Raw genomic sequence first — 72,089 nt, 5'->3', positions numbered from 1 at the left:
GATGATCAGGGCTAATTTGAAAGTGAGGTTCACCCTGAATCCTCAACCACAGAAGAATTGGCTGTTGGCAATTTTGTTGCTGGCATTGTTGTTATGGCGAAACACATAGGTAAGATGGTGGTGGCAGCCTGTCATAGAGGAACTTCTCGCCCGCGTGTCGCCTTTTATAACTATCTTATTTTACCAAATACATAATAACGAGGTTTCACCAACGTGAGATATGACGGATTTCCGATTCAAATTCTCATCCTCTATTTCAGCCCTTTCAAGTTTTATTTTCGCGTCCAATGTCATAAAATAGTTGCTTAGCACAGAAACAAAATAATTTCAGTTACTTAGTATGTGCTACTCAATAAAATTAATTCCCTATGGTGTTTCAGAGTTCAGTCCAAAATTGACGTCAAAGTCATTTATACAAATGTCATCCATCATTTATACATATAAAACCACGCGGCTCGCAGGTTAAGCGGGCTCATCAATCCATATAATGTTTCGCATAAATTGGTAGCCCGTTTTTCACGTCCCGTTCTTCCTGAGTAATCGATACGTATGAAATATTTCATTCATATTTTATAAATGACGCACAAGTTTCTTTTTTCGGGTATACGTACGCCGCTGTTTTGTTACGATCGGCTCCGATGAATATGAATTCTGTTTTTGTTCGACGCAGGTATAAAGGACAATGTTCGTTCTCCATACATTGTTCGCCGTTAGATCAACAGTGCCGAAATAATACTTTCTAGGTTCTAAATGACACAAATCTTTATGTAAGAACAATTATTCCTGGCGGACCAATTCTATAAACTTATTGATAGCAATATTGTTATCATAACCTCTTACTTACTAGTATTGTATTATATTATTTTATGCACATCGATTTGGGAGATGTTCTGTATTGTAGTTGTCGCAGCCAAATTGTATTATAATATTGGACGGGTTTTGGAAATAGCTCGGCGTTCCACTTTTATGATTTACTTACTTACATTTTGCACGTAAATAAATAACATGAATCCTATGTTTACTTTCCACTCTTGACATTTAACACGTGACTTACCAAACTAACTATCTCCATGGTTACCGTCTTAGTCTATGCATGACTAGGGATTGAACAACTTTTAATTGAATATTATTAACAATTCTCGATAATTATTATCGATTGAAAAATATTCGGTATTTGAATCGNAAGATCGGTATCTTATTGTCTATGATGACCGCAGTCAACATCACTATTACATGGATTCCTAACAATGAAGTACGGCATTGCCTTGTGCCGATTTTACATAGATTTTATCGACACAAATTATGGAACTTCATAGGATATGGAGCAGGCCACGCCCTAAAATGTCCGGATGTCGTCATAGTATTATGGAATACATATAAAATACTTTTATTATTTCATTTTTTAATCCTCAAGTGTCCGTTACAATCTAATTAATATTTAAGTATTCAAAAAGTAAGAGATTAATTTTGATACTTTACTGCTGTGCCCAGGAATCTGAGGCGGTTTCTGACAATGTCCTTTAAAATGTCAATTTTATTGCTAAAGCATTGTAAAGAAACATTTTTAATAACAATGTAGGGGAGATAGAGGAGAGTTGTAATAGAGGTGAGTTGTAACAGCCTATAACAGTTAGCGAGCTGACGATTCCTTGCAAGCAGTAGAGTATCGAAAGAGTAACGTATTCGCGAAGTTGCTAACTTGAAGTTAAGAAATTTACTTAGTTACAAGTTTACAACTCACCTATGTTTTAACTCTCCTCGATCTCCTCTACCATAGTAAAAAGATTTTGTACCATTTTATGTGCTTTGTTCTACCATAATTCTGCCTACTTGAATCCAAAGGGATAACTTTATATTGTTTCTTGGAGGCTAAGGGGATTTCAGCTGTAAATGAAAATGTATTGAGAATAGATTGCGAAAGTACGATTATAATTGTATAATCTATCGAGTCATTTTATCGAGTACTAGCTTTACGCCCGCCGCTTCGCACGCGTGGAATTTTTCAGGTTTTTATATAACCTATGACACTCAGCAATAATGTGGCGTTCTATTGGTGAAATAATTTTTAAAATCGGTTAAGTAGATCCCGAGATTACCCCTTACAATTTAACAAATATACAAACACACAAACTTTACCTCTTTATAATATTAGTATAGATAAACGCTGTCAGCAGATTTGTCGTCTAAAATCGATATACCACAACAAATTTTATCGTGGCGCGTATCTTAACCCGTCTGTTCGGCGGTGTACACCTGTTATTACGTAAAGGGTCGACCCTAAATGCAAGGGACAAATTAAATTGAGGGCTATATACTGCCTGTCTTTTAATCTGCCGCCTTCGGGGACAAGGCTATGAAAGCAAAAGGACGTTGGAAATAACCCTTGTGTTTATTTTCGGAAACATGTGGATTACTGTCTGCTAAAGTCTCTTGGCTATCGATTTGTTACTCTTATTTATTTTTTATTTTATTCCTCGCTACAGTTGAGCCACGGTAAACTCTTATGGTGGCTCAGAAAGTATGATATTAGGAATGTGACTTCAGTTGTTACAACTCATTGGTTAGTACTTATCTAATAACAAGTTTGTTACTGTTTATTTTCGAGACGAACGATATGGGAACACTCATGGGTAGGTAGGTGTTGTTACTATTTTATAAAACAAAGTTTCTTTGTGTCTGTCCCTATGTATGCTTAGATCTTTAAAACTATAGAATGATTCAAGAGGAAGATTTATACATATGTATAAAACGCTAGTATGGAAGAGAAAAGCGGGGAAATTCCATTGCAACCGTTCTCTCGCTCGTTTCAAAACCTTTAGGTACACGAATCTTATGATTTTTTACGAAATACGTTTCTGTTGCAGAGATACTAAAGTTGAAAACACGCATAGGCTTAAATCAGCCTATTTTTCCTTTCCAACGTCAAGATATTTTACAAAAAACTCCTTTGTATCCTTATAATTCCAAACTTGTCTAAACACACCGCTCTTTTCTTTGGTGACACGCTCAGTGCCCCGGGCAGGCAAAATGTGGACAAAATAAATTAAACAAAAGACCGTATTTAATTTTCCAATTTAAAAAGGACTGAACAGAAGTACAGGTAGGATGGTGCTTCAAAAAACATGGTTTTAAAGGCGGAACATTAACAGAATTAAATTCATTGGCAAATGAGTAAACGTGATATTGGTTCAAATTATTTTCTTCCTTACTAATAAAAAGTTAAATCCTTGAGGGAGGCCTTTGTCCAGCAGTAGACGTCATTTGGATGAAACGTACGAACAGTGAATTTAATGAACTAGCTGTGCCCGCGACTTCGTGAAACTAGTGTCACTCAAAAATATTTCCAGTTTTTGCAACATTTTTCTTACTGCTCCGTCCCTATTGGCTATAGGGTCATAACCCAAATCCTTCCTCGATCCTTCCTGAGATAGCGCGTTTAAACAAACAAAACCTTTCAGCTTCATAATATTAAGTATAATGAATATGAATAAGTTTTAGTCAAACCACATGCATTATAGTTTTATTTGACTGCCTTTGGTAAAAAGAAGGTTGATTTTCTTAAAATTTCAACCACCACTAAAGCACTAGTAACTTATTTTGAAGCACCTAACTAACTGCATAATGTTGTTTAAGCACGTAGCAATTTAGCAGCCAAGAGCTCGTTACAAGTAATTATTTTAGACGCGTTCAGGAGCGCTCACTACATTTACTTTGCTTAAGTGCGCGTTTATAAATGAACAGTTTTCAGCACATGACTGTTGAAAAATCGCTTCTATTACAACTACGTAAGATGCTATGCTAAGGTGCTATGTTTACCTTTTTGATTTTCAGTACTCGTGGAAGATACTTAGGAACGTAGAGCAGGGCGAAAAGGCATAAAATGAGACGTATCATGTGATGTAAACTTGTGTTTATTTTAGCAAGAAATGTAAATATTATTTACGAGTATAATGTATATCTAGGCATTTTTATGTATTGGTGGAATGATGGGTGAAAAGCGACTGACTAACGGTTTATTTCATCATCATCATCATTTCAGCCACAGGACGTCCGATGGGGCAGCAAGGTTCTGGAGTGGCCACGTACCGGAAAATGCAGCGTGAGACATCCACCCACAAGGTGGACCGACGACCTGAAAGTACTTAGGCGTTGGATGAGATTATTTACCAATTTCTAACGCGTCTTCCGAAGGATGGAAAAGCTTATGACAAAAATGATTATGTAGTCAAAGTACACGGCAGACTAAACGTTGAAAAAGTAAAGAACTGACTCGTGTTTTTGCTGATAATAAAAATATGCCAGCGTATCGATTTCAAAACGATGTTTCAATATTTCGTGAATCGATTCTGTTTCATCGGTTACCCGATACCAGCTTTTAGCACATCTCAGTTTCGCTTTTTCAGCAGATGAAAATGGCTCCAATGTCGCGTTGTAAGCTCCTGGGATTATTAGTTCCATCCATTACTCCAGCTCTTAGAAGGTAAAGTTACTGGGGAAAAGACAAAGGTCTTAAAATAGGCTGATGGAATAATTTACAATATTTTAACTACTGGAGGGCTTCGTGATCGTGATCGGCGATGGTGATCTGCACGCGTTGGGTGTGGTTGAAGCTTAACGCCTTTTTTTCGTCAGGAAATGCATGAAATTGCATACCCACTGGGTCGGGGGAACCAGTGGGTTACGAGAGGCTCTCCCTGCCGGATGGGCAGGGTCTACTAAAACCTGACGGTGTCCTATGAAGTCTTTGGGATGGAACTGCGAGTTAATGTCCGGGCTAAACTGGCCATTCTTCATGTTCATGTTCATCTGAAGTGATGTAGGATTCTAATGATGAAAGAATTTTTCTTATAGATGCAGTAGATTCGGAGCAAATTAACAATCAAATCTTTCCTCTTTATAATATTAGTGATGATTAGTGTAGAATGACCATGTGGTTCTGGCAGAGTTGATAGAATAGGACCCTTTCCGCTTTTCTCATAAATACCGTAATAGGCGGCTCAAGAACTAACTATGCATGTAACAAGCCTCCCGCACCTACGGTTATAGGGTTGGGAAGCAACTTGCCAGTCTAGGGGGTGGGCAAAGAACTAAAATAATGAAACAAGGTGGACCGCCAACCTCATAAAGGTAGCAGGAAAGCGCTGGATGCAACGCTACCAACCGATCATTATGGAAATCATTGCCTATGTTCAGCAATGGACGTCCTATGGCTGAAGATGATGATGAATGAAAAAATTACTATACACCCGATACCCTATCGAGAAGTATTTTACTATCAACAATATTTATGATTACACATCAACAATGTTTATGACTACAAATCAGCAAAAAGCGCAATCAAAAATTCTGATTTATCACTAAAATACCGTTGCTACCAGAGTACGAACATGGATGGCGTGACCTTGAACTATCATTGCCTTCCTCAACCTTGTCGTTGACAAATGATACTGCTCGAACAAAAGACAAGCTTTTATGTTGGGCGAGCTACATTGTCTGGGGCAGTAGCGCTCAAACTTTTGCCAGAATCCATCAATAAAAGTCTGATTATCAAGAATATGAAAAACCTGATGGTTCTAGTTCGCCTTAGGTTAGATAGAACACTGTAGTTTCTGCCTAATATTCAGATTAACCTTGTTTCGTTGAAAAATGATACTGCTCTAACAAAAGATAAGCTTTTATTTTGGGCGAGCTACATTGTCTGGGGCAGTAGCGCTCAAACTTTTGCTAGAACCCAGTAATGAATTTGGGCTTCTCAAATATGAAAAATCTGCCCTAGAAGATTATGTGGTCCAGGACAATAGAGACTACTTATTTTTAAGTAAATATTATAGTATCATTAAAATCACTGCCAGTTAATCTTTACTTCTGTTAACAATATCTAATGTACCTATGTTAATGGGCATAATTTGTTAGAAAAAAGTTTTTAGTGGCCCCCAACTATCGATACATTGATTGACACTGTCTACTGGTAAATAAATAATAAATGAAATGAATAAATGCATTTTTTTACTTATTCATTAATTTTACTAAAAGATACGCCCAATTAAAAATATACAAGGGAAATTCTACACTTTTTTTTTCACTAATAACGATTTTTTTACGTAAAAAGTGGGTTTGGGTTGGTTACAATAACAAAAAAGATTGAGAACCTATGTTATACGAGAATAATGAATTGTGTGTATGATGAACTTCAATCCACGAACAACGGGGGTGGCTAAAAATAACACGCTACGAATTTCAATAACAAGAAATATTTTTGTAACGAATATATCGAAGAAGTTTCACTCTGATACAAACATTGTATAAGGGAGAAGTGTTTCTGAGCTCTAAATAATAATATTTACTTTCGTAGGAATAATATTGGATAAGCCGTGTGAAAATATTTTGATTTTATTATTTACTATGCTCACTATTTCGCATTAGTCGACATCACAACAAACTACTTAAGCTGAGTTGCACTACCTAACTTTAACGGTAACTATAACGATAACCGGTGCATTTTATAATAATATGGAGTTTGACAGATTTTTGGTTGTCCTTATCTTCTGGCTTACCACCATGAGTTTACGTTAAGTGTGCTCGCTAGCGAATGCTTGGCAAAAATCTATGAAGATTTTAGTTCTTAAAGGTTGCGGCTGCCCTGTACAATCTGTCATACATTTTAATGTATTTTTTTATGCAATTCATGGTAAGCACACTGTACATATAACTTTAACAAGTTCTTTTATTTTGTAATGCCAGAATAATGTCAATAAATTTTTGAATTTCACCTTACTACTGTCATTACAAATTAACTTGTATTTGAGAAAAAAAATGGTCTAATTTCAAATATTTACCCAATTACTAACTGGCTAAACTTTTTGTTTACCCCGTGAAAACTTTATAATTAAGGCTCGAGGCAAAACAAAAGAATCAGGTGCAATGACAAAAACTTGAGGGTAGTCTATGACGACGTCATTGTCCGTGGTCATTTATCAGCTGTCAGGGTGTCCCTTGTTGACCTCGAACGTGTTTTGTGGCCCGAAAACACCCTTTGTTTTGGCCCTTGCTTTCTATATGTAGGGGTAGGATAGGAGTGCACGGATGACGATACAAAAACGAAATATACTGTGTCTTTGTGGGATGATGACTGGGTAATGAAATCGAGATTCTATTTAGTCCGTCAGACAGATAGTAAAAAATATTGGACACGTATTTTTTCATTTTTTTCATAATCGTATAGTATTGAGTTGAAACATAGAGTTGAAAGGTCGCGTGAAGTCACTTCTAAGTAAAAAATCTACATAGGCGTGACGTACGTAACGTAACGCGCCATTTCAACTCGATGTAGCACTGTTATTATTTAATTATGAAAGAAAACAAAAAATACGAGTCTAATATTTTCTAATTATCTGTCTGACGGACAAATAATTTAAATGTCATTTAGCTTTATTATAACTCGTCGCTTGCCTCTCTAACTGACGCATCTAAATTTTTTTTCGAAACTGAGTTATCTACACCATCTTAATCAGTTTTGCAAGACGAATCGATCTGTCTAATCGCCTGAAAATTTTGCTAAATGTCAGTTAGGTTAGTTAGAGAGGCAAACGACGAACTGAGTCAGTGCTTGAGGTATAGGAGCGACAAGAGAGGATGTTTTTAGACGTCAAACGTTAGGGAGACTTCAGATCTCTGTCAGATTTGTATGCTGTCACGTCATAATATGTCAATGTCAGCCCTCCCGTGTCGCTCCCATATCTCAGGCACTGACTCAGTTTAGCACTTGACCTATAGTTCTATCCTACTGTAATATTATAAAGGCGAGAGTTTGTACCTACACATGATATTTGTTAGGGTGGGTTGCACCACCTATCTTTAACCGTAACTATGACGATAACCGGTGCTTTTTGTATAGAATTTGGCAGATTTTTGACGTTTGTCAAAGTTAAAGTAAGATAGTGCAACCCAGCCTTAATGTTGATGATGTTGTTGTTGATGTATATTTGTTACTCTTTCACGCAAAAACTACTGAACGGATTTTGTTGAAACTTTCAAAATTATTGCTTATAGCCCAGACTAACTTAAAGGCTATAATTTATGCCGATTTGTGAAAATTTCACGCGGGTGAAGCCGCGGGCGAAAGCTAGTTTTTAATAAAATAGGGACGATATTCTGTCGACTGTTCAGACAGCATATCAAGTCATAAGTACATGACTGTACATGGCGTTTAGACCTAAAAGTTTTAGACAGGGCTAATCAGTTGCTATTGTATAATAATATGTATATTAGGTAAAGCCTAATATAATAATAATGAACTACCCAGTTCAAATTCTAAAGTGTACCTATTGTTGATTTTGTAAACGGTAAAAAATAATATGAACAGCTTACGAATATGTATAGGTCACTGTTGACAATGATTTGCATGCTATTTTTAAAAGCTTATACATTGTAAAAACCAACATCCTCATACCATTTTTGAAGCAAATAAACATTTAATGATTCTCGCGCTGCTTCTTCTTAGCTCAGGCTCTCTCAGGCTCATAAATTACTGTCCCGAAGCAGTGGTAGGTTGGGACATGTAAAAGTGCTCTATAAAGTATTTTTGCAAGAAATAAATTAATGATTTTATCATTTAACCCTTAACCAGGTTCTGGGGGTCATAGAGCCCACATCGATTTGAATTTTATGCTGTAAAAACACGGTTGAAAACCAATGACTTTTTTTGAGCCTAGTTAAGGGTAAGCAGAAGACTATTTACCGCGTACGAATTAACAGGAACAGCTATTGTCTACATACCAAAGGTTATTGGTTAGATCATCCTTTGCATTACTCAAAGGAATACCCTCTATCGTCATACCTAGCGAGAAATTTATATATTCCTGGAATTTCAAACATTTGGCTTGTTTATTGACAAAGTGGGTTCTGAGAATCTTTTAGATTAACTACGAGAGATAGGTAGTACCTAACCAAATATTTACTTTCACACCAAGGGTGTTATATGTTTGGTAAGGGAAAACTGTTATATACTTTACTACCAAAGGGAAATACTGTTTTCTGTCTTTTAGTAAAAGTGTATTCGACATTTCTTATGATGATAATGTTACCAATTACCAAGTTAGCAGTTACCAAGCACACTTATCAACCCAAAAAGGGACGTAATCGTATCAACTCGAAGCGGTTAGTATTCTTTGTATAAAACTCCATACTGCAACGCACACTTATCCGCACCGTAACGTAAACGCCTTGCGGTTGACAGCGCGCAAAAGGCGATGACAGCTCGCGAAAGGCGATACCATGTTGATTTCTTTCTGAGTTGATAAGTCGAACCAATTACAGAGCTCTATTCAACGCTGTGCGTTCGACTTGTTGCTTCACCTAAGCAAGCATAGTTTGTGAACACGGGCGTAAAAGTCATACATTTCTTACACGTAAACTCTTGGTAAAGCTACGGATCTGTCGCCAACATACTTATTTTTCGTAAATTAATATTAAAATCTCCGTAAGCTCACGGTTCAAAGTAAAACATGAGCTATATTAGCATACTAAAATGGACTTTTAATGAAGTCGAGGTCCGCGCGAACTTTTCCATGTTAATGAATATGTTACTGTAAAAGCTCGAACTACGGTTAATCTTAAGATTTAAGTGTAAGTCTTAGGATTTACCGACATGAGTTGGTAAATGTAAGTATTTCTGAAAATACGACGACTTTTTCGAGCTTTTACCATTCGAATTAAGTATATGTTAGGCATACGCACTCCCGTACCCACCTTTAACTCAACCTTTGCCAGGCGTCAAATAATATACACAGGGCCGTTTCTATACAGGCATTTCAACGATTTAGAAATGATCGTTAAAATGAATAGACTTACTCTAAAATCCACTCTTAAGAGGAAACTAAGCTGTTTAAATTACTGTGCAACTGAAAATATTTTTCGACAAAAATAAATAGTGGTCTATTCGTGGTACTTTAATAAATCAATCACTGTCTTAAATGTAGTATACTGTGAGTCTAATTTTAAAATCATTGTGTAAAAAAAAAAATTGGTGTAAATCAAATAATTTATGTAACATAAAATAAGCTAACTTTCATCATGTTATTGTTGTCTTGTTGTTGTTAATATTTTCCTTATTTTGTTTTGACCCTAGAATGGGGTGGAGGGTTAATAACCTGAGATACAGGTTTTTCCTAATTCAGGTATTAGCCCGCCATAGTCCTACTGAGTGACCAACTATATTGTGTACGTACCAAACCTGCTTACATTGTAATACTACGAGATNTTAAACTTAAATTGATGAACCTTGATGTAGGTGTCATTTAACTCAGGCGTAAAGGTATTTAATAAAAATAACAAAATCCATGAACATTTTGTACGGGATAAAATTTTATTTTATTTTTCGTAAATTTTCTAAAGGTTCGGACAAACCAACGCGTGCAGCGATGGCGATGGCGATGGCGACCACTGCGCGTGCAGAAGTTGTTTCACACTGCCGCGACCGCGATGGCGATCACTGCGCGTGCAGGTTGTCACTGTCACCACAACTGTCACGCATATTGTCACTTTCGCTTATTGTCAATCACGCCTATTCGGCAAAATGGAAACTGAATTATAATTGTACGCTTTGGAGCTCACGGGTCAAAAGTGGCCCGGTCCTTTATAAGGCTTGCGTGGGGATACAGATCCAACACGTAGAGGCCGTTTTAAGCGCAAAATAATCGACAAAAGTGAAAGTGGTGCATATTCTGGATCTAGTCTCTGACTATATCATGGGATGTAGCCAGAGACCATCCCCAGCCTGTGCACAGGAGCTATTGCAGTTATTGGAGAATAGACTAGGGTTATGGATGAAGGATGGAGGGACTGGTTACTGGGCTATGGATGGAGACTACGGGTCACCTGCCTGGTTCATAGTCTCGGACTGAAAAAATGGCAGGCGGTGAATAGCCAGCGACCAAATGGGCCCCCCCTGGCGTCATGGGTCGTATAGACCGGANTTTGTAGTAAGTATGTCATGTTGTCATTAATTTCCAGAACTTTAAGACTTTTTGCTAATGTTTTGGGTATTACTCCTGTAGATGATATAACTATAGGTACTATGTAAACAGCATTTGCTCCCCATTGAGTTTTCAGTTCTATGGCTAAGTCATGGTACTTTGTAAGTTTTTCTGAGATGGTTGTTTGTATATTATGTGTATTAGGAATGGCAATATCAATTAGGTATACGGTTTTTTTAGATTTATTATGTATTGTAATGTCAGGTCTATTGTAATGTATGGTTTTGTCTGTGATTATGGTGCGGTCCCAGTAGATTTTTAGTTCGCTATTTTCGAGTATGGTTGATGGTGTATATTTGTAGTACGGAGATTTTTTTGGGATAAATTTATGTCTGTGTGCTATGTATTGGTGAATGATAGCTGCTACTTGGTCGTGTCGATGCTTGTAGTCGGATTGGACCAGAGATTTGCAGGCGCCGGTGACATGCTGAATGGTTTCCGGTGCGCTATTACATCTTCGACATAGATCCACCTGCAATTCTTTGGTGATGTGCTTGCGATAGTTACGCGTCGCTATCACCTGGTCCTGTATCGCGAGCATAAAAGCCTCCGTTTCAGGGAATAGCTCGCCGCGCCTCAGCCATGCGTTCGATGCTTCCTTATCGACATGGGGTTGACTGAGGTCAGCTTTATGCCTTCCGTGAAGAGACTTTTGAGCCCATTGCGTAGCTTTGTCCTGATCAAGTGAGCATTTTTCATTTGCTTGTGTGTTTTTGTCGTGTAGGTTTAGGGGTGTCAGCTTGTTATCTGTTAAAGTAAGGTTTACCTCTGTCAGCTGGTAGATGTTGGTTTTAGGAATAAAACAATGAGTAATTCTTAATTACTTACTTTCATCAACTATCAGACAAAACAGGTACATAGTATTATAAAGGTATCATATGATAGTAATAAGTACAAACTAATACCAACTTATTTAAATTATTTGCAATCATTTCTTTTTCTTGTGTTTTGGTGTTCTCATTTTTACTGTTTCCTTTTTTTATTCCTTCTGACTCATTACCAACGATGTTGTTTTCGTAAACGTTTACAGAAGTGGAAAAAATCTGAATTATAATAACCCAGCATTGATAGTAGCGCATACTTACCTGTAAATATAATATCTAGCCTATCTAGGACACTGAAATTTTGTAGTGCATGCATCCTACTAATATTATAAACGCGAAAGTTTGTGTGGATGTTTGTTATTCTTTTCAAGCAAAAACTACGGAACTGATTTCGATGAAACTTTACAGTATTATTGTTTATAACCCAGAATAACATATAGGCTATAATTTATGGCGATCTGTGACAGACAAATTAAATTTCACGCGGGTGAAGCCGCGGGCAAAAGCTAGTATTTTATATGACATGACCTTACGTTGCTAAAGAAAAAACAAGGCAGTGACATCATGGTTTGTTAAATTGTATTAAAATGAAAAGTGATGTCGTGGTCCTTTTTAGTTCTTAAATTGTTCGTAAATTTAAACAATACAAAAAGGCTGCGCTCGTGTAATGCGTAGATAAGACCGATTGTTACCTGTCAAAAATGCTTCTTTTATTTTTCAACATTTACCGTGCCATTAATGTAAATCCTAAGATTTACCAACGAAATGGTGATAAGAGTTCGAATCGCAAACCTTTTGGGACATTTACCATTAGGAATTGGTAGATCTTAGGTTTTACTGGAATATCTTAGGATTTACTGCAATTCGAGCTTTTACAGTAACAAATATATTGAACAAATGAAACATCCCAATTCGTTAAAAGTTAATTCGGATTTAAAAGGGAAAATACCAAAATGTCATGTATTTTTTAAGAATCACTTAAGAATTCGGGATTTATGGTGAAAACGGGCCTAAGATGTCTAAGATACTCCTATATTTATGTTGTAATGTTCTAGAAAAGTAAAATAAGACCTCTCCCATAAACACCATTAGTCGGCCGTTTGGTGTAGTGGTTCAGAACGGACTACTATACCGAGAGGTCCCGGGTTCGATTCCCGGCCGGGCAGAAATTGAAATGATGAATTTTAATTTCTGTGACGGGTCTGGGTGTTACTATGTATAATATGTATGTATTTAAAAAAAAAAGTATATAAGTAGTATATCCGTTAAGTTAGCACCCATAACACAAGCATTAAGTTGCTTACTTTGGGGCTAGCTGGCGCTGTGTGAAATTGTCCAAAGATTTATTTATTTATTTATTTATTTATCCCACTTTTTCCATGAATGTCGTAAAAGACAATGTTATATTAATTAATCATCCTCAATGCCAAACATTAAAAACTTTTTATGTATTTTTTCATTCAGAACAAACCAAATAAAATCTAGAAAAAAGATTTACAAGTATTTTAACAATGCCCATTATTTAATCAACCTTTATTTTGAAATGAGGTTTTACTCGTACATAACAAGTAAGCATTTTGATTTAGACTATTGAATAGCCATAATGAGGTTTGTTTGAAAAGGCTTTTTCTTTTAAATTAAATGTAATACCTATCTGGCTTAACCTTTTTCGGGTACCCTAATCACATTTTAATTTCGTTACTAAGGGCAAATAGAAGGGCAATCAGCAGTGGACGTCCTGGGCTGAAATTATGAATGATGATGAAATGGGTACTTACACAACAGCTAACTGTCCTTATTTTAATGATCACGTTTATAGTAAGACACGGGTCTTAACGCGACGTTTATTAATGAGTTACATTATGTACTCATGGCTTGACCAGTCTGCTTGTGACCACAGCTGCAGCATCGCAGCCGAAACGTCAAATAGTGAGTACATATTATTATGTAACTCATTAATAATTATAGACGTCGCGTTAAGACTTGTCTTATTATTTTAGTTGAAATGAAACGCGAAAGTTTCAAATCTTATAGATCAAGTAAATGCTTAGAAACTTCTTATTTTTTAGTCTACTTTAAAAAGTCCCATGTTTCAAAAAAAGTGTAAGCTTCATAAAATTGGGTCCTGTTTAGCTTAACAGCGTGCCTAACAACCACCGCGCCGGACTCGGGATGTCTAGAGACGAATTTTCCGTATATTTACAAGTTTAACAAGGTCTTGCCACTCATATATTTATAACTGACTCACTGAGCCCAGTTTTCAGCGGTTTTCCCCCGGGATACCGGTTTTACTTTGAATTTTGAAAATGTTAGTTGGCGATTATTTTGCTCTACGTTGGTAACTTGCTGGGTGTGGAACTAAAAAGAGATGTTGTTTGAATTGTTGAACGTTCTCTCTGTCGTTGATTAACCTATTTTGTTTTACTTTTTATTGTTATATTGTAATGTTTATGGGTTTTCCGTCTAAAGTCTAAAAGATATTTATAGCCTGACCAGGAACATAAAAACCCTCGCCATGTTGCGGAAAACTAATGGTACTAATTTCTTTTAATGGCAACAGTAACTGAAAACTTCATTGACATGTCACCTTGCATGTCAGTCTATTGTTGTCAAAGTATAAACAAACTTTATTTTAAATGTGTGCAATTGATTTTGTGAATTAAATTGCTTAAATATTTTTATAGTCGTGAAAGAAAAGTGGTTCACGGTGTGTTAATGTATTTGTCGAAGAGAAATACTAAGGGTTCGGACAATATTTTCATTGAATAATGTTTCAGACAAAGGTTGTCAAACTGACTGACATGTTTATCGTATAGTACAGTCCACTATCAAAATTAGCTGTAGTCTGTTTCAACTACCCATTTTAAAGTTTCTTGTTACTTTCTAAGTTTTGAATTTTATGGAATTGGGAAAGAAGTACCGAGTTTGAAGCGTTCATGAGCAGACATTGCAGTTGAATATTCAAGTTCTGAATTTGATTATTGATGAATAATAAAATAAATCCTACTAGCTCGATTGATGGTTTCATTTAATTTATTTAAACCAGGTTACCTTTAATAATATTTTTCGTTCATTTATGAAAATATCAAATTAGCCCGTAATCCTGAATCCTGATACATAAAATTTAGCCTATTAATTTAACACATGTACGACTGTACTCAGTGTTGCACTATCAAATGCAATTGAAGCGCCTCTATGCCAGGGTTTTTATGTTCCTGGTCAGGCATACATTTTATATTATGACTTTTTCATGTATATAAGTTTGTTTAAAATAAATATTTATATTAAAATGAAATTGTCCCTGCCTATCCGTTACTCTCTCATCTGCCCTTATTAATTAAAATATAGGTACCTATGACACATTTTATTACAACCCTCTCCATAATTCATTGTTATATGTAATTAACTTTATTTGTGAATGTGCTTTTATACTCATTCCAGTTTATTATGACCTCTCTTTTTAATATTTTAAACTTTTATGTTGCATTTTTACTATAAAATTATCACTTCACGGGATTTATTGCAACAATATCTATTTTAACGGTAAATAAAATATTTACCCTCCCGACGTTTCGGCTCGGTTGCACGAGTCATGGTCGCGGGCAGACTGAAGAGATGCGGCGTCGTCTGCTCCGGCGCGATGAGTTTTCTTCACCCACCCGCATTTGCACAATATTTTCGTCAGTGGTACAGTCAGTCCGACAAACTACACTAACAGTGTCCGGGTTTCTCTGAGACGGCCTAGAACGCGATTTGTACTTCGTTATCACCGGATTCCACGCTGATGATGACCTCTCTTTTATATGGGATTTCAGCCACAAATGACGTCACTATTCCGTAACTTATTAACTCCGTAGGTCGGTAGTAAAAGCAGTCTACCGACAACTGAAGTGTCGCAGATTCGACTCAATAAGGCCGTTGATTTTTACGGATATGAGTTATGTTATTAAGAAATTCAGCTATTTATTTTATGCCTGCCCATATAAAATCTTTACAAGTACCACAGATAATATAACTACTTACTACTCAAGTACCCAGTCCCCAAAACAAATGACGCGTGAAGTAGTTTCGTCGACACGTCTTAAAAATAAACCAAAAATATATCACCCGCGATAGTACTAAGGGGAAAGTGGGAGAAACTGTTCTGGAACGAAATTAAATGACAGTAATATGTCACTCTTTACTTGATAGCCGGGTAATAATGTGGCGCTCTGAAGTGGTGTGGGTGTTTGGAGACGGTAGACTCGTATGGTACTGATATGCCACTAATGCTATTAAAATGTAGACGTAAATAAACGCATATTAAACTTTTCAGGTAATTTTTTCCTTTAAAATATGACTAACGTATAAATACTTCACTGGTTGATGCTTAACTTATTAAAGTTCACACGCACAATCTTAGCAATGTCAACTCTTATTGATTTTGCTATGATTAACACCTCTATCTTCTTGCGTCCGGAGTTAAAAAGAGAACGAGAGAGATTAAGCTAAAAGCTGCGATATTGTGACATCGTATGTGCAATTTTTGCTATATTGCAACAAAACCATTGAGCAGATATTAATGCCGTTGACTATACGTAGAAAAACGAAAAAGAGAATCAAAAATATGGAAATAACGGCTTTTATTTCCGAGAAAAAAGACGTACAGTCATTGATCCGAGTTCATTGTTTGAGCTTTCGCCAAAATGTCTCTCACTCACCCTATATTTAATTTTGCTTTCACATTTCAGACGGAGTCGACAGCCTGTTTCTCTAGCACGAAAACCTTTTAACTTCGAATCGTTTGCGTATTCGAATCGCCATCAAAAGATTTAGTAAGAAAACTTAAGCAGCGCCCCTGTGAACGTGACGTAAAGTGAACTTAGTATGATGGTAGCACGAAACTAATTTTGGCAACCGAGATCGTCACGTTATCGTTGAATTCGTAGGATATCAAATTTTGTCCAATACGCAAACGATTCGAAGACGAAAGTTTTTCGTGTTAGAGGTACTGTATAGCTTTTTTCAGTTGTGAAAGACTATGTCAGTTCATTCTCGTCATATTGTGCACTTGCAGTGGGCCGGAAAAAATGGCGATCGACTGGCCGCGTCTGCCCTGTACGGATGATGGGGATCAACGATGCTTGGAAATTGTAATAAAATGAAGTAGTACCTAATAATTCGTATTTTTATCTGTCTGTTATTGTATTTGCTGTATACTTTAGGGAGATTACAATAAGGCCATTTCTACTCTTTCCGTGAATGTCGTAAATGATTAAGGGAGAAATATGCGAATAGCCCTCCGTATCCCATCAGTACATAGATTCCAAATCCTTTATTTGCCCTTGGTAACTTAAAAAGATCCGTAAACGAACTAAAGTCGCTGACAGTAGCAGAAAGAATGCAGGCCGCCACCAACCGGCCATTGTAGAAAACATTGGGGGAGGTCTATGTTAGGCAGTGGACGTACTGGACGTCCGCATCCTATGGCTGAAATGATGATGATGATGAACTTAAAAAGGGGCGCACTTCTGTGATTTGCACTGTGCGCTTTTTTAAGTAGTGTGTTTTCAAGTGCTGTGGAGACAAAAATAATGACCTGATGATGATGATGAGTGCGTAATTTTAATCTAGGACTATAATGGATACAGTTAATTGCCTCGGGAAGTAGAACCAAGGACCTTTCGTTTGACTGCGGCGACTGTTCTAACTACTACAGTGGCAATAGCTAATCGTTATTTAACTGTTTCATCATAGTTTTATCAATGCAAAATAGTATTCAAACATGAGATTGTCAATAAGATTAGGGAAAATGCGTCTAAAATTTTGTTTTCGTCAACATTATGAAGTCCGTAGTAATTTGTTCCCAAACTGACAGCGGAACACCGTGAATGTTTTATCACCCGTGAAAATTTAATGTAATTTTTCCCCTTGACACACTTGAAAAATTCATAGTGTCATAGTTATCTAAGCAAACTTAACTAGTGCGTTGTTTGTCTGTTTCAATCAATATTAAGTGTTAGTCAACACGATTTATTTGCTGCTATACCTACTATATTATGTAGTGCGGTGTTTTTTTATATCTCAGTTACTTTATCGATTCCTGAATTAACGAATAAATGTGAAATGTGCATAAATGATCGTATTAAAATTAAATTCAGAATTTAACTATAGATTTCGTGGAGAACGAATGAATGATCACATTCTCGGCGTACGTCCCCCAAAGCGGCAACTAAGCCTTTTTGACAGCAGCTTTCCGACTTTAGAATCAATGAATGTGAATTAACGACTGCATTACATTGAATTCAGAATTTGATTACTTTAAATAAAGAACGAACGTATGATCACATTCATAGCGTACATTTCCCAAAAGGGCAACTTCGACAGCAGCTTTCCGACGTTAGAACGAATGAATATATAGTCCAGTCAATAAAGCATTATAGATGGAAAACTGTAGAACACATTTTCTGACTTCAGGACTTTATTTAGACTAGTTAGGAGGTGAACATAGCAAAAGTCCCCGCCCTTAGCCCTTGAGCCGGCGGGGAAAGGGGGGTTTAAAGGTGCCACTTTTCGGTTTTTCGCTTAATCCTCGGAAACTATGCGTCCTAGTGACATGACCACTATGAACCAAAAAAAGCTTATTCAATTTGCTACAGATGAGAAAGACAAGTTTTTCTATAAATTGTATAGTTTTCGCGGCATCTGCTCTAGAAGGTCTGTAATATTGGATATTTTATTTTTGTCTTACATGTTCCCATCAGGAGAAAATCGACTAAATCAACATTGAGCAAACACTATAGACATGCGGGAGCATGTTAAGCCTAGTTCCAGCGAGGGGACTACACCGTGCGTATATTTAGACGAATCACTTTGAGCCACTTTTGACTCCTCATCACTCAAAAACTACTGTGCATTAACACTTCAAATTTGGCTCATGTGTTGAGACTTGCAAGATATGCATTAGTTTCAAATTTCATAAATATACCTCAAACGATTCTTTAGATATTGACGTCCAAAAATCTACATGTCCGACCTATATACCAAATTCTAACCACTTCCAGATGACCTCGAAGGTTCAAATTTGGTATCCAGAAAGGTAGTTATGTAAATACAAAGGAACAAATAAAAAACCAGTAAATTTTAACATTTCACATGTGATAGATAGATAGTAGTGCTCTAAATATCGATTTTTGAACGTCAATACCTAAATAACCGTTTGAGGTATATTTATGAAATTTGAAGCTGATGTATATCTTGCAAGTCTCAATACATGAGCCAAATTTGAAGTGTTAATGCACAGTAGTTTTTGAATGATGAGGAGTCAAAAGTGGCTCTAATTGGTTCGTCTAAATATACGCACGGTGCAGTCCCCTCCATGGAACTAGGCTTAACATGCTCCCGTATGTCTATAGTGTTTGCTCAATGTTGATTTAGTCGATTTTCTCCTGATGGGAACATGTAAGACAAAAATAAAATTTCCAATTTTACAGACCTTCTAGAGCAGATGCCGCAAAAACTATACAAGATATAGAAAAACTTGACGGTCTCACCTGTAGCAAATTGAATAAGCTTTTTTTGGTTCATAGTGGTCATGTCACTAGGACGCATAGTTTCCGAGGATTAAGCGAAAAACCGAAAAGTGGTACCTTTAAACCCCCCTCTCCCCGCCGGCTCAAGGGCTAAGGGCGGGGACTTTTGCTATGTTCACCACCTAACTAGGCTAAATAAAGTCCCGAGGTCAGAAATTGTGTTCCACGGATTTCTCTCTACACCGTCGTTAAGGCATTCATTGACTGGACTAATACCTGCGTATGAATGAATTAAAAGAAGAAATTGAATGATCACATACTCGGCGTACCTACATCTCCCAAAGCGGCAACTAAGCCTTCTTCGACAGCAGCTTTCCAACTTTAGAATGAATGAACGATTGCATTACAATTGAATTCAGAATTTGACTACTTTACATAAGAACGAATGAATTCACATTCATAGCGTACATTTCCCAAAAGGGCAACTTAGACAGCAGCTTTCCGACGTTAGAACGAATGAAATACCTGCGTATGAATGAATTGAAAGAAGAAATTGAATGATCACATACTCGGCGTACCTACATCTCCCAAAGCGGCAACTAAGCCTTTTTCGACAGCAGCTTTCCGACTTTAGAATGAATGAACGTGAATGAATGATCGCATTATCGTTGTAAATCTCGCCGGCAAGTGCGTGCGGCTTATCGCCGATGATTGATTGGACGTAATGGCGCGAGCGGGCCCGCTCGTTAATCAGACGTGTGGAAGGAACACGGCAGCCGTTAACGATTAAATTGTACGTGAAGAATTTGGTAGCACCCCTGAATTTGATTTGATGTTGGGGAAGCAAACGAGCAGACCATGCCGTAGTAGGGAAACGCATTCGTTTTAAATCACGTTAAGAGCCAAGGCACTAACGTTGCGGCCACTGACCTGTATTAATACATACTGGACAGGCTGTCTCATACAAATGACAGCTAATTTTGTGTGGCAATTTGAAGCGCCACTACGATTGACTCGAGAACTAATTTTGACGTACATTGTATGGAGTAAGCGACTTAGGACATCATTAATTTTAGTTCCATGGACAATCGTATCTGTGTAAAGTATGGCCTATGAAACTTATTCTTCTTCTTTGGTTTATGGCAATGAAATGTTTTTTTTCTGGCGAAACTTAAACAAACAGACATAAAAATGTTAATGACAACAGTCAGTCCAGTGTGTAATAATACGGTCAGTATTTGCGGCGCCGCACCGCAAAGGTTTCGCCGTATCGCGCGACGCAGCGCCTCCGCACCGCTCGTACGCCCGCCATTTCTATGTGAGACGACGCAGCGACACCGCTACAGCGTCGCACCGCCGCTACAACGCATCGACACCGCTCCGGTGTCGCACTGCCGCCACAACGCAACGTGTGCTCTGACTCTTAACGATGAGGCCCCATTAGTCCGTTGCGCTGCGTCGCGTCATAAAAAATATATGGAAAAAAGTCGCAGAGTCGACGCTGCGAGGGACGCTTTCCATATATTTTTTACTAGCTCTCCGCCCGCGGCTTCGCGCGCGTGTATTACACGTTATCTACATATTTTACGAAACCCTATTTTTTTCCAAAATAAAATTTAGCCTATGTTACACGTGGATAATGTAGCTTTCAAATGGTGAAAGAATTTTTAAAAACGGTCCAGTAGTTTTTGAGCCTATTCATTACAACCAAACAAACAAAGTTTTCCTCTTTATCTATATATATAAAAGAAAGTCGTGTTAGTTACTTCGCTTATAACTCAAGAACGGCTGAACCGATTTAGCTGAAAATTGTCAGGGAGGTAGTTTGGAGCCAGGAGAAGGACATAGGATACTTTTTATCCCGTTCGAAATAAAAAAGTCTGCTTATTTATTGCCATTAAGGCGGAACAAAGTTCGCCGGGTCAGCTAGTAATATTATAAAGAGGAAAACTTTGTTTGTTTACTAATATTAGTGTAGATGAGGCGACGCAGCGCAACGCACTAAAACGCGACAATAGCCCAACGATGTTAGCATCGGACTGTATAACCACCATCAATTGGTGGATCAGATAATGACAATTAATGACAAGTCACAAAAAAAAAAATGAATGAAAATCGTATTTTTATTTTATCATGCTCTTATGATTGATTGAGCCACGAAGCGGGAATCATTATTCACTTAATAAAAAATAATTACTCACATAATTGTTACTGAATTCATAATGATTGTTAACTAGTTGATATTGTACCTAGACCTATTAATGTACACTTACAGCACGCAACGAGTTTGAGGACTGAATAAGTATAGTCAGCAATCGAAATTGTTTGTAAAACATCAACTCTTGCTGTCACGTTGGCTGTAGAGGCTGAAATTGTTCCTTCAAAGTTTTCTAAAATTATATGAAAGCTAGGCCCAGACCTGCACAGCTAAAGTTATGCATATTATTCCCAAAATAAATAGACTTTTCGCGATTTTAAAATTCTGTACATGCTCTGGGTCTGTTTGTCATCTGTGTGTTTATTACCATCACCAACCCAACCAGGGTTTATTGTTGACTAAACTCTAGATATTTTCTACGGAAATTGCATGGATGATTATGGTATAGTTTCATAATTTCAGACTATTCTTTGCCTGTGTAAATACTAACAAGTTCTTTAGCAAGTATTGTGAAAAGCGGAAACATATAAATTCACTGGAATGTTAATGTGGGCTCTTTTACCAAGGGTCGTATTAATATTTACGACATTCTGCCACAAAATAAGAAGACACAAAAGGTCTACTTCGTTCGTTTTAGACAAATGACGTCCACTGAAGAAAAAGGCTTTCCCAAGGGTTTCTACAATGACTGGCCCGTATACCCAGGTGCTTCCTGCGATCTTCACGAGATCTTGAAAAAGTTGAAATCCCAACTAATATCCCAACTAATATTATAAATGCGAAAGTAACTCTGTCTGTCTGTCTGTCTGTCTGTCTGTCTGTTACGCTTTCCCGCTTAAACCTCGCAACCGATTTTGATGAAATTTGGCATAGAGATAGTTTGAGTCCCGGGAAAGAACATAGGATAGTTTTTATCCCGGTTTTTGAAACAGGGACGCGCGCGATAAAGTTTTTCTGTGACAGACAAAATTCCACGCGGGCGAAGCCGCGGGTGGAAAGCTAGTTGGCTATAAAATGCTACTTCGACAAACGTTACTTCGGCATTACGTTACTCCGACACTAATTAATATCGACATGACTTTACTTCGAAACTACACGACTCAGACAAAGGACATTTTATAGCCGTACTTATACAGCTAAATATCATCTATTTTACTACATAATGAGTGTTAAATCTATCTTTTTTTTTTGTGATAAATAAGTATCTTCTTGACTTGCCAAATGTTGGTCTCGAAGCGCTGGTAGGGTAAAAAGGTTATGAGACATGTAAAGGCTCCTTAAGAGCAAACTTTGACGATTTGTAAGTACTAGGTATTTATTTATTAGTCTAAACAAATAAAGAAATTTTGACTTTGACTTTGAAAGTTATCTATTAATACAATACATTGAGGAGTGAACAGAACATTGCACAATGGACAAAATTTTTGATTCTACCTATAAAAATATCCATGGACGACTTACACGAAAGGTGAACATACTGTTCCTACGTACACTGTGACGTTATGTGTGTAGCATTTGCATATTTTTGCACGTGTTTGAAGCGATTGCACGTGAGAAATGAGTACATGCATTTATATGAGATGTTAATATGGTCACCTTTTGGCGAAATTAGTTGTCCAAGAGCGGGGAAGTTAAGGTAAAAAGAACCTGTGGCATTTATGACCTTGGAAAGTTTATGAGGAAAATTACATGAAAATTACTGATGCCAAAAATGCAATCAGTAAAATTTTTGCCTGTCTGTCTGTCTGTCTGTATGTTCCTTATAGAAACAAAAACTACTCGACGGATTTTAACGAAACTTGGTACAATTATTTTCGGCAGGTTATAGTATACTTAGGAATTCCCACGGGAACGGGAATTAGTGGGAAAATCCTTTTGTATGAAAAATCTAAACCGCTTAAGTTAGACGCTTGAAATTTGGCATGTAGGTATCTTAGGGCTGATTTTTCAATCGTCGGATAACTTTTAACTAAAGAATAAGTTTGGCACATTGACAGTTTCAGTATGAGAAACATGTCAAAATGACAATTTTATTCTTCGGTTAAAAGTTATCCGACTATTGAAAAATCGGCCCTTAGTAAACTTAAAGCTTAGTTACAACAGGATATTGCAAAATTCCCACGGGAACGGGACTTAGCGGGAAAAAACATTTGTATGAAAAAATCTAAACCGCGTAAGATAGATGAAGGGGGTAAAACGGGATCCACGCGTACGAAGTCGCGGGCGGCCGCTAGTAAATAAATATTTATTTTCCAAAAAATAAAGGACTAAGGACACGAACTGACTAATCTTAGGTAGGATATGTACACCCAGAATTTTGCTTGCCAGGTGTCTAGCAACTGCCACAGGGGCATTTGGCTATCCGGTCAAAATTGTCGAAATGTCTTTCGACATTTAAGTACAACCCTAGAAGTTTATCTTTATCTTCATTATTTACAGCTGTCCAGCGCTGGGCGTGCTAAGAAGCACCAAAGAGGACTTTCTTTCACTGTTATCAGACTTCTCAAAAGAAGGAGGCCCTCAATTCGGAGGTTTTTTATGTTTGTTAAATCAGAACTACTTAAACCGCTTTGATTCAGCAATCTACACTTTGTGAATTTACATACGAGTACTCGTCTATTTTCAACCGACTTCAAAAAAGGAGGAGGTTCTCAATTCGACCCGTATGTTTTTTTTTTCTATGTTTGTTACGCGATAACTCCGCCAATTATGAACCGATTTGAACAAATCTTTTTTCGGCGTATAGGTAATACCTCAAGGGTGGTCCCATTTAAATTTAATAATAGAAAAAACAACCCCCAAGGGTGGCAAATTGGGGATGAACTTTTTTATACGCAATATCTCCGCCGATTATAAATCAATTTGAACGATTATTTTTTTGTTGAATAGGTATTATCAAAAGGGTGATTTCATGCGAATTTGAAGAAAATATTTCACCCCCAAGGGTGGAAAATTGGGGATGAACTTTTTTATACGCAATATTTTTAATTTTTAGTTTTTTTTTGTGTTCACGCATTTGAAGTCGGTTTTATTTTTTTTTAAAGTTAATTATGACAATAACTATTTTACGATCGACGTACTTTTGTATACTGGAATGAGTAGGTATATTATAAAGCAATTTTATATGTTGGATAGTCATAATTGGTCTACAAAATCTTACAAAAACATAATATACAGGATGGAATTTTGTAATGCCACCTGGAGGGAAAGTACTCTTAATACTGTAGATAGAACATTTACTGAAAGTAAACATTCCTATAATTTTGAAAAGAAAGAGAACTGCATTCAAAGATTTTCGAAAATGTTTCGAAAATTCACTACCATACCATACAATTTTCTGTACATCTATATATATAAAAATGAAACCCGTTTCGCGTTGTCACGGCATCACGTGTGAACGGCTGAACCGATTTCGATAATTCTTTTTTTTAAATGTTTGTGGAAGTCCAAGGATGGTTCTTACGGAAAAAAATATTAAGAAAATCTCTACGCTAAGGCGGTACGAAGTTCGCCGGGTCAGCTAGTTATTAAAATAATTTAAGATTTCATGGTTTTCCTTTCATTTGATTTATCAAGTTTGTTAGAGAGATTTCATCCATATACTAACGATCGATGTAATAAAAACACAGGGTGTCATTTTTAACAGATTTTAGTTGGTTCAATTCCCGGGAGTGGCTAGCAAATTTTTGGAAATCTTTGAATGCAGTTCTATTTCTTTTTAAAAATAAAGGAATGTTTTCTTTGAGATTTTTTTTCTATCTACAATATTAAGAGTACTTTCCCTCCAGGTGGCATTACCAAATTCCACCATGTACTTATTGTAGCCTAAAAATGATATTGTGCTGTGTGCTATCCCTTAATAAAATAATAAATATCGTACCATATTTACCAAATTAATTTGAGCTCAAGTCATAATAATAATAATAACTCGTAGTAGGCCTCGCTTTGTGAAGTATCATGGTGTCATGGGATATCGTCATTGTACCTTCAAAGGGATTGCAAAGGAAATGTGATATAATATCGCGTATGATTTTAATTACCCTCTCGACGTAGCAATAATTAGCCAGCTCATTATCCGTAAGATCTAATTAATATTCTAATTATGCATCGCTTCATTGTTTCCAATTAACCTCAAAACGGCGCGCACGTCAAAATGGGCTTAAATTGCCAAAATAATTTCGTAGCCGTGTTAGAAAATGGAAAAACCTAGATATTTTTTTCACTCTTTTTCCTGACGAGTCTTGTTACATATTTATTTATTATCTGTCTGGTTGAATTTTATTATCAGACTGGAAAATAACGTAACGGGTTTCAGCTAGAGGGCAATTTAAATAATCAGTATACTTAGTAGGTAGGTATATTTTTACAAGGATTGTTGAAGAATTTATGACAAGAGACTGTAGTACTTTAACAATACTCGATGACCATCCTTACCATAGACACACGATCTCATTAAGATACAGAACTTATTTATTACGGCTAGAAGTTCCTTGAAGTCCGATCCGATATTCCTTAATAACCGATTTCAAAAAGGGAGCAGGTAAAATTATGTAGGTATGTTATTTAAATTAGTTAATTTATTAGAAGGCACTTCACTAACCTCTATTTGCTCGAGCATTTCTTTTAAACTGCAACCTGGGACAACGATCGGTCCTGCGCTGCCTGCATCCAGGTGCATCCCGCAACCTTCACTAGATTGTCAATATTCACCAGAGCTCGAGCAGACTTACTTACTTTAATAGCACTAAACACTTCACAAACTTTCCTCGACACGTCCGTTCACCGTGGAGGTTTGTTAGCGACTGACTGTCTGGTACTTGATTTGCTATAAAGTGAACTAGTGAGTGAGTGATTGAACTTGAATGAGTTAGTGCACCGAATGAATGACGTTACTGTGTGAGTTTCAATCTGACGTGATTGACGTATAGAACATTTAATTATTTTTTAAAAAATAGTTCTTTAAAACTTCAAGAGATGGCGCTATATGTACGATGCAACGCGGTGGAGTTTTGCTAAAACTATGAGTGATATTTAATTTCAAATTGAATCAAAAATATTTATTCCATTTTGAACAGTGTTTTGGCACTATGTAATGATGTAATTGAACACAGGAGCGGTAATTGTGAAAATCATTGGGGGAGGCTTTTATCCAGCAGTAGACGTTATTTGACTGAAGCGAATTTTTTTTTTTTTTTTTTTTTTTTTTTTGCTATCATGTTTATGATGGATACTTTCCATAACTCTGGAAAATGTTGTAATCTCAGTATTGCATTAAAGAGGATTGTCAGCAGGACGATGCCTTTTCTTGGTAGTTGCTTGAGAACTTCTGCCGTTATAAGATCAAATCCTGGTGCCTTTTTTTGTTTTAAGTGCATGATAGTTCTCTTGACTTCTATTGCTGTCACAAGTCTCAATGGCGGCGACAGCTGTTGGTCACTGTTTAAAACTTCGTCAATATCCTGCTCTGATTGTGTATTATCAGGTTCGTTGGGTTTGAATACATTTTTTAGGAAATTAGCAAATAACTCAGTTTTATCTTGAGGCTTTCGTGACCAGTTGCCGTTAGCTTGTCTCAGTGGAGGAATGTGTTCTTTTGGCCTTTTCAGTGAGTTGGTCATTTTCCAAAGTGTATAATCCTCTGCTTTGTACGGTGATAGAGTCTTAAGTTTGTCTTGGAGGGTATTGTTCTCATTTTCTCTTAGCATTTCCTTCAGTTCCTTCTGTATTCTATTAAGGGCTTTCTTATCTTGACGATTCCTGCTGGTGTGCCACTGACGTCGCAGTTTTCTCTTTTCAGCAATCATCTGTCGTATTTCCAGCGTAGTGTCATGGTTTTGTGGTTTAGATGCCATGTGTGGAGTTGATAGCCATGCCGCCTTTTGTATTAGGTTAGTGGCATACCACGCAGCGTCATCTATGTCTTCTACCGTTTTTAGAGGTATGCGCAGATTAACATTATCACTTATATATTCCCTAAAGGACTCCCAGTCAGTTTTATGGTTATACAGGGTCTCTCGTGGTTCTTTCCAGATAACTGTATTACTCAATGTGCATATCACAGGTGTATGGTCTGAGGATCCATCTAGGCATGCTTCCACTTTTGTGTATAATCCCGACATCTTTTTAGTGATGAAGACTGAAGCGAATGAGTAATTTGTAAAAGTTTCCTAACATATGCGAATATCGTGTGAATATACTACTATATCTTGCTTGTTCTTGCAGGTGGCAGCCCAACACACCCTCCCTAAAATGTCAAGTTCGCTGAAAGGGCAAAATGACGTATGCCATCTCTATTGTCAATCTTTCCGCGCCATATCGCCCACGTCAAAATTGTCCAAATTGCTCAGCACAAAAACACTTTCTTGGCAATAAAACAGTATAACAGTAACAGCAAATGTATTCAGCCCCTCGCCCCACCGAATAATTAAAACAATTACCATCCACATTAACTTCGTGGAAATAACGAGTGACGTCACAATGTACAATTTGAAATTCTAATCTCACGCTACGCTTATTAATTATGAAAATTCCAACACTGATTATTAAAATGTACACGGTCGCTGTGTTACAGATTTTTTGAGACATTTATTGCCTAATTTGTTTGGGGAACTAACAATGTTTACCTACTTAATTTAATCCACTTGATCATATTCTAACCCACTTACTTACCTTCAATAAATACACGCTCCAGCCTAAAATAGATCAATTTACATAAGATTATAATATTAAGTCACATCCATACAAGTAAGAGTATGTTTGTATGGATGGTATGGATAATGGTCTCCCAGAACCCGACAAAATTTTGGATGGTTATTACTCAAGTAATAAGTGCCGCACGACGCGATTTTATGCCTCCTCGGTCCAAACACAGTTAAATCTGAAGCTACTGAAATGGTCGAAAGCAGCACGTGGAGGGAAAATGTTTAAGCCGAGAAATTGGGTGGGCCTCTGAAACCCGACTCGACGTCCATAGTTGAAGGTTTTAATAAAGAACCACTAGTAGACAATCTTTTTTGAGCTGCAGACTAGAGATTTTCTCTCGTAGTGTAATTGACCAGTGTGTGAACTATCCTATATTACATGTGACTAGTTTCCAAGAACGATCCATATCCACCATTTCAAGCAATATCCGCAATAAAGTATGAAATTGCAATATTCGAATCCATTGTGTTTTTCTGTTTGATCCGTTCTGAATCTGTTTTGTTTTGGGTAACATTGACGATGGATGAAATACGTAGTATGAATCCCAAATATAAAACAGAACGCCTAGTATTTTCATTTAATAATTTCCACAGGATTTGGCACACTAAGGATAATTTCCCATGGATAAAATGTAGCCTTTTAGGAACATGTGTCTTGGATATCGATTTATCTTGTCAGTATAGTGAGAAAGTAAACATTGTATTGAACGTAATGCCTATCATTAGAACGTACTTTAGTAATGTCACAAAGGAGAAAATATACGAAATACATTTCACGAAATAGTATTCTGAAAATCGTATATTTGGAAGTCCCACCACAAAAACACAGTAAACCTAAAAATACGTATTGGACGCTAAAAATACACAGCTGAAAATATAAGGATACATTTCCAAAGCACAATAGGTTCTTGCTATCTTGCTCTTTTTAACTGGGTGTGGACATTACACAGTAAAAATATAGGTACAGTTCCACAGTTTATTTCGCATTTTTGTTCACATTGCAGGCGTTGTTTTTTCGTCCTCATCATCATCGTTACAGCCGTAGACGCCCACTGCTGGACATAGGTTTCCCCAATTTATTACCTATTTTATTTGGAGAAATGATGATTTCCAGATTGGACAGCTGGCAGCGGTCTGCATCCTTCCTTCCTGCATCCTTTATGAGGTCGTCTGTTCATTTTAGGGCTGGACGTCCTATGCTGCGTTTACTGTAAGCCTTGCAAGGAAGTTGAAAGTTATTTTTCTTTTGTGATTTTATTTTTACAACATTATTTTTCAACTTTTTGCTTTCGCTTTTTTACTAAACGACTGTTCCTCCACTGACGTAGGTCAGAAATTTCCAGGGAGGTAGAGAGATTTCTTCTTTCAACTTGAATTTTATCACGAACATAGCCTACTACACCCTCTTTGCTTTATGGCCATAAACCCTACGGTTTCCCATTAAGTTTTGACGTGGGGTATTCGGGAAGATAAATAATTTCTGCAGAGGACTTCAAGAGACGTGTACCTTGGCTACGCAATATATCATTTTCCCCATGCCATGCGTAGATCTTATGTAGGACATTTTGAAAGTGGGTGAATGAGTTTATTGTGACAAATGGAAATGAATCTATTTTTAATTAAATTGAAAGTTTGCAACGGCTGAAAGATATTGAAAAATTATAAAGATTACAGAGCCTTGCTGTTTTTATTGCACATTCTTACTTTTTAGTATAAAACTTTCTTACTTTTTAGTATTCCGTATTCCCTTAGATGGGTGACTTATCGATTAAGCCATTTTTAAGCTGAGTTGCACCACCTAAAACATTAATAGTAACCTAATTATAACGTGTTTTTTGTATGGAGTTTGAAAGATTGTTGACGTTTGTTAAAATCAGATTAAGATCGTGCAACCCAGCCTTTAATCATTTAACGAATACCTAACTACTTAAAACAAATGTATAACGTTTTATAGCAACTCAAATAGTTTCTTTTTCTCCATAATGGAAGGTCATAAGAGTACGTCATCGATCATAAGATCGTTATCTTTTTCTTGAAAATAGTTCGCAATTTCTTCAGCTAGAATTGCTACGTATTCCTAATACATTTGTCTTCAGTGTTCCTAGAAAACGTTTCTCATCACACTGCGTTTTTTGCTATAGTAAACGATCAATTATTTCTCATTACAAACACCGTGTGACGTTTTAATTAACCAGTACTTACTGTGATTGCTTGAGAACATAATCATGACTAATTGTTTTCACAATCAATTAGATTCTATTCGGAATTAACAAGTACTTTTGCTGAATGAATGTCATAGTTTTTACCTTCGCGAGCTGTGTACCTACCATGAGTTTACGTTAGGTGTGCTCGCTAGCGAGTACGTCAAAAATCTCTATGAAGATTTTGTTTCTTGCAAGTAGCCACTAGGGGCGCTGCACAATATGTCATACAATTAATGTCAATTTTTTTACGCAGTCGCTAGCGAGCACACCTAACGTAAACTCATGGTAAGCACACTGTTCCCGCGACTTCGTACGGGTGGAAATAGTTTTCCTCAATAAATGGGCTATACACAGAAAGAACACAAAAATATTTTTTTAAACCGGACCAGTAGTTCCTGAGATTAGCACGTTCAAACAAACAAACTCTAAGTTTTTAATATTAGCATAGAATAATAGAAACAAAAGACGATAGGTAATTAACACGTTTTAATTTTGTTATTTGTACAGTCTTTCTTAGGCAAAGTTATTATAAAATATTCATTTGTTTGTCAGCTCGGTTGACAGAAATCACGACAGTTGACACGTGAGTGTGTTGTGACACCTCGGAACGGATTAATAAAAAGTTTTTTAGGGCTGGGTTGCACCATCTTACTTTAACTTTGAATACGTCAAAAATCTGTCAAAATCCATACAAAAAGCACCGGTTATCGTCAAAGTTACGGTGAAAGATGGGTGGTGCAACCCAGCCTAGGTCTTTCTAAGTAGTAAATTATGTTGTAAAAAACTTTATTTATAGGTTCATTCCAGATGACATACTTTTGTGTTGAAAAATAGTGAAATATGTTTGTAGATTTTTTTTTCAAATGTAGCATTATTTTTAGATTTAAATAATTTTGATTTTAATTTTGGTAAATTAATATAGTTTAATTAAAGAAACGAACGAACGAAAATAAATACTTTTACTATTTGTTTAAACTATAGGGACATTATAATACCAAGCACTTTTATGTAGATGCATTTAATCGAGGTTTTTAATTGCGTCAATTTAAATAAGTCAATATAAACGGAACAGATTGATGACTGAACATAAATCAATTGAGCGTTGTTTTGTAACGGATCCAAAACATGACTCAATCACTTCAGAACTTCAAATTTAGTGGATGATTATTGGTCAAAGTAATGTTAATTTTGTCTTCATCAATGTCCAAAGTTACCAGTTTTCAAACAAAAGTTACTATTGAGACCAAGAACACTAATATTCTGTCGTTAACTGTACAGTCAGCGTCAAATAGTTCGTGACACCCAAAGTAGCCAAAAAGTTCGCATCACATTTTTTTTTATCCACAACGAGGAAGCTCTTGGTCTGTATCTCACCTGATGGTAAGTGACGATCAGGCCGAAGGTGGAAGCGAGCTTCACCCGGAATCCTCAACCACGGAGGAACTGGCTATCTTAACCTCTAACTGCCGGAACACAATAATGCTGTTAACATTTTTGTAATGGCGACAGACTTAGGTAAGATGGTGGTAGCTAGCTAGCCAGGCGGACTTAGAACAAGCCCTACCACCAACCAAACCGAACAGAAAAATCTGCCCCCACTGGGAATCGAACCAGGGCCTCTGCGTCTGAAGCAGGTGGTCTTACCACTAGACCACAGAGGCGGTTAATCTTTGTTACATTGGAATAAGGTTGTGACATCTTTTAGCCACTTTGAATGTTTACGAACTATTTGACGCCGACTGTACAGTATTGATTACTCCAAAAACTATTCCTTTACGATTGTCATTTTTAAAATTGCCCTCTTCAAACTGTAATGACGTCTAATTGCGCTTGACAAAATAGGCTGACGTCATTGACTCGTTTTTGAAACAGTGCTCTCTTATGTATCAGTAGGTGCGCTAAATTATACTAGTTTAGAATTTACTCATCAAGCTTCATCATCGTCATCAGGTCATTTAGTTTTCATTGCAGGAGAGAAGACCCTTTTTCTTTACCAGAGGAGAATTAAGCCTACACTCCTTTGCTGACGGGTTGGGGATGTCTGATGTTACGAGAAGCAATTAAGGGATAAATATTTGTATAACAGGAAGAATGGGAGTGATTCTATTCTACTGGGTTTATCCAGTGTCTAAGTAGCTCAGTTGCCCGGCAAGCGAAAGTTCGTGGGTTCGATTCCCACCTTAGACAGTTCGATTTTTTTAAGTTTCTTATTAAAAACGTACTACTAAGTACTAAGTAGTATCTCTGGCGCTAATCTCCTACAATATAAAATACATACAGGAACTTTTGGGCGCATTGTTTTTGACACTTGTTTTTAAACTGGAATTAATAATAGGTATAGTCAGCATCAAATAGTTGACACCCAATGTTGACAACACAACGAAGACGTGTTGTGAACTTATTGGCTACTTTTTGGATGTCACGGGCTGTTTGACGCTGACTGTAGAATCAGCGGGGTTACTCCGAAAAACGTTATCCGAAGTTTCGAATGTTGCCATCCTTCTCACGCAAAGCGCGATGCCAGCATGAGCGAGGGTGACAGATAGACCCGTGACTACGTGAATAGCGTTTCGGGGTAGCCCTGCTGAAAGCAAGTCGATTCATTCAATTCAAGTGGGCCTTCTACTCCTAATCCTTTTTTAATCTATGGCTGGCATGCAGTATTAACATAATGAGTTCATTATGCTAACGACACCTATTTTGAGACAGGGAGGTCAATGCTTGAAGAGGAATTAGACAGGATAGGCTTGTCCCAGTTATTTTTTTAAGGTTGGATAGAGACAGCTGTTGTGGCCAACATTGATACTTGCGTCATGACGTGTACTTCAAATAGTTAATTAGGACTAACTATTATAGCCCTCAAAGTGTGTGAAATGATAACCCGATGATTGACTGGTTCCTGGAGAACAAAAGGTGTTTAACCATTGTGTGGATGTAGTAATATAAATGTGAATCTATGCTCATATATGCGAAAGTAATGTGGTCTATTTGTTGGCGTTTTTGAGCGTAAATTACTAGGGTAGTTTTATGAATATTTTAGTAAGGTCACAGATGGAAAACAAGAAAAGGTTCAGTTCCTTCAGTTGCAAATATAATGTCAGAGAGTAATGTTATTGTGAAGAGGGACTATAACTATAATATTAGCGGTATTAAAACTCATGTGTAGTCATTAAACTTCTATGGCAGCTTCTATTTACATATTAAGTATGTTTGATTGTAGGACGCGTGAATGAAAATAACTGATAATCAAGCGGACAAAGCCTAATAGTGTAAGTACATTTCAAGCATTCAAGATCAAGATCGGAAAGACAGAAATTCCAGCAATAAATTCAATAAGGAATATTACTGACCGTTGAGTTAATGCGTTAAGATAATGCCATATCGCTTACTGGAAGTGACTGGCAAATTCCAAAATGACTGGCTAGTATGCCAGGAAGCCAAGGTGGGCCCGGTCGTGTCGCGACAGCTGCGTGATGCCGTTGTATAAGCGGACACGCAATTTGGCAGCAAATAGTCTTTAGGATGCAGTCATAGAATACTGTTCTAGCGGATTTCCTAGCGGAAAATTTTGCCATGATTTTTGTCAATGATTTATTGACGTAAACTTTGAACTTATGAACGTCAAAGAACCGGTAGCGATAGACAAACTATGGGAAACACAAAAAGAATTATAACTAGTAATTGGCCATGATGTGGCAAATCGAAAGGTTAATTAATTACCATGATCAGTCATCAAAGAGAGGTGGGATGTCGCCTAAGTACCATCCTAGACTGCATCTCATTTAACATCAGGTGTGATTACGGTCAAAATAGGACTGCCTTATTCTGCATAACAAAAATGACATCTAAACCCAATTCTAGATTATAAACTAACGAAACTTAAGACAGCAAATGACGTCGTATTAATTAAATACTAACTGTAATCATTATGCCATTTTACATTCGCTATATTCAACACTATGAACTCTCCCTGCTTATTGAAAAAGCGTACATATGTCGAACCAAACCCAAGGTTATATCAGTTCAGTGTTTCATGAGTGTCCGGTGTTGATATTTAAGTACGAGTGGATGCGTGAATGCGCAAACTAAAAATAACAAAGTACAGACGAGAGCACGTCAAGCTGGACACTGAGGGATCTTATTCTGTAGAAATAGGGGTGATTTTGCAATAAATATGTAAAGTCTAATGTGCTGTCGTATGTAGATACATAAACTGTGAGCGTAAAGGGGAGATTGGCAACAAAGTCTATAAATATAAATGGAGTGTCTGTTTGTAAAAGATTTTTACTAAATGCATTTAGTTTTCGTATAAGTACTAAAAAGTTTTAGTTTGTTTCGTCTAATCTAATACGATAAATTGTACCGAAATTATACGAAATAAATAAAAGAAACAAAATTTAAACTACTCAATTTAGTCTTATCTAGCAAGCGATCTCTTCTAGATCAGCGGTTCCCGAAAGGTGGTCTGCGGAACCCTAGGGTTCCGTGGAAAGGCCGCAAGGGTTCCGTAAATAATATTATCCCACGTTTCGTGACCGACGTTGTTCGCGCGCACCGACTTGTTTACGCACAAGGGAGGGGCAGGGCGTGCGGGCGGAGTAGTACGGGGGTTCCGCTAGGAAAAGTATAATCAATTAGGGTTCCTTGGCAAAAAAAATAATTGGGAAAGCCTGTTCTAGATTACCAAGGAAGACTAGGTACCTACTTAGTTCTATTCATGTAGTTTGTCTACTACGAGTAGAAACTAAGTAAAGTAGAAATTATTTTGTACTGAAAGATTTCCACTGAATAAAAATGTCTTTAATTAAGGGTAGATACTTACGCCAACTGATCTTCAGCAGATTGTTCTTCAACAAAACTCTCAAGGATAATAAAACGAATTATATTTCGAAATCTAATTTTTATTTCGTCGCATTTAGGACCCTACATAAGAAAAATACAATGCCAAAAAAAGTATTCCGATTTGTTCGCTACTTATTTGTTAAAAGTTTTTCTGTACAGACTCAGTACGTTATGGTTAGGGCTACAGTACACTGCGTAAGAGCGATAGCGATGCTATAAAAAGTTTTATTTATTGGTCATAACAAGAATAATAATATGAAGGACTTTACTTGCCATTCTAAACATCCGAAGTTCCAACTTCATTATTAAGTTGGTAATTTAGTAGTAATGTTGTTGAAACTACGTAGCTGACATACTCCTGTAAGTAGATATTTGGACAAGCTCGTGAAAGTTTGGATGAGTTTGAAAACGAATGAAAATTATTACAGTGAATTCATAGATTTTTTTAAAAATCAAGGTACATACATATTGCATAATGTTTTTTTTTCATTTTGACGTCATACTATCCAAATTCAGTGAAAAAAAAAAATCGATTCGATAGATTAATCCCCTGTCAATCATGCTTAAACTAATTCTAAAGGTAGCAATACTATCGCTCTTAGTACATTTTACTAATATCTGACTTACTAATTTATGCTTACTGCTTACTTAGGTTAAAATACTTCGGATTTGTAAAAATAGTTACAGTTAGGTTACATTTGCCACTAATAATATCTTTTTTATGTGACAGGAGGCAAACGAGCAGACGGATCACCTGTACAGCTAGTACGAAAAACTTTCGAGTTCAAATCGTTTGCGTACTCGAATCGCCATCAAAAGATTTAGTACGAAAACTACAACAGCGCCCTTGTGAACGTGTCGTAAAGTGAACTTAGTGTAAGAAATGGATGCACGAAATTCATTTTGAGAATCAAAATTGTCACGTTATCGTTTAATTTGAAGGTTGAGTATCGATTTTTATCGAATACGCAAACGATTCGAAGACGAAAGTTGTTAATGCTAGAGGTACTGATGGTAAGTGATTACCGTCGCCCATAGACACCCGCCGTCCCAGTGGCGTTACAGGTACGTTGCGGGCCTTTAAGGTGAAGATGCATTAAACATTTTGTAGGCCAAAATTACAAATTTAATACTTATACTCCAATATTCAGAAATCTACCTTGGGCCTGAAAATCCAGGATTTTTTTCCAAACATTAAATTTTGCCTCTTTCATTGGAAAGGTACCTTAAAATTGTTTAGGGTATTAATTCAACTGACATACGAAGTTCGCGAGTTTTTCATTTCTTCAAATTGGACTGCTCTTACTGTTCAATTTGCGAAGTTATAATCCTCAATCGAAAAGGCATCTTAAATGAAAGTAATAAAATAACATTTACATTGTGTCTATTGTAGCATAAATATACAATGTGTTGCGAATCGGTGGCTGAGTTTATTCGGAAAATTATTTTACTTTCAATAACTTTTAAAGAAATGTAATGTCTCTTCTCTGGTATCGTTTTATTATAGAGTTATCGTATTTATAGTATAACGTTCTATTAGGTTATTAATATAAATTACAGCAATAAATTGCCTGTGGTTGTAAAGACAAGTTTGTAAATTATAATTTTTCAGGCACTCTTCTTTCCCCGGTATCTCCTATGTTCTTCTGATTAATTTTGTGCAATGATAGTATAAATTTCTCCTAGGACAAGTTTAACCTTCACTGGTTGGGTTTTTATTGGTGGTCAAGCTGTAGATCCTGGTTACACAGGAGTTGCAGCAGTTGGAACGAGAGGTGGGAACAGTCCCGAATCTTTCTGATAAGTTTTTTTAGTACTATTAAAAGCTAAAGGTCACTTACTGACTCACTCATCACGAAATCTCAGAAACTAGAAGTGCTAGAAGTCTCAAATATTGCATGGGGGTTTTAGAACCTAGATGCTCACTAAGACGGGATTTTGCATAACTCAATCCCTAAGGGGGTAAAACGGGGTTCACCCATACGAGTCGCAGGCGGCCGCTAGTACTTACATAAATGAATTTCGTACTATTCTACAAATCCGAAGTACCATTTTTATTAGACACAAGAAATGGAAAGGTCAAGGCATGGTACCATTAGTCCATTAGTAGACAGATACTGTAGCGAAATTCCGTGGTCATAAACAATTAATATCCACATACAACCACATTATTATCTATGCAAAGAAACTACATCAAAGAAAGTTTAGTATTTCAATTAAACATCAATTTGTCGAATTAATATTTTTTTCCAAGCGTAGTTTCCCCACACGGTGTCTGCATATTTCACCTACAATTATTATTAACTTATTATTAATTTATGTCAATTGTGCACTATTAACAATATTTACAAACACCGACATAGTTATTTTATTTTATATTCATAAATCTTAAAGCGAAAGTTTCGTTAGGCCGGTCAATAATATTAATTGTTTAATATAATATTTAGGTCATTTCATATCTCATGTTGTACAAAAACTATTCTTTAACGAAAAGGATACATATTAATATTTTAAAGAGGTTACTTGTTTTATTAAAAAGATAATACTGACAACAGTCCCGCGATCTCTTCAACTTTTGACGCGGTTGAAGCCGCAGGCAAAACTAGTATATAATTTATAACAGTGAACTCTGATCTTTCAATTCAATATTTATCTATTTTCTATGTACATAAATTAACAATATATCAACCGACCTAAAGAATTACGTATTATACTTAAATATTTTATTGTTTCTATGAAACACGAAATTAATAAAAAGCGATATGCCGAAGTGATGTGTAGTTTATATAGAAATTATGTATTTTTACACATTTTTGAAACATGCGTTGTGAATAGAATATATTATGCAAAATATATTGTAATATTTAGACAATATAATAATGTCATACAAATACTTTTAACTTATTTTTACGTTTTGTGGCAGTGCCAATTGTGAAATAATTATATTTTATTTGAAATACAATTACAAGATTAGTACCAATACCAAAATTTACCCTATAATAGCCAATTATATAAATAAACTATATAACATTGCTAATAAATACATGAAAATATAGACTTATAATACTTTATAAAATACAGGGTGGCCCAGAAAGTAATGTCAAATCAAGAGATAGAATACCTTTCGGACTATATTTTTTTTAAACTCCAATTCTTATATCTCTATTGTCAATAAACTAATCAAAGAAGAAAATGTAACCAAGTTCAGTTCAATATTTTGATCTTAATGATTCATATAAATGAGATCGTCACAAATTATAACAATCTACAATACTGTACGACATCAAAGGGTACCTTGGAGTAGATAGATTTTCTGAATTTGACACTACTTTTAGACAACCGTATTAACACTTTAAAGATAAACAAACTAAAATAAATATTTATACGTGAAAAACAATTGGCAATGAAAATCAAATTTGAGACACTAAACGTAAATTAGTTCTACATATTACCTACTATCACATGGATTAAAATACTTCTGACTTCTATTTGCAATGTCAATATACACTTCACATAACAACATAATAGGAATTAATACTATAGTTACTAAATTCACAACAGCCTATATTATAAAACATCTTCACTAAAGTTAGACATTTCTTTGGTCATTCCAAAACACATCGAAATACTTCAAATCTTCCCTGAATTTATACACTTGCCAAAGTTACCTAATTTATACATCGTTATATATATTTTAATAAAAACAACCTGACTAAATCTCTGAGGAATAATTATTTATAAATAAGTAACGACTAGGTTTGAAACGTCTTATGCAACAACGTAAGTGAAAATCAACACAGTTAGACCGTGGTTTATATTAAAGTCTTAATTACATCACAGTATCGCGGTCTTTGGTGTCGACCTCAAGCATTGACAATCATAGAAAACTCTCAGAGGCTCTGGTCTCCTCTCGGTCGACGGCAGACACGATTTCAACACCCTCGTCATAGTTATGCACTTTGGTAGTATTATTCACACAGTAGTGCTGGTCAGGATCACCGTACTGGCTGTGGTAGAACTCCTCACGCATCATATGATTTAAATTAGAGCACCTGAAGAAGAGAATCTCTTGGAACGGCTTCCTAAAGTCTCTGTTGAGAGTCGCGTAAATAATGGGGTTAAGCAAACTGTTTATGTAACCTAACCATAGGAACAACGCACTGATGGCGTCTGGGATGGCCCCTTCTTCGAGGAACGGCCTTATGAGGGCCAGCACGAAGAATGGAAACCAGCAGATGACGAAAGCCGACATGATAATGCCGAGGGTTGTCGACGCCTTTCGCTCTTTAGCGAGCTGGAACCGCAGCTTCTTCTGGTGTGGCGAGTGGGTGGTGTGCAGTAAGTCTTTGGCAATGTGGCTTTTTTGAGCAAAATTTGAGAGGGACGAGCGAATTCTGTTCGCTGTAAGCTTGTTACTGCTCTCTGAGGACTGTCTTCGTCTCTCTTTGACCTGGAGTTTATTATTGTCTGGTGTTTGTCCCACTTGGGACGTGGAGCGGTTGATGGTGTGGATAGGTTTTGTGGGAGTCTTTTGGCCCAGCATCGGACACTGCGACTCGTTCGACTTTCGCTGCCCGCTAAAGCATCTCCCTATAGTGCTTTCTGTTTTCTCTACACTGATCTGTAAAGACAATAATTATGTGATTAGCCTTCAATTACAGGGCAACTGGTTTATTAAGTGTTGGTCGTAAATTTCCAAAGATTGTGACATCTTCAATTAAACAAAGCGAGAAATTGCACTACATTGTTTCGTGGGAACTAGTTTTTGCTGTAGTCATTGCTTGACAGACTTGAATCGACCCGTATGTCTTTAAACAAATTATGGTTCCTTGTTTCAAAGGTCACAAGTTAAGGCGTCGGTTCAATTGGGTGGTTGATACCACGTCTTTTTTATTGTCTGTCTCGACTTTTTCATAAATTATGTATGGGAAAGGAATTTGTAACGAATTTTTTAGACAACTCAATAGATTGATTTTTTAATAATTCCTTAGAAACAACTCAAGTAATGTGTTATTGTGTGTAGTGCCTTATTGATTGATGATGTCTACAACCCATTTGAGTAATACGAGTACTATTATCAGGTTATGTTATGATCTCAGCGTTACTACGTAGTACTTATTATTATTCTGTGGCGTTACCTACAATCTACCACTATAAAACAAGATTGTTTAATTCAAGTATTATACTTACAGTAGTATTTGTGCTAGCAGTAGACCCTCTGGCAGTTGGTTGAGCCGCCTGCGACCCAAGTAACCTCGCTTCAGCCGCCCCTCCATTCTTGACATTGATCTCAAGATAGCAGTGCGTCTCAAGATGCGACTGCGCTCGCTTCTCATCCTTCACAATCTTCCTAGCAGCGCTAAATATCTTGTAATAAACAACCATCATCACCGTGAGCGGTATGTAAAACGAAACGAGCGTCGCGTAAATCTGATACACCTTATTTTGGGACACCAAACATGACGTGTCAGTCTTCTCATTGCCCAAAATTAGAACTGGCGGCAGCGATATGAAGGCGGCACTCATCCAGACTATGAAGACACAAAAAAACATTCTCCGAGGCGTTCTCTTGACACCGTACTCCAAGGGTTTCGTGATCGCATAGTATCGGTCAACAGATATCATGCACAGGTTGAGAATACTGGCAGCGCACGAGAGAACGTCACTCGATACCCAGAAATCACAGATCACAGGTCCGAAAGGCCATGTTCCCATTATGTCGTACACCATAGCTATCGGCATCACTGTGATAGCTACGCACAGATCGCTCACTGCCAACGATACGATCAAGTAATTGCTGGGTCTTCTCAATTTTCTGACTAAGCACACGGCGACGCAAACAAGAATGTTGCCGATGATGGTCCCAGATATGACTATGAGGAATATAATGGAGAGAATAATACTGAAGGCGGTGGAGTATTTGTAGTGCTTTATGTGGATTGGCTTAATTAAAGTCGAATTGTCGTCGAACAGAGTCCAGTTAAGTGTGGAGTTCGGACTGGTAAAGTTGACATCAATGTCAAGCGATTCGTTGATGTCTTCCGAGGCCACCACAGCGTTGACTTGGAGCAATACTAAAGATACCAGTATGAGAAGACGCGAAGATAAAGCAACAAAGTTGGGCAGTGAACAGTAGTTAAGACTTTGAGTCGCCATACGAATCCCTGGCTTGGGTGTCGTTGAAGATCGTTCTTTTGACTATGCCATACATTGGTTTTGATTGTCTTCTTTTTGTTTCCTCGCGATCAAAAGCAGGATGCAAAACGAAAAGAATGCTGAGTCAGGTCTGAAAAACTACTTCGTCATGTAACTTTTTGGATTTCCGTGCTTGATTACAATTGGGAATCAGTTCTAATTGACATATCGCTTGGATTGACTTTCCAATCCCGGGCATAGCCATTGGAATCCGGGTCGTTCGGGGTTTTCGTTCTTATGGCTTGGGTAATACAGTTTGTTTTCGCTTGCAGTGACTTTGGTATAAATTGGTAGAGCTTGTTGGTTGTTTTATTGCTTGAAGGTAGTTCGAGTGGCTGCTAGTTCAATATCCCGTCTGTGGGAAGCTTCATTAGTGCCGTTGATTGGTGAAGAAATTTTCCAATCTGAAAAGAAAGAAAAAGTGTTTAACTTCGGATACAAATCGCTGGGGAGCTAAAAGGTTAAAAGTTGACGACCAATGTTCAAGCTTTTGTATGTTATTTTTTGCCGATTCTCCATATTTTAGCGACTCATTATTATGGATGGAATATAATGGTTTCGAGTATCATTGAGCCGTAAAATGTTGTAGCATTTTCCATCCATTACATCTATTTTAATATTGTGGAATATATTGTTGATCTGAGTTAAAAATTATTATTTAAATCTGAATTGAACAAAAACCTTTTAATGTGTTACCATGAAATACATCTAAATCTGCGATAAGTCCTTCTAGAGTCTGACAAGTGGATAGTCTTAAACGACATAATATGCGCCTCTTGAAATCTTGAATCTCAAAACGATGTACCTAATCAGTCGCTATATATTCCAATTCATATTTGCAATGTCTCTAGTTATAAAAAAAATAGGGTTTGTATTAAACTGTATCTACTAGTAAGACCATGGAAGCTTCACTAAAAGTCATCATTTTTGATATTGCGATACTATCAATAACATAACCCAACATGACTTCATTTACCTACGCCATTGAGCTATACATTCCATAATCGTTCCGACGTGGTATCCGTTGAATGTGGAAACGTTTTCAATGGCTGCAGACGCTCCGCGTGCTATGTGGGTCATGGTTTCCCTTATAAAATATAGGCTCGTTTCTAATGTTAGGGCTCTTATACACCTTGATGGTAATTTTATGGCTTAAGCTGGAACAAGGTTGTATCTGCTAGCTTTTTAGTACCTAAGTAATATTTATGTTGGTTAATTTTTATGAATAAAGCAGTTTGTGACTGTAAGGCATTCGATATTTTGCTACGATCATATTTTATTTACAAAACAAATCACTTTCGCACTTAGTACTCTCTGATCACCGAATAACATTCGGTAACGTTTCTATCCTTAAAATACCAAGTAACGTTATAATTATTTTCTTTAATGTATGAGGAAAAATTACTTTTAGATCAATTATTACTTATTTATTCAAGATACTAATTTATACATTTCCAACATTGTAACACCTTAAAGTTAGTACTTCTTGCTTTTAATGCTCCAATCGAACTGCCTGTCCGGCGGCATGCGCGCGATAAGGCAACTTCCCCTTCCATTCGTCAAAGTCAACCGGCTCGAAACGACTTATCGACAGCATGCCCCGGAAGTAGTCAAAATCAATACTTAAATAACAATTTATTTCTAAATTACTAAACTGTATACAATAAAAATTCTAAAATAATAACATTAAATAATAAACATGAAATATGTAATTGAATATAATACAGAATAAATTCTGAAACCATTATAATATCTGCAACAATGTCCAGGAAGTAATCAAGTAAAGTATTTAATTTTAATAATGGGTTTTTAAATTCTACCAAAATTATTACAATAACTATCTATAAGCAACTAATAATCGTATAAAATACAATATTAATTCTAAAATCATTACATTCGGCCATCCGTCACCGTGATGCCTCCTGGCATTCACGTCTCATAAAGATAATAAAATCATTAATTCATTCGGCCTGGTATTCCCGTCTTAATAAATATATAATATTCTAAAATCATTACTATTAATTTGTATATATAATATGAATCATATTATTTATACAACTTATATAAGTGTTATTATCATGTGCAAATTTTGTTAAGAAAATGAAGAAGATACTGAATTTTATTTAATTTTGTACATTAGGAAACTTAAAAACTAATCCACGTAACTTAGGTACTATGCACACACTGTTGGGTACAGGCACAGCAGTCTTTACACAATAACTTTCCTTAGATAATACCTATTACTTATAATATTAACTTTAATTGCCCACAGAGAGCATAATAATATGCCTACCTAATGAGCATACTGTTCATTATTTGTTTATCACTTTACTACATCAGAATTATGTATGCACACACTGTTGGGTACAGCAGTTTATACACAATAACTTTCCTTAGATAATACCTATTACTTACAATATTAACTTTAATTGCCCACAGAGAGCATAATAATATGCCCACCTAAAAAGCATACTGTTCATTATTTATTTATCACTTTGTTATTCAGAATTATGTTTGCACACACTGTTGGGTACAGCAGTCTATACACAATAACTTTCCTTAGATAATACCTATTACTTATTAACTTTAATTGCCCACAGAGAGCATAATAATATGCCTACCTAAAGAGCATACTGTTCATTATTTCGCGATAAGGCAACTTCCCCTTCCATTCGTCAAAGTCAACCGGCTCGAAACGACTTATCGACAGCATGCCCCGGAAGTAGTCAAAATCAATACTTAAATAACAATTTATTTCTAAATTACTAAACTGTATACAATAAAAATTCTAAAATAATAACATTAAATAATAAACATGAAATATGTAATTGAATATAATACAGAATAAATTCTGAAACCATTATAATATCTGCAACAATGTCCAGGAAGTAATCAAGTAAAGTATTTAATTTTAATAATGGGTTTTTAAATTCTACCAAAATTATTACAATAACTATCTATAAGCAACTAATAATCGTATAAAATACAATATTAATTCTAAAATCATTACAAATGTATCATTTTGCGTACTCAATTAGGCCAAATGGTACGTTTTAACCGCCAGACTAAGCTCTTGTTTTTTTTACCCAGGAAACATCCTAAGGCCCAGTTTTTTTAATCATAGTTAAAATAACTAATTGTTAAATTTTGCTACTAATGGTTAAATATTATCTAAGGGTGGGTTGCACCATCTTACTTTAATTTTGACAAACGTCGAAAATCTGTAAAACTCCATACAAAAAAAACACCGGCTATCGTTAAAGTTACGGTCAAAGTTAGGTGATGCAACTCAGCCTAAATGTAAACCAATAGTTAAAAAATGTACTAAAAGTCAAGCTAACCATTGTTCAAAAAACATTTTTTTCTGATATCTAACCACTTGTCATCTGACATCTGTCAAATTTGACCATTGGTTATTTTAACTACGAATCAAAAAACCTGACTTATGCCCGTTTTCACCATCAATCCTCAATTTTTAAGTGACCTCTAAGAAAACAAAATGCCTGTTATGTGCTACCATAGGGATCACTTAAAAATTAGGGATTGATGGTGAACACGGGCATTAGTCAACTTTAAATAATGTAATTTGAATTTCAGAGAACTGAATAACCATTCGATAACATTCTGTCTCAATTTTAATATTTTCCAGCGGTATGAAATTACGATGCTCATAATTTTAATCAACACGCCACTCAATTGAAAAGGCGCGCGAGTATTACCTCCGGGTGCCGTCCTGGCATTCAATCAAGCTGGATCATGTATTTATTATCTAGGACACGTACTATACAGGGTGTTAGGTAAATGGGTATATGAGCCGACACTAGCCCATGTTAACATGGGCATATAAATGGTATGGTGAAGTCAGAAAATTGATATCTTCATTTTTATTATTTTAATTTTCATACAAATGGGATTTTATAAAATTTATTATTTTGTAAGAAATTACAAAATAATAAATTTTATAAAATCCCATTTGTATGAAAATTTTATATAATTTTCATTAAAAAAAATATATGATAATATCAAATCAAATATGCCCATGTTAACATGGGCTAGTGTCGGCTCATATACCCATTTACCTAACACCCTGTATACAGGACAAAGAATTTTCACTGATATTATTACTGGGAAAATGTCCAGGAATTCTAAATTTTTGGCCCCTTTTGGAGATTATTCTGCAAATCAAAAGAGTTTGTATGGAAATTAAAATACAAAATGTGATGAGACTTTTGTTCAAATATTCATTAATACTTCAGTCTTAGCAGAAACCAGCACATTTCATTATTTTGAGACGCCGTCTGCATTTACTTAAAATATTTTTAATAATTATGGAACTGTATAGTAGTAAAGCCTCAGTCACACCCACAACCTCCAGCATCCTACATGTGACACAAAATCGCAAAAATTACACTTTTATCAAGAGGTGATGAATTTTAAAGCTGTGAACGAGCCCTAAGGGTTCCCATTGAAGGAAATAAGTGACCGAGCCCGCTTTCACCGAGCGATGACGCGGATACATCGCTAATGGAGTCTAAATAGAACACGCGTAAACCAACGTTATTATGTACTTTGTATAGTACATGATTTTTATATAAAAGCACCACGTGTAGGTCGCGGGAAACACACAAGCACGTTATAGGTAGTACTTTGTATAGTACATGAGTTTTATACAAAATCACCACGTGTAAGTCGCAGGAAACATAAGCACGTTATAGGTAACTAGGTACTTTGACATGATTTTTTTTCTATAAAAGCACCATGACCTGTCGAGGGAAATATCTGGATACCGCGCAGGACTGTTGTGGAAATTTTTTAGAAGTTAAATCATGTTGCCATGCGAAAAAAATACACGACATTTGAATAAGTTATGTCATAGATAGTTACATGAACATGGCGCTCATTTAAAACGCATAAAAACACCATCAGATCTACGCAAATCAATCTCCAGATCTAAATTGCAACAATGAGCCATTCGCAATAAAAATAAACACTAAACATATGTTAAGGACTCCATAACTATCATTCAATTGCACATACAACTCATATAAGGCGAATAAACAATTAACCTGGATAGTAACTGTCTTCTATATTAGTTTTTATTATATTTACACGAATTTGAACTCTAAAATGTTGAGCAGAAAGGTCTTGGGAACATCTACTACGGTGGCTTAATTAAGGTGCGCTCACACTCCGTATATTGCGTGTAACAGACGTGTTAAAATTGAGTGATATGGCTCAACGCAGATAATTTTCATTAAGGTATATTTCAATTTGAGGAAATTAATTGGAGACAGTCATTTTCCCAATTTTAATTGGCTGTAATAAAGATTGCTTTTTAGATATTATCTGATCACAAAATAATACAGACTACAAACGACAGCATATCACGTTAAACATTGTAGGACTTTTCCTTTCAGCCAAATGACGTACACTGCTGGAAAAAAGACCTTTCTCAAGGCTTTCAATAATGAACGGTCCTGCGCTGCCCGCATCCAGGTTCTTCCCGCGATCTTTACCACAATGTCGGTCCACCTAGTAGGAATTGTAGAATTTTAAGTAGTTGCAATAGCGATAACATTTCCTATTTTCAAATGCCGCTATATCAATACAGTACATAGCCAAAGTATTACCTTAATGATAAAAAATTGAATAGGTAGAAGAACGCTTAAAAGAAAGTTTTCCAATAAAATAGGTCTATTCGGCGAGCTGTAATGAAGTATACAGGACATAATAGAACAGCCCGGACAAGCTATTAATTGAAGAGAACCTGTGGCCATACAATAGGCCTTTCAATTCGACGCGAGCGCCTTTGTGTGAACCCACCTTTAGACAGTTTGACGACCATAATGGGAAATGGTGACGTTCTGTGCCCGTATTAGCTTTTACATTAATATTTTACGAGACAATGAATCATAATTACATTTGAGTACGTAAACCATTGTTTTTAAGGTGAAGGTGCCCTTAAAATTTCAACTCCATTATCCAGTTGGTTTACTTTAAAAAAATAATAATTCAGGCATTCGTGTGCAGAAATCACCTTGTTTAGTATTAAAACTAAAGAAGTCTAACTGATCAACGGTAATTTCTATTTAAAATATAGTATGCAGGTTATTTAAAATTAAAACAAATGTTTAGTTAGATTTTGTTCTTAAAAATTTTCAGATTTTAAAGAAAATTAAGAATTGTTTTTTTTTTATCTTATGCTATGTAGGTCGACAACTGACACATTTCTGACAACAAAACTAAAACGCTGAGTGACCGTACAGAAACGTATTATGCCACCCTTCACGCTTCAGTTATAGGAAGTATTGAAATTATATTTAATACTGAATTAATTAAAAATCACATTTGCCGATACAATCCGACTTATTACTTCCCGAACCGCAATCATCTAATTAATTTGTCTCGGCTCCAAAACAAGAAATCGTTCCGTTCATTCGTTCCAGTCATTCATCAATCTTCCGGTCTCAGACATTCATTCTGGACGTATCTAATCTCCCCATCGATCTTTGCCCCGGATTTTGTATCCCTGAATATATTTTACAGCGTGGTTTGGTTACTTCATTCAGGTCAAGAAACTATATCTACTGTATAACTTTGATATTTTATAAGCGGAAGAATGCCATAACAGCCATAATTAATAATATATAATGATAATAAATAATGCTATCTTTTCACGATTTAAGTCTTTATTAGAGAGATAAATGTTTAATATTTTGATGACTTAGCACACAATTAGGATGTGTGATTAAGTACCTACTAAAAAATATGAATTTTAGAACCTTTTAAAACGACCCAACAAAGACCCATCTCTAAAAAATGTCCTTGTATCAAAATAAAATATTAATATTTAACTTTTTGTAAACAAAATCCTCTTTATATGTAACATGCGCAAACTGTTATTTAAATTAAATCACCCGTTTTAGAGCATAAATTGAAATAACTCTGTACCGCCGGGGGCTTAGCAAAAACTTGATGAGCTGAAAACCCGGTGCGTTAGTGATGTGTGTAGATTTATCGATAGATTTTTCAATTATTTACCTGTATTGATCTGACGAATACTGAATTCGTCCACCCACAAGGTGAACCGACGATCTCATAAAGGCGATAGATCGCTACCAACTGGGGCGATGTGGAAATCATAGGGGGAGGCCTAATGTTCAGCAGTTCAGAGTCAGTATTTCCCTAATTCGAGTACAACATAGGTTGAGGACAGTTTTCGTGGACAGCAGCTACTAATTATTGAAAGAAGTATTTCTTCTTTTTGCAAAACCGTCACATATACGAGTACAGGTAGTTCACCGTGTTTCGTCCCAGTCTCAGTTAGTGACATTAAAAAATACTGTCCTCCGACCCTCTTGAATTTTTTAGACTAATAGCAATGATTAGAATCTAACAAAAACAAAATAAACAAAAAATTACAGATGCTAGCTGAAAACTGCTCAACACTGTCGACAAAAAATAAAAGCCGACCCATCCCTTAAATACGTGGTTCGCCAAAATAATACACAGCCAGATTACTCCGGGTCCACACGTGGGTGATCCATTCAGAAGTGTACCTTACCCCTTTGGTAATAAAGACGAGGTATTACAGAAGATTATAATGCTGGGACCGGAGGATTACGAACCAAATGAGGTCGAGATGTCAGTTTCCAATTGCTGGGATACAACGTATTTTTGAACGGAGGTGTTCGGAAAATGACAGCTGTAGCGACCGGATGGATAAAGGGTTCGTTCGGAACACATTTTAAAATTTGAATATTGTAGCGTTCTTTTTATTACTTTTTGTGCTTTTTTGTCTGTGAAAAAATGGCTATTGGGAAATTTCCGAATGGAAGCCCAAAAACCTTTTGTATCGTATTTAACTAATAAAGCTTCTGTGCAGTTAATGGCCCTGCCGGAACAGGCCGATTGCGGCACTCTGGGTCAGAACCCCTGAAAGGAGCCGTGCCAACAAATTTACGAATCGCGGTTCGCTCGCCCACCACCAATAAACAACCACTTACCGGTGGGAGCAGGCTTTTCTTCCACGTACGAGTGGACAGGGTGGTTTCTTCTGATCCTCTTTTGAAATCTAGCGAGTGCGGTCTGCAGCCACGCGGTTTTCACGCGCAGGTCGGATCCCAGCTGGTAGTCTTCGGATTCAGATGCAAACGATGGGGCACAGAGATAATTCACCCAGAACACACCACAACACTTCTCAGACGGAAATACAGTCAAAATATAGCGAAATTGAAAATATTTGCAACAGCAATTTAAACGCTGCAGCTCGCGGCGAAGACGGCCATCACACTCCTTTTCTCAGCCAATCAGGATCGACTCCCATCGATATGCTCGTAGGAATCGAGCGTTGCTATTGGTTGATTAGAACGAGCGAAACGAATGAAGTATTAAACGAATGTTGGCGCGGCATGATTTGAAATAGTTACGTTTACTGTTGTACAGCTTCGTATGAATAATTTTGAAATAATATCTCAATTTGAGTAAGTAGGTACTCGTAGTACTTCTTCCATATTTCTTTCTTTCATACTTTCACACACTTTCTGTTTTTAAATTCTCATTTTCCTTTTTACAGTCTAGGATTATTTGTTTATAGATTGGTTCCTATGAAATCTTTTGGTAATTATTTTGTTGTTTTATTTTATTTGGCTGGACGCAGGCCGCTACCAACCGGGCAACATGGAAAGCATTGTGGGCCTATGTTCAGCAGCAGTGGACGTCCTATGGCTGAGATGATGATGATGATTTTATTTGTCTTTATGTAATCTTTTAATACAACTATTGAAATTATTGGTAACTAGGTATGTACATAATTAGTGTCGACATTCCTTTTCTCCCAACTAAATATATTCAAACTCAAATATTTATGATATCTTTAATTAAACAAGAAAAATGTGGGCAAATATTGTATCTTTACTGCTTTCTTCTGAGGGACTTTAATGGGCAGTTACTTCGCCTTATTTTGATTTTACTGCTCTTTTACGTTTTTGTTTATTTTTATGTTCTGGGAACGGTAACAGCACGTGTTACGTCACGCAATTAATCTAGTCTATCATATATCTTTGAAACGCTTGAGTTTTGAGTCATTGGGGGCAAAATACGGATATCTTTAGCTCACAGTTCTATCATCACATCCCATAAAACTCATTTATTTATGCATGTAGGCTTTTAAAAAGCACTTTTGCACGTCCTAACCTTACCACTGCTTCAGGACCAATAAACGGGCCAGTGTTGAGAAGAAGCAGCGCAAGAAACTCAGTCACTATTGTCAGCCTATTTTTCAAGGGTTTACAGATTTTTAAATATACATCGTTATAAATTTTAAGCGAGCTAGGTAGTTAAGCATACCAAACATTTGCAGCAGGAAGGCAATAGATGCAGGCCGCTGCTAACTGGCCTATGTTCAACAGTGGACGTTTTGTAGCTGAAATGATGATGACGAATTGTTATCATCACTGACAATTTTTGTTTATCAAGCTTATAAAGTAGTGGCGGCTGTGGCAGATGATGGGTGCAGATCAAAACCTCCATTTGCCTCTGGTAAATTAGAGTGGGTAATACAGCGGAGATTAATCAGATGCCAAATTTTTATTGAGAATTTAGCTTAGCTTTAAAAGAAAGGCAAATCAAGAACCGTTATTAAAAAATAATTTGACTTTGAATAGGTACATTCGGTCAACTCTAGCTGCAGTACGATTTCAACGAAAGTTCCTATCGACTTTTTATCTTTCTTACTTCAGCGAATTTTGCAGCTTGTGTAACAAAGACAGATGTTTCCGGAATCAGTTATCTGTTTCACAAAGGAATTACTTTATCAAAGGATTTGCTGAGCAGAGACTTTCTAATAGGCTTGAGAAGCACTGATTGATACAATCGGTGAATTTGAATAATTTGCATTATTCTATCTAAGTTAGTCATCTAAAAATTAGCGAGGACTATTTCAAAGAGAATTACTAGTCTTTGTGTTATTTAAATGCAACTATTTTTTTTTAATTATTAGAAAAAAAAACAAATCAAAACAAAGAAACATCGATTCGACTAATAACAATAAAGGCAAAATGGCAAAAATTTACTTCTCAAGATTTTTCACTTCACTATTGAAATTCCTATAAAAATGCCTTCCAAACATTAGATAGGTACATAGTTTTAAAGAGAAGTGTGTTAGTAAGACACTAAATGATTGAATTAATTTTACACGCGTGCGATTGTAGTATGACGACGTGTGTGAATAAAATTCACAAGGCCAAAGCCACGGGCAAAAGCTAGTAGGTATTTAAGTTGAATATTAAAACAATAACTGTTTGCTTCAGTCATTCACTTTGTTTTGATCGTATAACCTACATTAATACGATAATCAGAACATCAAAGCATTTACTCGGCCACTTACAACTTCAAATAAAACCTTATTTTTCAGTACACACACGCGATCTTTTGCACTCCTACCCCATTTCATTTTCAGCTCTGCTTCCTCGACTTAAGAATCTTAATCATTTTTGTGTACAATAGGCATAACATAACGAGTGACCAAAACAATATTTCCATTGAAGTCAAGCTGACACGGGTCTGACCAAAGGGGAGACAGGGGAACAATGGTCTTGATGGAACCCTCCTAGCCGTGGTCATTCCGGCAAGGGGAAACGTCTTTTAACTTAGGGTCGAACTTGAGGGATAGTCTGCCCCAGATATTAATATAATGTTCAGTTTTTGTTAGGACTATAAGGGTAAAGGCGTAGGTTTCTGCATAGTTGCTAAAATTTATGTTGGTTAGTAATTAATTTATTAAGTAATGCTACATTATGACCCCTAGATCATCCTAATTTGGAGGCCCTTGCCCTAGCTAGCCTAAAGTAACATTCGTGACAGATTTAATTTCGAAACCGCTTCACGGAGCTAAGTAACTATACAAAAAAGCTCTGGAACGAAGCAATTTCTGATTCGAATTTTATGTAGGGTAGTTGATCTCAATCGATCATCTGACCTAGTGGTTCATGTGCCGCACTACTATACAGAAAGTTACGGATTTAATTTACTTTATACGTTGATATACGGTTCATTGGAATTTCTCATTTTATGAAATTAAATCGCGTGGATATACAAACTACTGACAAGAGCAAAAATTTTAGTCCAGTCAATGAATGCCTTAACGACGGTGTAGAGAGAAATCCGTGGAACACAATTTCTGACCTCGGGACTTTATTTAGCCTAGTTAGGTGGTGAACATAGCAAAAGTCCCCGCCCTTAGCTCTTGAGCCGGCGGGGAGAGGGGGGTTTAAAGGTACCACTTTTCGGTTTTTCGCTTAATCCTCGGAAACTATGCGTCCTAGTGACATGACTACTATGAACCAAAAAAAGCTTATTCAATTTGCTACAGGTGAGACCGTCAAGTTTTTCTATATCTTGTATAGTTTTTGCGGCATCTGCTCTAGAAGGTCTGTAAAATTGGAAATTTTATTGTTGTCTTACATGTTCCTTTCAGGAGAAAATCGACTAAATCAACATTGAGCAAACACTATAGACATGCGGGAGCATGTTAAGCCTAGTTCCATGGAGGGGACTGCACCGTGCGTATATTTAGACGAACCAATTAGAGCCACTTTTGACTCCTCATCATTCAAAAACTACTGTGCATTAACACTTCAAATTTGGCTCATGTATTGAGACTTGCAAGATATACATCAGCTTCAAATTTCATAAATATACCTCAAACGGTTATTTAGGTATTGACGTTCAAAAATCGATATTTAGAGCACTAAAATCTATCTATCACATGTGAAATGTTAAAATTTACTGGTTTTTTATTTGTTCCTTTGTATTTACATAACTACCTTTCTGGATGCCAAATTTGAACCTTCGAGGTCATCTGGAAGTGGTTAGAATTTGGTCTATAGGTCAGACATGTAGATTTTTGGACGTCAATATCTAAAGAACCGTTTGAGGCATATTTATGAAATTTGAAACTGATGTATATCTTGTAAGTCTCAACACATGAGCCAAATTTGAAGTGTTAATGCACAGTAGTTTTTGAGTGATGAGGAGTCAAAAGTGGCTCAAAGTGATTCGTCTAAATATACGCACGGTGTAGTCCCCTCGCTGGAACTAGGCTTAACATGCTCCCGCATGTCTAGAATGATTGCTCAATGTTGATTTAGTTGATTTTCTCCTGATGGGAACATGTAAGACAAACATAAAATTTCCAATATTATAGACCTTCTAGAGCAGATGCCGCGAAAACTATACAATTTATAGAAAAACTTGTTTATCTCATCTGTAGCAAATTGAATATGCTTTGTTTGGTTCAAAGTAGTCATGTCACTAGGACGCATAGTTTCCGAGGATTAAGCGAAAAACCGAAAAGTGGCACCTTTAAACCCCCCTCTCCCCGCCGGCTCAAGGGCTAAGGGCGGGGACTTTTGCTATGTTCACCTCCTAACTAGTCTAAATAAAGTCCTGAAGTCAGAAATTGTGTTCTACAGTTTTCCATCTATAATGCTTTATTGACTGGACTATTTTAAAACTCTCACAAATATTAAACCTAGATCCACCAAATTCATCCTCTTGGGAGCCATTGTCATACTGATATTAAATTACTTGCTGTATTTCATTCGATTCGACATTCGACGTGATACCGATATTGATGCCAAACTTTCGTCCAAAACAATGACATTGTTTGAAACGAATTTGTGGAAATGTAATTTGTTAGCGTTCAAACATTTATCGTTGGAATCCGAGAACGAATATGAAATAGTTTGTGCTAAATTAAATTCAGTTGTCGACTGGACGAATATTGTTAAAGTTACTATGAGTGGTCGAAGAACGAATCACTTTAACAATTACTTCATCATCATTTCAGCCCTAAGACGTCCACTGCTGAACATAAGCCTCCCCCAATGATTTCCACTATGGCCGGTTGGTGGCGGCCTGCATCCAGCGCCTTCCTGCTACCTTTATGAGGTCGTCGGTCCATCTTGTGGGTGGACGTCCTACGCTGCGATTTAACAATTAGGTAAAGATACATAGCACATGGTAGGGCCCAAAAGTGACTACCGTCCGTACTTATTTAACGTCCATAAGTGTTAAACTGTGCGAAATTGAATCAAGTTATAATTTCATTTTACTAGTGGTTTGTCCACGTAGTGAAAATTAGAGACCGCCACGATTTCTTTCTTTCTTTATCCAGCCAATGCCAACTATCTTTATACGGTCTTCGGTTCGTTCTTTGGGACGTTCTAGATATAGCGGATCCAGTGTTCCGCAAAATTTTGGTGCAGTTCACATATGAAAAATATATTTTTTAATTACCTTTATTAGTTTTACCAATACTTACTTACTAAAAATAAGTTTACAAGTTCATCAAATTTTTCCGAGGCACACCATTTAATGACCACAGTAAACCGTAATTATATTTATTTATTTATTTATTACAGAATGAATCAGAAAAGTCGATTCAATCTTAAGCCTAAATTCAAGCTCTTGATTGGTAAAATTTAATATTAAGACCTCTCTTTCCCACCACTGCAACTTCTGTATAGCCAGGATCTCAGTTTGGCCTCCATTGACACCCAATCAGTGTAAGTTTGTTGAGTAAGTAGTCCCGGGGGATAGCTAACTGTCTTCGATCCTCTCTCAATATTCATACCAATGACAAGACAGAATTTATGACCGAGATTAAATCGGACTTTGTTTTGTTTTAAGATCTATATTTTTTTATAGATCGTTTTATGCACGAAGACGCGCCCCAACAATTTTTGGTCGAGGGAAGCGCAGAGTGCGAGGAGTTTGATCCGAGCAATCCGAGCGTCATTATTGTAGTTTGCCTGTGCACTCATGGATAATTTAGCGTGTACCGATACCACTTAAACATTAGCGGAATAATAGTGGGGCGCGTCTTCGTGGATGAAACGATCTATAATAATTTAAGCCACTTAGAATAGGGAAGGAAGGTATTTCTGTAGATTCCCATCAAAATTCCACCTACGCACCATCATTAACATCTTCATACGCCATCATAATCCACGTGAGAACTTAGTGGAACTCATTTACGAAACTTTTAATGAAGCTGCGGTGAGCGACGAAGGGTAGTCAGTTCCAATAGAAACTGGCAATTTATGTAACAAATAAATCCAAACAAAATTGATAATGAGCTGCCTATAAAAATACTTTCAATTTTTTTTTCATTGAATATTGCTCTGCTCCTATTCGTCTATAGACTTTCTCAATAAATGGGCTACACAACACAAAAATAATTATTCCAATCGGACCAGTAGCTGTGTGGTTGAACAAACAAACTCAGCTTTATAGTATTAGTTTAGATAAAATATTAATAGCTATAGATAGATGAATAAAGGTATATCAAACGTAATGTTATGGATACCGAGGCAGTTCAATCTCTATTTGAATCGTTATTAAACATAATCTACATCTACACTACTAATAAGAGGAAATATTTGATTGGTTGTTAATTAGTATTGAATAGGCTCCAAAACAACTGGATTGATATGAAAAATTCTTGCACCATTAGAATCCTACATTAGCTATTATCTGATGAACATAGGCGGTACGAAATTCGCTTGCAGCTAGTGCTTGTACAAAATTGTTAATTTATATGGGCGCGTACGTAAGCGAGTTGACAGCACTCACCACTTTTAATTGGGTTATGAAGTGTAATAGGGAAAATATGACCACGCACCGGGCGCAGAAATAGTTTGTGCTTGACACAATTTGTGCCAGGTTTAACTAAATTGGGCTTATTAACGTAAAGTGATACTAAGCTGCAGTTTATTTGACTTTTTGCTATAAAACTGCAGGAAAAAGGTGATGCTAGGTATTACGGTATGGCCACAGGGTATATTTTCTAATTTTTTAAATTAAGTAGGTACTATACTAATCGGTCTTAAATTTTAAAACCAGTTCATCTTATTGCATGACGTTATTACTAAATTATTTGATAATGCCTAACTTTTATCATTGTCAATTTATAAGTCCACTGCTGGACAAAGTGAGGACTTCCTCAATCTATTTGGTTCCATCTTTAACCAATGCTGGTTCTGGTTTTTACTTTTATTCAATCGTTCAAGCTCGGAGTTTCCCTGCGTGATCAAATCAGAAGTGAGGAGATCCGCAGGAGAACCAAAGTGACCGACATAGCTCGCAGAATTGCTAAAATCAAGTGGCAGTAGGCGGGGCACATAGCTCGTAGAGACGATGATGGCCGTTGGGGCAGAAAAAAACCTATTTTCTAACAAATAAGCCTTCTATTTTGGTGTACAAAAATCGCCTTTACCATGATATAAAAACACTTTGTAGACATCACATCAAGTTTAACACTGCCATCTTATATAGTTGTAATAGATGCTATTTCGCAACGAAACTGTATAGGCTGACATGCTCTGGTTGTAGATATAAATCTAATAAAGGAAAAAGTACTCAATACAAGGACGTTCCACCCGATAACTGGCAAAACACTCGTATAGAAATTTAATTAAAGCTATTGATAACGTATTGACTCGATTGACTGATAACGCTGTCAGACACAACTGGTGTCTAGACGGAAATTTTCCTCGTTTATTACCAATTTATAGTGGTTTGGAACTGCTTCAATGAATATTGCGGGTTTGATTCCCGCACTTTGCATTGTAACAGAATGAAATCTATACGGGACTATTCCCACCTCCCGTTCCCACCGCTGCAACTCCTGTGTAGCAACCAGGTCAAGTTTGTCCCGAGGGAAAGTTAAACTGTCATTGGACCCGCAACTAAATTAATAAGAAGAACATAGGAGGAGTTCGAAGTGAAGGTCCGACTTCCCTCCATTGCAAAGCGGATGACAAGTGACAAACAAAGGTTCAATAACCTTACAATGTTAGTGCATATGTTATGGTTAATGTGATAAATTGAAAATTATTAATAATAACCGGTTATTATGAATAATTACCGACAGTCGCGGTAAAAGTGATAAATTAATCACATTTAACAGTGATTATTTAAAAATTCAACCTTAGTACTAACAAATTTCATAATAGAGAACAACATCATTGTACCTTATGTGTTCCTTTTCTTTCTGTTTCTTTTTACAATGTGGTGTGCAATAAAGAGTATTTATTATTATTATTATTATTAACATCTTGTGTATGTGCTCGTGTACAGACAAACTTTTGAACGTTTTGATATCATATATTAATATAATTTGCCATAATGAGTTTGGAATGTTTCTTGCATAATATTACCTTTCCATGTTGCCTATAACATAATGTTTTGATTTAAAGTGAAAAATAGTTTAAGGTGCGGCGGGGGTGGCCTAAGCCGCCTATTTAGTTTTATACACACATAAATGACCTCATATTAATCACATTTACCAAATCATGCGGTAATTATTCATAATAACCGGCGATTATTCATAATTATAATTTTCACATTTATCACTTTGACCGTAACACATATAGTCCAGTCAATGAATGCCTTAACGACGGTGTAGAGAGAAATCCGTGGAACACAATTTCTGACCTCGGGACTTTATTTAGCCTAGTTAGGTGGTGAACATAGCAAAAGTCCCCGCCCTTAGCCCCTGAGCCGGCGGGGAGAGGGGGGTTTAAAGGTACCACTTTTCGGTTTTTCGCTTAATCCTCGGAAACTATGCGTCCTAGTGACATGACTACTATGAACCAAAAAAAGCTTATTCAATTTGCTACAGGTGAGACTGTCAACTTTTTCTATATCTTGTATAGTTTTTGCGGCATCTGCTCTAGAAGGTCTGTAAAATTGGAAATTTTATTTTTGTCTTACATGTTCCCATCAGGAGAAAATCGACTAAATCAACATTGAGCAAACACTATAGACATACGGGAGCATGTTAAGCCTAGTTCCATGGAGGGGACTGCACCGTGCGTATATTTAGACGAACCAATTAGAGCCACTTTTGACTCCTCATCATTCAAAAACTACTGTGCATTAACACTTCAAATTTGGCTCATGTATTGAGACTTGCAAGATATACATCAGCTTCAAATTTCATAAATATACCTCAAACGGTTATTTAGGTATTGACGTTCAAAAATCGATATTTAGAGCACTACTATCTATCTATCACATGTGAAATGTTAAAATTTACTGGTTTTTTATTTGTTCCTTTGTATTTACATAACTACCTTTCTGGATACCAAATTTGAACCTTCGAGGTCATCTGGAAGTGGTTAGAATTTGGTATATAGGTCGGACATGTAGATTTTTGGACGTCAATATCTAAAGAACCGTTTGAGGCATATTTATGAAATTTAAAACTGATGCATATCTTGCAAGTCTCAACACATGAGCCAAATTTGAAGTGTTAATGCACAGTAGTTTTTGAGTGATGAGGAGTCAAAAGTGGCTCAAAGTGATTCGTCTAAATATACGCACGGTGTAGTCCCCTCGCTGGTACTAGGCTTAACATGCTCCCGCATGTCTATAGTGTTTGCTCAATGTTGATTTAGTCGATTTTCTCCTGATGGGAACATGTAAGACAAAAATAAAATTTCCAATATTACAGACCTTCTAGAGCAGATGCCGCGAAAACTATACAATTTATAGAAAAACTTGTCTTTCTCATCTGTAGCAAATTGAATAAGCTTTTTTTGGTTCATAGTAGTCATGTCACTAGGACGCATAGTTTCCGAGGATTGAGCGAAAAACCGAAAAGTGGCACCTTTAAACCCCCCTCTCCCCGCCGGCTCAAGGGCTAAGGGCGGGGACTTTTGCTATGTTCACCTCTTAACTAGTCTAAATAAAGTCCTGAAGTCAGAAATTGTGTTCTACAGTTTTCCATCTATATGCTTTATTGACTGGACTAATACACACATAAGTAAAATATACAGGAACATTTGTAAAACACCAGCAACCTAATCGAACTATACAATAACTAATTTACTCGTATCATAAGCAATTAAAAACATTTAAATTGAAAAAGTAAGTCAATTTTCAAGTCATTAAAATAAATTTCTAATATAAGTTACTAAAATTTTATTTAACTACCAGCCAGGCATAAAATTTCCCTAAAAAGTAGCGAGTTCCCTAAAAACGCGAAAACCAAACGTACAAAAAGTGCAATTAAAATATTTCATGAAGAACTTAACGGGTGCTTAAAACTCAACCGGGGCCGGCTACTCCACGATTAATTCGACCACTTAACAGCGGTTTAAGAAACCCCCAAAGGTTTCGTGCAACACATTAAGCCAGGGGTTCCCAAACTTGGGAATTCGTTATTTTTATGTGACGATGAAAATTAAAAGAGATTATAACCTGTTTTGAGACAAATAAATACTTTCTATCAATATATTTATTTTCCTTTATTGAATAGTGGCTACTAATGAGAAAGATGTGCTTGCTTTTCAGAGTTTTTTTTTATCCCCAATGGAGTACGGAGTACTCTAGGCATGCATCTCACCTGGTGAAAAGTGATGATCAGGCCGATGGTGGAAGTGAGCTGTACCCGTAATCCTCAACCACAGAGCAACTCGCTACCTTACCTCTAACTGTCAGAATACAACAATGCTGTTAATCAATGTGGCGACAGACATTGCGGATGATAGGGAATAAAGGTAAAGGGAAGCACAAAATATCCCTAGGCGTGGCCCTGCACAATATAAGTAAAAACACTTTGTAGACATCACATCAAGTTTAACACTGCCATCTTATATAGTTGTAATAGATGCTATTTCGCAACGAAACTGTATAGGCTGACATGCTCTGGTTGTAGATATAAATCTAATAAAGGAAAAAGTACTCAATACAAGGACGTTCCACCCGATAACTGGCAAAACACTCGTATAGAAATTTAAATTTATATTTCGTAAATAAATACTTTCTATCAATATATTTATTTTCCTTTATTGAATAGTGGCTACTAATGAGAAAGATGTGCTTGCTTTTCAGAGTTTTTTTTTATCCCCAATGGAGTACGGAGTACTCTAGGCATGCATCTCACCTGGTGAAAAGTGATGATCAGGCCGATGGTGGAAGTGAGCTGTACCCGTAATCCTCAACCACAGAGCAACTCGCTACCTTACCTCTAACTGTACAAGTAAATGGCGATAGACTTGGTAAGATGGTGGTCGCTAGCAAGGCGGACTTGGAAGAAGCCCTACTTTCTTAGTAGGGCACTACCCAAACCGAAAAGAAAATCTGCCTCTACTGAGAATTGAACCCGGGACATCTGGGTCGGAAGCCTAGATCTACCTACCTACCACTAGACCACAGAAGCGGTCATTTTCTCGAAACAGGACTGAAGTTTGGAAATTGCCACTCTTATGATAATTCCACGACTCGTCCCCAGGGGATGCAATAATGCTAAGGGTGCAACGCACAATTTGAGAAGCCCCGCATTAAGCAACGCCCCAAAGCAGTTTTGGCCCACTTAAAGCAATTTCTGTTATAATTAGAATCGTAACGTTATAATTTTGGTAGGAATTGCCTTTGGATGTTACGTTTCATTACTGTTGCAAATTAATTTCGTGAAGACCAGGAATGTTAGAATAATTAAATGATTCGAAGTAGCTTTGTATTATTTGAGGTGGGATTAAGTTTGCGTAAACCATTTTAATACTTTTGATGTGATTATGAAAACTGCATGACAGTTTTACAATCGTGTGCTAACAATGGAAACAAAATACAACATTTTTTATTAAAGTTAATGTACTGACAATAGCACTATGATAATATTTACTTTCGTCGCAAAATCGCCTCTATAGCTAGATTTATAAGTGGTTCCGTGTTTTGCTGGATGTGCCGTATGTAGGTTCGTTATTAAAGGTTGTCTGAAAAAAGTAGCTTTATACGATAAGACTAAGTTCTTTTGCTGGAAGTTTTTATCGTTTCGTGAATTTGTCGTACAAATGCCAGCACTTCAGCCTATTTTACGTGGCGAAATCCCATTTTTTATACATAACAGGGCAGGTATTTGACCTCAGTCGCACCTGATGTTAAGTGAGATGCAGTCTAGGATGGTACATAATATCTGCCCTGTAAGTAGGGTTTCTGCTCGAGCCTTCTCGAACTCGAGAAAACTCGAGAAATTTGGCTTCATTCGAGACGAGAAAAAAATTACCGGAGCTCGAGAATTCTCGAGTTTCGATTTTGAAGCTTTAATACTCTTGAAAGCCTGTTTTCTTAGACAAAAGTTGGTTTTTAATTATTTAATAGATTAACGTTGCTTTTAGACTGGCCTAGTCTTCCTTTTTTAACTGATTTGATTTGCAATTAATGATCTCAATCGAAACTAAGTAATAATGTTTACCTACGAGTATGCCATACCTATTTATTATGTATGTTTAACTCTGACTGATTTAAAGACCGAAAAATTTGTTAACTGTCTGTTAGGTTACGTACTCGTGCCTCCTCGTAAAGTTTATTCAAGTCGTTATCCTAAAGAAATTTAAAAAAATATTAAAAAGTGTTTTTTTGTTTATAAAAAAAACTATTTATCGTAATTTTGCTACATGTATATTTGGACTTGTGTCCTTTGGAAAACAAGTGATTCAATTGTAGCTCCAGATTTTTTATTTTATTTGTTTAACAATGTTTCAACAGCATTAATTTGTACATAAATGTGCAATTTTATTGTTATTTATCTTTAAAGTACACGCGACTTTATGACTTTTGTTCCTTTAGTTAATAACTAAGTTATGATTATTAGTTAATATTAATTATGAAAGAAGATTTCATTTTTTGTTTGTTTCCTTACCAAAATAAGTGGTACTAAATTCTAATATTGATTGTTGTGCATTAAAGTAGGTATATTAGATTAAAAAAAACTGTGTATTTATTAAATTTCAACCGATTTCAAGAGTTTTAATTAAAAGACTCGAGACCCGAGAAAACTCGAGATTTTCGCCTCGAGAATTCCCGAAACTCGAGAAAAAAAATAGGTCGAGAAATCAGAAACCCTACCTGTAAGGCTTATTTATTAATTTTTAAGGGTAACATTCATTTTCGATCGGGATAGTAAGCGGCTCGAGTATTTTCCAATCTCTATATTTCTAAATATAAATTGACTGTATCTATACCAGACTATATTACCTATTCAGTCTAGTATCTCAAAACAGTAAAAAACAACGCGAGGGAAAAATAATAAACCATGATATAGCCTCGCGTAGGAAGTTATCTTTTTATGTAAAAACATCCAGATCTATCGGTTTTTCTATACTCTGAATATCTGAAGCCCACTTTTTCATGTAAATTCACATTCGCAGTATAACGCTATATCAGGATGTATACCCAGACTTATTCTAACCCGAAAACTAATATCTTCATTTTACCATACGAAAGCTATAGCACAGTGTAAGGAACTCATGCATAATGTATCAAAATCTATTGGGGGCAGTATAAAGCCGACTTGTAGGCCGGTGGGCCGAGCTTTTTATTAGGCACAAAATATTTTCCCCCGATTCTAGGATAATATTATTATGAATGTTGGACGTTGGTAGTAGGTACCTACATCAATAAATGTCAAAGTGTCGGTCGAAATAATTAATCAATTTGAGATCTTGACCAAGTAAGTCCGTTGTTGCCAGGCACAAAAATACTATTTATTTAAAAAGCTGAAGAGTTCGTTCGTTAGCTTGAATGCGGTAATCTCAGTAACTACTGGTCCGATTTGAAAATAAATAAAAAATAAATAAATAAATCTTTAGACAATTTCACACATCGCCAGCTAGCCCCAATGTAAGCAACTTAATGCTTGTGTTATGGGTGCTAGCTTAACGGATATACTACTTCGTTCGTTCGTTTCAGCCGAAAGACGTCCACTGCTGATATACTACTTATTTACTTATTTTTTTTAATACATATATAAGACTATTAGTCTATTCATTCATTATCTAGGATCGGCAAAATGAAACAATGTGTTGCTCTTGTAAAGTAGTGATATTTTCAACAATATTCTATCATCTATTCACACAGAAATTGTTTACGAATCACAACAGAGAAACGACATTTAAAGTTAATTCATCAGCTTGTCGATTCCTTTAAAATTATTATACATTTTCATCTTCTAAAATAATAAAATTTTCACTTTAATAACACCATGTCAGATGTCACATGTCACATGTCAACATGAAAAAGAAAAGTAGCTCTGCTCTCTGCCTAATTAAAAAAACAACTAAAGAGGATTTATTCTCTTATATCTCCCCCCCTAGGTAGGAAAATTTTCCCATGAAAATTTTCACTAAGTAACCACACATTCACGTTAGGGATAAACAATTCACATCATCGTCCTGTGTAGCAATAGGAATGAGCTTTGTGATATGGAAAAGATTTGACTCCAACTTCTTATGACCTGTATTAATCTTGTATATTGATTGTGATATTTTTTCCTCAATTTTAAACGGTCCAATCCTTAGCTCATCCAATTTTTTCCTGTTTAATTTATGTCCATTTTCAACATATACCATATCACCTTTATTAAAATTAAAATGTTTTCTATCTCTGTCCATCACTCTCTTATTATATTCATGTGATAAAATTGATCTTTCAAATGCAATTTTTCTGTCCTTTACCCAATCATCTGTCTTTTTTCCTGATTTCAGTTCATTTGGTAGGAACGAGACATCTGTACCATCCAGCAGGTATCTCGGCGCAAAGCCAGTAACTGTATGTTCAGTATCATTATATTTACTCACACAGTTATGAGCAATTGTTGTCCATGCTGTTGTATTTGGTTTCTCATTAATCTTGCATCTTATTTTATTTACTAGTGTTTGGTTCAGCCTTTCGTTAAGTCCATTTGAAAACGGCGAATTAACTGCGGTGAAAAGCAGCGTAATTGACTTTCCACTTAAAAAATCCTTAAATTCCTTCGAGTTGATTCCAGGATATTGGTCTGTAAGAACCATGCCAATTTCATTACAATAAGGAACGTTATTTATCAGCTTTATAAAGTCTCTTGCGCTCTGTGTCTTCGAAGTCACTATATACGCGTATCTAGTAAAGTGATCCACTAACAGGTGTAAGTATCTTTTCGTTGATCGAGACCCTCCAAATCCTCCTATCGTGTCTATTGACACAATTTCAAATGGNTGACTTTCAGTTATTTTATTGGTTCTGGAGTGAAGGCGTGGGTCATCCCTAGCTTTGTTCCTACCGTGACGAGTGGGAATTTTTCTAAAATCTCAAGATGGACTGACTGAAGATAGCAGGAAGACGCTGGGTGCAGGCCACTATCAACTGGGCGATGTGGAAATCATTAGAGGAGGCCTTTGTTCAGCAGTGGACGTCCAGTAGCTAAAATGATGATGACGATGTTTCCTTACAGTATCCAATTCAATAGGCAGAAACTAAACGTAAACGAAGTGTCGCCTCTGTAATGGTATCATTATCTATAACTCATAATATTTCGTGCGCTGTTGGATGACAGTTTTAAACTAGAGATGGGTAATTTTTTTATCGAATTAGAAAATACCAGTTAACGATTCTCAAGGCGATTATCGATTACATTAGATTTTAATCGGGAAGAAAAATAATTAATGGCTTAAGCATCAGTATGAAGCCCATACGCACTTGTAGCACAAGTAACACGATTAGCCTCACTCCCCTCAGTTGTGAATTCGGAATCGCCAGTTGTAATTTTAAAATCGCATCACAGAGTGAAGTAACTAACACCAAAAAACGGCAGAGCGAAGTGATTTCGAATGTTTCAACTGCTACGTTTTGTCACTTGTCTAGGAGGGCTAATTTTAGTCTAAGGGAGGGGAGCTTAGATTACATTACAGGAAACGCACAATATAATAAAATAAAATAATGTAAGTAGCTGAACCTTTTTGCTATTGAGCACCATGAAAATTTAACACAATTTAGCCGATTTGTTTATTTTCACAATCGATTCACAATGTCTATGATGAGGCGACCGCAGGAACGTCACTATTCGTGCAATCCTATCAATGAAGTACGACATTTTCTGGTGCAGATTTTATCGCCATAAATTATGAAATTTGATAGTCATGGATTTGACTGACAGCTGTCCGTCAAATTCCCGCCCCGCACCCCGCACTGTACATATTTTGTTCGCGATGTCTGTTCTATACGTAGTAATATTACTTCAATGTCTGTATATATGTTTATCGGCAAGTCCTTATCATAGATTTCTAAGATTGGTACATTTTCATCTTCTAAAATAATAAAATTTTCACTTTAATAACACCATGTCAGATGTCACATGTCACATGTCAACATGAAAAAGAAAAGTAGCTCTGCTCTCTGCCTAATTAAAAAAACAACTAAAGAGGATTTATTCTCTTATACATACGAGGGGCGGCTGAAAAGTTTTGAGCCTAAGTATCTTCAAGTGTTATTATTGACTCGCGCTAAATTTAATTATTTTACCAATAATCTCCTTAGTATATGTACAAAGTTTCATTTCATTAGCGTCATCATGCTTTTAGTAATTAATCCGTAAACATCATCATGTCTCAGTCATCCTCGCAATGTACGAAATTGAAGTACACAGTTGTCATAAAATTCCTCAAAAAGAGGAACAAAACGCTGACGGTAACATTTGAAGATATGTCTACAGTTTATGGGGAGTCTGGGCCTTCATTTGCCATCATGAAAGATTGGATCCGATAGTTCAAGCATGGCAGGGAGTCGCTAAAAGATGACCGCAAGTCAGGGCGGCCAGATTTCGCCATTAACGCATAAAATAATGAAAATTTAAAGAATCTTGCTTTAGAGATCAGCGATTAAGCTGTGGCAGATAGCTGAAGCCATAGGCATTAGCAAGAAACGTATAGGTGATATTTTTCATACTCATTTGCACATGAAATAGGGGTGCACGCGATGGGTGCCAAAAATGCTCACGCCGCTCGACAACCAGCGTCGAGTAACAACTTCGCAGGAGTTTTAGGACATCTTTGGCCATAATCCTAACAATTTTTTTTCTCACATTGTCACTATTGATAACTAATAGATCCGGCAATACGATCTAGAGTCAAAATAAGAGTCAATGTAATGGATTCAAAAGGGAAAACGCCGCCGCGGAAATTCTAAGTGGAGCGATCGACACCCAAGCTCACAGCCATTATTTTTGGGATTGTGGAGGAATTTTAATCATTGACTACCTACTTAAAAAAACTACAGTAAACGGGAATTATTATGCTGTACTGTTGATAAGAGTGCGTCAAGTAGTTGTTGAAATATTAAGCGGCAAACTGGCGAAGGAAATCTGTTATTGCAAGACAATTCGCCCGCGCACACCACGCATGTTGCAAGGCTTACCCCGGGTAAAACTGGATCTCAAGAAATTAATCACCCACCACACAGTTTAGTCCGAATCCTTAGCTATTTTGTCTAATTCTCAAATTGGAAAAAAGACCTCCAGGAACGAAGATTTTTGAGCGACAAAGAAATAAAGGCGGCGTTAAAGGCTCATTTCGAAGGCAAAGATTGCGATTTTTTTTTTCAGTAGGTTAAAAGATCTTTTACACAAATGTAAGAAGTCCGTTGTAGTAGAGGGAGATTAAATAGAAAAATATATTTTTTATACTTTTCTATCGGCATTTTTAATACCTTAGGCTCAAAACTTTTCAGCCGCCCCTCGTATTATACATAGTAACACCCAGACCCGTCACAGAAATTAAAATTTATCATTTCAATTTCTGCCCGGCCGGGAATCGAACCCGGGACCTCTTGGCATAGAAGCACGTTCTGAACCACTACACCAAACGGCCGACTATAAAAATATTGTGTTGAATAGCCCATTTATCGAGGAAGACTTCAAATTAACGTACCCAATAGGGGCGGCGCAGTAAATAGAAATGTTAGAAAAAACGGGAAATGTTATTCAAAAAATTTTCACGCGTACAAAGTCGCGGGCACAGCTAGTATTTATATAAAATTGTATTGATGAAACTACTGAAAGCCTCTACAAAGTTGGCGTGTGTAGACAAGATTTAGATAGTCGTACACCTATTTACGGCAAAGTACGAGTACCTACATACATACTTATGAGGTGGCCCGATAAAATCTTCCGTGCTAAGTGAACGCTTCACTTTATAGGCCGTAAAAACTAAATGAGCTAGTGGTGTATGCGCACTAAAGGTCATAGCAGACTTATCAACTCGGAAAGGGATCAACACTGTATCGCCTTTTGCGAGCTGTCATCGCCTTTCGCGCGCTGTCAACCGCGAGGAGAGGTGCAGAATGTGCGTTGCAGTATGGAGTTTCATACAAAGAATACTCACAGCCACAGCCTCGAGTTGATACGGTTACGATCCGTTTCCGGGTTGATAAGTGTGCTACGCCCTTATACATATAGCCAAGATAAAAGTACAATGATGGCCTCTATTACTGTGTTTTTCTGTGTTGGACATCTGTCATTCGCTTTTCCACTGAGGGAAACTCGATCTGAAATTTAATTTTTTCATTTTAGTGGCAGGTCCAAAAACTTCACTTTATACTAGTTCAACTCATGAACTTTAATCAGTAAGGGAGTAAAATAATTACTAACTGTATAAAATGTAAGGTTTCATTCTGTCCACATACCTTGGCAATTTTAGACTAATTTCCATTTAAATCGAGTCGGTTTTCCTTCTTTTCCTTGACAATTTATTGTTCAAAAATTAATTACTTTTGCCCTCTGGCAATGTTATTGAGTAGGTTTAGGGAAAATGTACCTATTGTTGTTTAAACTAATTAAAAGAATGGTAACATTTTACATAGAAATAAACTTGGTAATAATCTGAATTCAGAGGACAACGAATCTCTTGTTTTATTTTATAACTAGCGGCCGCCCGCGACTTCGTACGCGTGGATCCCGTTTTACCCCCTTCATCTATCTTACGCGGTTTAGATTTTTTCATAAAAATGTTTTTTCCCGCTAACTCCCGTTCCCGTGGGAATTTTGCAATATCCTGTTGTAACTAAGCTTTAAGTTTACTAAAGTACCTATTTGCCAAATTTCAAGCGTCTAACTTAAGCGGTTTAGATTTTTCATACAAAAGGATTTTCCCGCGAATTCCCGTTCCCTTGGGTATTTCGTAATTCCTTGTTGTAAGTAAGCATTAAGTTTACTAAGGTACCTACATGCCAAATTTCAAGCGTCTAACTTAAGCGGTTTAGATTTTTCATACAAAAGGAGTTTCCCGCTAATTCCTGTTCCCGTGGGAATTCCTAAGTATACTATAACCTGCCCAGGAGTATGAAGAATAATTGTACCAAGTTTCGTTAAAATCCGTCTAGTAGTTTTTGTTTCTATAAGGAACATACAGACGGACAGACAGACAGACAGACAAAAATTTTACTATATATAGACCCTCTCCACGTCCAATGGTTTGTTACCCACAGGCTTCCAAGTCTTGAAAAGGGCCACCTCAACCAGTGTAACCCTATCAAGGCTTACGAGCTTGATGCGCCTATCCTTGTTCGTCCCAGCCGTTCCTTAACTGCGGTTGCTGCACCTCTTCCTGGCACTCACCTGAACGACTCTGTGTTACCTACTGTGGCTGCCCCTCTTCCTTGTATCCTCCTGCATGACTACGTTGCCTAGCCGTATGCCTGGTCTAAGGTTCGACGCCAAAAATCAACAACAACAAGTTCATATTAAAACGCTGAAGAGTTTTTTGTTTGTTTGTTTGAACGCGCTAATCTTAAGAATTACTAGTTTGATTGAAATCATTATTTTTGTGTTGAATAGCTCATACATTGAGGAAGGCTATAGGATATATACAATCACTCTACGACTAATAGAGGCGAAGCAGTAAAGAAAAATGTTGCAAGCACGGAAAATAGTATTTAAACTATTTTCACGCGTACAAAGTTGATTTTGTGGCGTCGAACCTTGGACCAGGCATATAGCTAAGCAATGCAATCGTACAGGAGGGTACAAGGAAGAGAGGCAGCCACATTAGGTAACACAGAGTCGTTCAGGAGAGTGTCAGGAAGAGGTGCAGCAACCGCAGTTAAGGAACGGCTGGGACGAACAAGGATAAGCGAATCAAACTCGTGAGCCTTGTTAGGGTTACACTGATTAAGGCGACCCTTTACAAGGCTTGGAAGCATGTGGGTAACAAGCCATTGGACGTGGAGAGGGTCATTAATTATACGTATATTTTCTACTTTGCCGAACTTTAGCGCGAGAACGGTTTGTCCAAAACATATGAATTTGGTCTTATTCAATGCAGGATTAAGTGCCCTTTAACCGTCATGAAGACCACTTTTCGATAGGGTAAGTCCTTTACGCGGTATAACCGGAAAACCGAAAAAACGCCGCTTTCGGGGGCCCCCACCACTTAAGCACAACTCCGTCGAAGTCGAAAACTTAGGAGAGTCTTAATGGGCAACCAATGAAGCCGTTAAAGCAAAAAAATCTTTTGTAGGAATTATTTCCGATTTAATCAATTTTTGTGTTTAATTCTACTGGCCTATTTACAGTATCAATATTTTTAACGCAATATTTATACGCGCAGGCGGTAAGCTATAAAATTGGGGAAGTAGCGAACATTCCATAAAGTTGGTACGATCAGGATGATGATGGCACGTGAATACATTTTCCAAGCAATATTTCATTCTGGCTTCTTGTACTTTAAGAATACTTGAAGAGAACATACGAAATGCACATAAAAATGCTTTTGTATTATTAGCTTTATTTCTTTCTCTAGTGTGAATTATACTATCAATATGAATATACATAGCCCAATCACGTATGAACCGAACGACAGCTAGTTATTTTTTTAATGATTTTTGGATCTTAAGACCAGCCGATAAAATATTCAAAATAACATGGTATAATATAGGCTAGTGTTTGAGGACTCTTACCCTTAATTTACCATATTCCCCCTTACATATTTTTGGCGTGGTAATCCAAAATCCGACTAACCCACATTGACGGAAAGATTAATTATGTATACAGTTAAAATATGCACGGGCGTAAGTCCGCAAACCCTCAGGTGAGTCAAAGGACGTAGGGCCGGCTTACTGAACTAAAGGACAAAGTAGCGTACAACATAAGCGTCCTTATGGGTATGAAAATTAGGGCCAAGATGACATTTTGAGGTTCGGAGAAAGCAATAGATTCATTCGTTGGTTTTAGATAAATGAGATCCACTGCTAGAAAAAAACCTCCTCCAAGGATTTCCACAAGGACCGGGCCTGCGCTGCCCGCATTCAGGTGCTTCTCATGATTCCCTGACCTTCACCAGATAAACTAGAGATTCATCAATGAAACTCTGTTTCCTAAGTATAAACATCATAAAGTCCTAGTATTCGTTCCTTTTTTAAGACCACCGTGCACTTATTTTATGCGTAAATCTCGAGTACATCAGTAGGCCTAGGATGCGCACCGCGATAAAATTTTATCGCGCTATTTTATAATTTTTTCGTGATAAACCAATCTGTTTGTCGTCTAAAATCTTCGATAAGATTTTGTCCTAGCCCCGGAAGATGTCAATTATGGCACAACAATTCTAACACCACCGTTGGAAAACCCGAACAATAAAAGAAGAATTGGTTCACTTATACGGTTTCGTATAGCTTTTAATAATTGTGTAATATAATATGATACACGTGTTTTAAGATTAGAGGGATTTACACAATACATCCCTAACACCGTACTGTTGTTCTAATTAGTTCTAATTAGTTCACAAAGAAACTCATTTTATATTAATTTAGCCTGTAGACAAGTATCTGTAAAGCTAAAACCACACCAACGTGTGCAGATCGCTGACGGCGCGATCATTCGCCTATGACAGGTCGCGCGACCCATGACAGTTCACGCGATCTGTCATTGGCCTATGATCGCGCCGGCGATGGCGATCTGACGCGTTGGTGTGGTTGAAGCATAAGAGCCACAGCACACATGCTTTTTATAGCATCCCCGGCATCAATTTAGTCGCTTTTTAGAAGCATTCAGCGACCACACACTTAAAATCACAACGCGCAGCGACTAAATCGCTTTTCAAAGGTTCTATACAGCGACAGCAGTCGCCAAATCACATGAAGTCGTGAAGTCAGCATCGCGATATTGCATCGTTACAGTCGCAAAATCCTCGATCACCGATCCTAAAAGTAGCCTGTCCATCTATAAAGTGGATAGACGACCTCATAAAGGTAGCAGGAAGGCGCTAGATAAGTACAGACCGCTATCATTCAATCTGTCAATCAAAAAAAAAGATATCCAAATCATTAGAGTAGGCCTATGTTCAGCAGTAGACGTCCTGTGGCTGAAATGACGATGATGATGATTCTAACAAGCACAAAATGTTACGGTCTAATCCATAATCTAATGATCTACTTTGAATAAACAATGACTGACATTAAATAAATCATGACTCGGTATTTAACTTCTTAAAACTAACTAACACCTTTTCACCCAGGGACCAGAGTTGGACAAAACCAGCGAAAATAAAACCCATAAAACCAAGAACAATACTTTATGGTTATAAAATTCTGACGTCCAAATTATCTTCCGTGAGAAATGTTTTCATACATTTTAAGTAAGAAAACCGGCGTAATGAATAAAAGAAGGCTGAATCAGGTATGCTAGGAGTTATTCGAAGCGAAAATAATCTTCGAATGAAACGGGATCGGTTCCATTCATACCATTCTTTGAAGTTTTCAAGTCAGAGGATAAAGATGGGCCGTACGTCACACCGTCTTGGTAATAAA

General features: G+C 36.6%; 2 protein-coding genes across 2 annotated transcripts in view; both read right to left on the bottom strand.

Annotated features, from left to right (window-relative positions):
• Positions 1-35,401: 35,401 nt before the first annotated feature.
• LOC114366686 (5-hydroxytryptamine receptor 1) lies at positions 35,402-41,429 on the bottom strand. Its single transcript, XM_028323629.1, has 2 exons — positions 40,464-41,429; positions 35,402-39,894 (listed from the first exon to the last, which is right to left on the bottom strand). The coding sequence occupies exons 1-2, from the start codon at positions 41,427-41,429 to the stop codon at positions 39,151-39,153; spliced, it is 1,710 nt and encodes a 569-aa protein (XP_028179430.1). The 3' UTR covers positions 35,402-39,150.
• Positions 41,430-63,516: 22,087 nt separating this feature from the next.
• Positions 63,517-72,089, bottom strand: part of LOC114366688 (uncharacterized) — a 9,159-nt gene continuing 586 nt past the window's right edge. Inside the window, exons 2-3 of the mRNA XM_028323632.1 lie at positions 64,437-64,479; positions 63,517-64,314 (exon numbers count right to left, since the gene is read on the bottom strand). Coding sequence (XP_028179433.1) covers positions 63,677-64,314; positions 64,437-64,479 — 681 coding nt within the window. The 3' untranslated portion in view covers positions 63,517-63,676. The remainder of the gene's footprint in view (positions 64,315-64,436; positions 64,480-72,089) is intronic.

The sequence above is a fragment of the Ostrinia furnacalis genome, unplaced genomic scaffold (assembly GCF_004193835.3).
Source record: "Ostrinia furnacalis isolate ACB-3 unplaced genomic scaffold, ASM419383v2 OfSCF0661, whole genome shotgun sequence".
Classification (NCBI taxonomy): domain Eukaryota; kingdom Metazoa; phylum Arthropoda; class Insecta; order Lepidoptera; family Crambidae; genus Ostrinia; species Ostrinia furnacalis.
Note: the sequence above shows the minus strand (reverse complement) of the source record. Positions and strands in the feature narration are given on the sequence as shown.

Excerpts from the sequence above, each read along its gene's own strand:
- LOC114366686 (XM_028323629.1), bottom strand. The coding sequence starts at position 41,429 with ATGGCGACTCAAAGTCTTAACTACTGTTCACTGCCCAACTTTGTTGCT. Across the intron at positions 39,895-40,463 it reads CTGCTAGCACAAATACTACT|ATCAGTGTAGAGAAAACAGA; the intron begins GTAAGTATAATA and ends TTGTCTTTACAG.